Source organism: Bos indicus x Bos taurus, chromosome 18, assembly GCF_003369695.1.
Source record: "Bos indicus x Bos taurus breed Angus x Brahman F1 hybrid chromosome 18, Bos_hybrid_MaternalHap_v2.0, whole genome shotgun sequence".
In the NCBI taxonomy this organism is placed as follows: domain Eukaryota; kingdom Metazoa; phylum Chordata; class Mammalia; order Artiodactyla; family Bovidae; genus Bos; species Bos indicus x Bos taurus.
This window is the reverse complement of record NC_040093.1, coordinates 40520368-40581315: the sequence shown is the minus strand read 5'-3', so window position 1 is coordinate 40581315 and position 60948 is coordinate 40520368. Positions and strand designations below refer to the sequence as shown.

General features: G+C 48.0%; 2 protein-coding genes and 2 non-coding genes across 4 annotated transcripts; 2 read left to right on the top strand and 2 right to left on the bottom strand.

The window, feature by feature from the left end:
- Positions 1-933: 933 nt before the first annotated feature.
- Positions 934-7457, top strand: ARL2BP (ADP ribosylation factor like GTPase 2 binding protein). The gene is made up of 6 exons (XM_027516480.1): positions 934-1271; positions 2028-2089; positions 3892-3998; positions 4953-5038; positions 5267-5363; positions 6009-7457. The coding sequence occupies exons 1-6, from the start codon at positions 1234-1236 to the stop codon at positions 6108-6110; spliced, it is 492 nt and encodes a 163-aa protein (XP_027372281.1). The 5' UTR covers positions 934-1233; the 3' UTR covers positions 6111-7457.
- A 1795-nt stretch (positions 7458-9252) lies between these two features.
- On the bottom strand, positions 9253-39734 carry PLLP (plasmolipin). The gene is made up of 4 exons (XM_027516479.1): positions 38775-39734; positions 13574-13747; positions 11460-11582; positions 9253-10210 (listed from the first exon to the last, which is right to left on the bottom strand). Exons 1-4 carry the CDS (start codon positions 38907-38909, stop codon positions 10094-10096), a joined length of 549 nt encoding a protein of 182 aa, XP_027372280.1. The 5' UTR covers positions 38910-39734; the 3' UTR covers positions 9253-10093.
- A 16537-nt stretch (positions 39735-56271) lies between these two features.
- TRNAL-CAG lies at positions 56272-56354 on the top strand. The gene has a single exon. It is a non-coding gene; the product is annotated as a tRNA-Leu (tRNA).
- A 390-nt stretch (positions 56355-56744) lies between these two features.
- Positions 56745-56827, bottom strand: TRNAL-CAG. Its single transcript has one exon. It is a non-coding gene; the product is annotated as a tRNA-Leu (tRNA).
- Positions 56828-60948: the final 4121 nt, after the last annotated feature.

The following is a 60948-nucleotide window of genomic DNA, read 5'->3' as shown; positions in this document are numbered from 1 at the left end:
TTACCAAACCTTTCTGAATGCCAGCCTTCTACTTGGTACTAAACAGAGATAGTACCTCTGAGAACTGATCTCACCCTAGATACAACTGTGTCATGGTAACGAGTTTAGTTCCACACCCCACTGATAGATATTTTACGTTCATTTAAAGATACCTGCCCATTCAGGCTGGCCATCTGACCCACAGATCAAACATGAACCATATCTAAAATGTACCACACATTTGGCCAAAAAATAAAATGCAACCGAAAAGACACAATGTCTAGTGATCCAATCAGAGAACAGGTATAGGGTACCCTTTTGTAAAACTGGGCAGTTTTGGAGGGGGCTTATCCTGGAGCAAAGTCACCTGATTGCGTTGCTCAAAGTGGTTCTGTCAACGTTAATCTTGCCTAGTTACCCAAGAAACGAGTTACTGCCAAATAATCTTTTTGATGTGAATGTTCATGATGTAAATTACAGGACATCCACTTCTTGCTGTGGGGTTGGCTTTGGTAGCTGTCTCGTGGTAGTTCCACGAGAGGGAGCAACTGTCTCGAAAATCAAATGTCTGCACTATCTGGCTCAAAAGCTAAGGGATTGACTCTGAAAAGATTTTCGATTTACAGTGCTCTTAAAACCAATTTGAATGACTTAATCTTCTTAAATCTTGTAATTTATTCCCAAGTAGCAAGTGGGGAAATCGAGGCTCTCTCTGGGCTTCCATTCCTTTCTCTTCGCATTGGGTACATCTTGGCTTTAATCGTCCGACAGCGTGAGTTTACGATAGTGAGTCCCTGACCTGCTGGATGCGGCCCAGTTTCCTCTCGCTGTCCTCTATCCCTTTGCCTCACTTCCTTTCCCTATTTTTGTCCCGCCCCTGGTTTTGGGTAACGCAGGCCTGCGATTGGTTGCTAGGAGCCCCGAGGAGGCGGAAGGGTCGCGGTGGCCATGGTGACAGGAGGCGGGGCGTGGTAACTGACGCCGGACCCAGCGGCGGTAGGGGCGAGTTTAGCTAGGCCTGGCAGGGTTGGGGGGCCCGGCCGGCGTGTGGCCGCAGCCGGGGAGCCTGAAGCTGGGGCATCGCGTGCAGGCTCTAACCGGCTAGGCCGTGAGCCGGCTGTGGCCTCGGCGGCGAGGCCTCCCGGATGCCGGTTGCAGCTCTGCGTTGCAAAGCAGAGGCTGCGCCCGGGCCGCAGGCAAAGGTAGAAGGCGAACGGGTCCGCTCCCCGACGCCCAGTGGATGCGGTGGCGACGATGGACGCCCTAGAGGAAGAGAGCTTCGCGCTGTCCTTGTGAGTCACGCCGCCCGAGCCCGGGAGGCTGAAGGCCGGGGCTGCTGGCGCTTGGCTTAGGCCTCCGCCCTGCGAAACCAGTGCCCTCAGTGGGTGTGGGAAACAAGACTCCCCCCTACCCACCCCACCCAAGTTCCCGCGGTAGACTGCCTCTGCGGCAACAGCGGGGTTTCAGGCGCGGAGGACAGGAGCGCAGCGTGGTGTTGCGCGATGATACACGCCTCTGTCACAATCCCCCGGTCTCCAGTCCTTAGTCGTCAGCAAAACCTGGTGGGTTTGAGCGGCTGAGGCCCGACCGCGGGTCAGAAGACCCTCCACCACTACCACACCACCATCCCCAGGGACTCTAATTTGTCCCTCCCCACCCCGGCCTGTGTGTTGACCGCACCAGGTTTACGCCCGCCCACAAGTAGATTGATGTGGGGTGATAAGGAAGATGCGGTGAGTAGAACCCACAGGAAATAAATGTGAGGAGCCTTAAGATGTCTGATGTGAGCCTTGACCCCTTTTATTTGTCCCTTCGTGACTTCTTGTGTCCCATCAGTTTTCTGAAAGTAGATCCACTACATTAAACTTTGATGTCACAGGTGTGTAAAATGTGTTTTCTTCAGTGTGCAACTGCTAGATTAAACAGTAAATCATTCTTAATTGTTTAAGCTGGGTGATGGAGAATTCATTTGAAAAGGGCCAGAGTACATTTGGGTGGGGGGAGAGGAATTAAGCTGAAACAGTATCTAATCCAGGTCTATTTTTCAGCTCTTCCGCCTCTGATGCAGAATTTGATGCTGTGGTTGGATATTTAGAGGACATTATCATGGGTAAGCTTCCCTACTCCGGCTCTTTAGTTTTTAGACTCTTGCTTTTAACGACATTGAAAATCCACTTGGAGAGTTAATTTTTAAAAAGAGAGAAAACATCATGCTGCATATAATGTTGAAAGTGGCATGCTGAAATACAAAGGAAGCCGTCCTGTTGTTTGCCTTAAAGGCATACAGCCCCTACTCCTGAAAATAATTGATTACCATAGATTCAGTCCCCAGAAGGGACTCATTCAGGTAACAGAGTACCTTGGAGTTATGGGGCTCATGGCAAAACTTCAGCAAATATTAACTACTTTATTTCAGAGAGTAAGAGCGGTTTGTAGTCTTGAGTCTTAATATTTTTGTGACATAGAGCAGTGTAATAGGTAACCATAGCACACGTGCCCATGAGGAACAAGGTGTCATGCTTCAGCTGGTTCCATATTTTCCTAGGTCCTGAGTTCCTATTTGTGGATTCATTTGGGCTTCCCTGGTGGCTCAGCTGGTAATGAATCCACCTGCAATGCAGGAGACCTGGGTTCGATCCCTGGGTTGGGAAGATCCCCTGGCGAAGGGAAAGGCTACCCACTCCAGTATACTGCCCTGGAGAATTCCATGGACTGTATAGTCCATGAGCTCGCAAAGAGTCAGACACAACTGAGCAACTTTCACTTTGGCATCCATAGGTCCTGCTAAGTAATAAGTGGTAACAGGCATCTGTCATTTAAGACAAATGTGTGGGAGAGAAAAACTTGAAAAAAATCTCTCGTATGGGTGACTTTAAGTTTGCTGAGAATAAGGAAAAGAACACTGTTGTTTAGTGTTATTAGCTGTATTTGTTAGTCTTGTTTAGTGAAAATCACTTGACTCAGTTTTGTACCTTTGGGTCCTATAAAGGTTCATGACCTTAACTCCTAAATACAGATGAAGATACACTATTAAGGTCCCATGTCGATCAGAGGATTCCTGGTGAATACTGAGGAATACCTGGAGTTCTTTTGGCCTCTACAAGAACCCTGTGTGCAGTGAGGGAAATGAGCTTTCTGTAAGCCCAGGGCATTTATTCCTAAGTCTAGGCCATTTGTGAAGCATTCCTTTTGTTTTGGAAACGATATTCTATTTGGTTGTTGAAATTCCCTAAACCCTAATAAGTGTTTGCTATGACTCAGTCACTGTACGTGACTCCTCATCTAAATGCCACCTAGCAATCTTTTATGATAGGTACTCTGAAGTTGAAGAAACTGGGACTGAGAGAAATTAACCTGCCCAAGGTTACCCATTGTTAGTGGCTGAGGTGGAATTTAAACTCTGGTAGTCTAGCCTCTATCAGAGCCCATCCATCTAATCACTACACTGTTTCTACCACTGCAGCTGAATTTAAGAGAACGGTTTGTGGAGTTCCTAAGCCACCCTGCCCTGTCTGGCTGTGTTTAAACTGGACTAGAGGGTGGTGGCGGTGGTTGCACACAGTGTGAAGGCTCTTAATACCTTAATACGGAACTTTACCCTGAACACCTTCAGCTTTCCCACTCCTAAAGCTTGGCCATTTAGAAAGAAGACTTCCCTGGTGGCTCAGATGGTAAAGCGTCTGTCTACCATGCGGGTGACCCGGGTTTGAGCCCTGGGTTGGGAAGATCCCCTGGAGAAGGAAATGGCAATCCACTCCAGTACTCTTGCCTGGAAAATCCCATGGACAGAGGAGCCTGGTAGGCTACAGTCCATGGGGTCTCAAAGAGTTGGACGTGACTTCACTTTCACTTTTCTGCTGCCATTTAATTCCTACGTGTTAAAAAGAATATATGTTTCCTATTGCGATTCAGATGATGAGTTCCAGTTATTACAGAGGAATTTCATGGACAAGTACTACCAGGAGTTTGAAGACACGGAAGAGAATAAGCTCACGTACACACCTATTTTTAATGAATATGTAAGTGGGTTCCTATTATTCTTACTGGAGATTAGGATTTCTTTGAAATATGAATTTAGGATTTCTTTAAAATATGAATTTAGGATCAAATAATGTTGAAATCTGCTCAATTTTTAGAATCTGCCACCAGCACCCTGCTAGGAAGTCTAATTAGAATTGGGTTTAGTCTTCATTACCTATTGTTTTCCTCTGCATAGTTCTTGGGGCTGTTTTCCAAATAGTTAATAATCTCATCTATTTTAAAAACATGGTTGACTTTATCATAATCCTGCTTTCAGTTACAGTATATGGGTTCACCATACCTTGCACTTACATACTTTTGACCTTTCAGCTTTCACACACTATTTTTTCTTACTACGTAATTCAATCAAGTGTGCATGACAGATAAAAGTGAAAACCAGTTGGTGGCAAAACCAAACTATAACCCAGGAACCTTGGCTCTGGACCCTTGGGTCTTTGTATATGCCAAGGCCCTGTGCAGCCTCCTGTTAGGATCTCCTCTGTCTGAGAAGTTTGAGCCTCCAGGACTTAATTCCTTGAATGCAAAAGTACAGCAGAGTTGGTTAAAGTTTCTTAAGCCAAGCCTCCGCTTGTAACAGATCCATGACTGCCTTTCACTGTATGCTTTTTCATTTGTTTCTTTCCACAGATTCTATCTACCCAGGCAGAAAAGCCCCCACTTACTCCACTCTTCATTTCATGCCATGGGGGGTGGGAGCCCTTCTGCTCTCTAACCCTATCCATCTGGGAGCATTCCTCTTGTTGCAGTGTAATTACCTGCGTACACCTCTCCCCTGGAGGGCGGAGGGCAGGGGTGGGATGAGCTCACTGAAGAGAGGAGCTGGGTTTGGGTTCTCTCTGGTGCCCCCAGCTCTCAGCTGGGAGCCAGGCACACAGAAATGTTTGCAAAGGGCTGGAGAACAGGCTTTCTGAAAAGAAGTTTTACTGTTACAGATTTCTTTGGTAGAAAAGTATATAGAAGAACAGCTGTTGGAGCGGATTCCTGGATTTAACATGGCGGCTTTCACTACAACTTTACAGTGAGTTGAAGTTGACTTTTTTTAACCTCTTGGTACCTTGCTCCTCCTCAACTCTGAAAATTCATAGACCTTCCTCCTTTTTTTCCCCCCTAGTGCTTGAACATCAAGCTTCAGAGCACTTGGTGGTTAGGTCCTGGGTGGGAGGCCCTCCATACCTTTGAAGGAAATCTCAAGGAGATGGTCTGTGTCATCAATTGTTCATGAAGCAACCACCCTTTTCCTTCGCAGGCACCATAAAGATGAAGTGGCTGGTGACATTTTTGACATGCTGCTCACATTTACGGATTTCCTGGCTTTTAAAGAAATGTTTCTGGACTACCGAGCAGTAAGTCCTTCTTGTCTGTTATGCTACAGTGAACCACTTAGAAAATTCCAAGTGGACCTGTCAGGCACAAACCACCCTCTGTGCGCCCCGCTGTAAGACTGGCCAGTGTCAGCCAGACAGCGAGCAGCGTGCCAGCAGAGCAGCTGCTGTCCCCCACTGGCCGGGGCCCAGGGCGCTTGTGAAGAACTACACTCTCATAGTTTTGGTGAAACCAAAGGTCCCAGGCATCCTACAGGGTCCCTGTATAATCAAAAGGACAAAGCCAAAAAACAGGTCTTAATTGCCTTGCCGTTCTTGTAACGCAGGATCTTAATAGGAGAAGGAAATATTTTTCATTGAAGAGAGGTGTTTTTTGTTTTGTTTGTTTTGGCCTTGCTGCTTGGCACACAGGATCTTACTTCTCCCAATGAGGGATCAAACCCATGCTACCTGCAGTGGGGCTTAACCGCTGGACCTCCATTGTACCCTGAGAGGTACATTTTTTGAGTGACCAGTGCTGAACAAAAATGCAAAATCACATCCTCCCTCTTCCTGTGTGCTCCCTGGTGGCCCGCCCTCCCACCCTAAGCATCTCCCTCCCCAGTCAGAGCTAGAAAGGACTTTCTTCTGTCCCTTGCCTCTTAAAGTTGTGATATTCTCTTGTAGGAAAAAGAAGGCCGGGGACTGGACTTGAGCAGTGGTTTAGTGGTGACTTCACTCTGCAAATCATCTTCTGTGCCAGCCTCCCAGAACAATATGCGGCCCTAGGTCCCACTTCAGGCTCTGGGCTCTTTTGGACGTCACCAGCTCAATAGACTGGGAGAGGCTTTGGCTAATGATGTCAGAAGAATACATCTTGGAAAGACTGACTCTTCTGCAACTCTTCATTAATGTTAAGTATTGATGGGTCAGAAGATAATTACCTGACCTTCCTGGGACAAGACATTCTTGTTTTTGGTAACCCTAGTACTCCTCCCTTAGTAGACCCCTCTCTGAGGCTTCGGAGTCTGGCTCCTGCAGCACACCCAAGTCCAGCATTCTACCTGGGATGCCTGTCCCCAGCATTCATGTTGGGGTGTCCATGTTGGGAAAATTCGCCATCATCAACTCTTCTTGGCCCAGCAGGCCTTACATATCCCAGGAGGCTTTTCGTGCATTCACAGCTCTTTATATGGATCACAGTTTTGAGTCCTACAGCCTCAGTGGGGGTTTTGACTGGGAGGATTTATTTAGGGGTTAACTGCAGCTAGCTGCCCATCTCAAGATTTCTGAAAATCCTACCATCACAGCTAGTAGGAATCAACTTACAGAGATTTCCTTTACCTAAAAGCTAACATGGGAAAATCAATTCCTAGTCTTACATGCACAGTCTTTGTATCACTGTCTTCTACAAGTCCAGATGTGGTCCCATTGTTTCCATAACCCTCCTTTACGTGTGTTTGAAAAACTATTTTTATAGATGAATACTCAGGCTAACCTAGTGGATACAATCTTGGAACTTCCATGATTACCCACTTCAAGATCAAAGTATTATATGCTGTGTGCTTTTTAGCTGTTAGTGCTATGAAAGCTAAATGCTTTCTACCTTGGTGGTCCATTTACTGGGTGCCAATGAATGTATGCTGGAAGTAGTCTAAAATATATCCTTTTCTTAGAGCATGTTCGTATTTGTGCAGGTTTGCTTAAAACCCTTTCTGTGTAAATCAGCTCCTTAGGTTTGGGGTAGGGGCTCTGCACTTCCTTTTTCGCTGTCAAAATAACCCTACCAAGATAGTATTCCATGGTCTAGCTTAGCACGAGTAGGAGATAGCAAACAGCTTTACTGGTCATACTGCTTAGATTCAGTACATTGTCTTATTATAGTGTTGGATAGAACATTACTGGCCGGAAAACATGAGTGAAAGAAAAAATGTAGTAGTTCAATTCCCAATGTGTACTTAGTTTTTTGTTTTTATTTTTAAAGTAAAAATAGGAATCTCTACCAGTTGACTCTTTTGGTTTTAAAGGATGAGCTACAGGCTGTGTGTTTTTCTGTACCGACATGGCACTTATTAAATACTTTTGTACCATGAGTAGAAGTTGAGGTGTTTTGCATAAACCATCTTTCTAAATGAACCAGTCCCTTGTGTACTATTGCTGCTGCCATCAAGTTATCAGAGCTTTGGTCTTTCAAGCCAAAGGCTTCCTTAAACACTGACTCTCCTGGCCTTGCTTACCCTTCTTGCTTTTTATAAATGGGACTGCCCGTCACAGGCCAGGCATGTTGGAAGCACTTGATGAAGACCCCACTGATCAGTCTGGGTGAGAAAAAGCAAGTGGACAAATCCAAAGATGAAATTATGAAAAGTGAACAAGAAAGGCAGATGGGTTTTTTTTTTTTCATCCTTTTCCACTCAGAAAAAAAGCAGCCAAGCCTGCTATAGCTTTCCATTAGGAAATAGGCTTTCTGATTTAAAAAAAAAAACAAAAAAACTTACTAGAACTCTCTCTCTGTCCACTCAGGAACTTATGTCATCATGTGCCACCTTTAGAGGGGCTTAGGTGTCTCTTCTCTTCCAAGGAGACCGTTGTTCTGTGGAAGAAAAGCTATGACTAACCTAGACAGCATTATTAAAAAGCTAGAGATATTATTTTGCTGACAGAGGTCCATATAGTCAAAGCTATGGTTTTTCTAGTAGTCATGTATGGATGTGAGAGCTGGACCATAAAGAAGACTGAGCACCAAAGAATCGATGCTTTTGATCTATGGTATTAGAGGAGACTCTTGAGAGTCCCTTGGACAGCAAGGAGATCAAACCAGTCATCCTGAAGGAAATCAACCCTGAATATTCATTGAAAAGACTGATGCTGAAGCTCCAGTACTTTAGCCACCTGATGCAAAGAGACTCATTGGAAAAGACCCTGGGGCTGGGAAAGATTGAGGGCAGGAGGAGAAGGGGACAACAAAGGATGAGATGGTTGGATGGCTTCACTGATTCAATGGACATGAGTGTGAGCAAACTCTGGGACACAGTGAAGGACAGGGAAGCCTGGCATGCTGCAGTCTGTGGGGTCACAGAGTCGGACACAGCTGACCGACCGCAACAGGTATGGCCAGCATGAGAAAGCGCAGTGTTTGGCCCCAGCTTCAGAGGACACTTGCCTCTTCCTATAGCTTAGGCCTCAGCCCTGGGCAGCACTGTTCACCCACACAGCAGGGGCTGAGGACTTGGGGGGCATTGGCCTGAACCACAAGGTAGTTGTTTGACAAAGCATGTTAACATCTCCACCCAAAGAAGCTGTTTCAGGGTGTCAGAAGCCTAGATGAGGATTTTGTTTTCTCTTAAGCCTCAAAAGAAAATAGGTTGGTCCTCCTTAAAAATGCTCTTCTTATGGCTTGATCCTGCAATGACTATAATTTATTATTCAAACTCTGAGGCACTGGAGAGTAAAAAGGGATGCAGTTAATTGTCATCCCAGGACAACAGGCCCAAACTAGGCCTATACCGGGCCAGCTGGGAAATGGGTATCTGACTTAACCTACCCCCTCCACTGCCCCTCTCCCCCAGAGAGGAGCTCATCCACAATTGTTTGAATCTAGTTACACTTTCATTGTTCCCAGTTTTTTAAGGTGGGACCAAGGGGTGCCCAGAAATGCCTGTGGCTTGTTATTCAGAGCATGTTGTGCTGTAGTAGGAAAATAAGCTCAGGGGGACCCCCGCCTGCTGCTCCCCCTTCTCTCTACTATCAGCTCCACACACTAAGCACCTGGATTGTCTGATCTCTGAACTTCACAAGCTATCAAGGTAGGTATATCAACCGATTGTTTGAATCCTCGGATGTGAAACCCACAAATACAGAAGGCCAACTGTACTGACTTAGGTTACGGCTTCCTGGTGTTTATAAGCATCTCTAACTATGATTCCCCAACTAAGTTCCAAATAAGTTCTTCGGTCTTTATTTTTGTAAAAAACAAAAAGTTACCACCACGCACAGGGCAGCTCACCAGCAAGGCCTTACTTTCCCTCCCGTCCCAGGTGCCTAATTAACAGCGTCAGGGAGGCAGTCAGCATTGATGTTAGTTTCCCCAAAGGGAAAATGAGAAAACAAGGGCTTGGGAAAGGGAGGGAAGCCTGGATCAGATTTTCATCACTGAGAGTCTCTTAAAACTGATTTGTTTTAAATAACTGGTACGTTCGAAAGGCAGGAAAGGAAAACCATGCTGTCAGAATCATAACCCTTTCTACATGCTTCCCTACAAGTGAACATGTTGGCTTGGGGGAGGGTCAAACCAGAATTAATGTTTTCAGGAATCAGAATGGTTTCATGGGTTTGCTCAGCTTTCCCAGAACAAAAACTAGGATAAATACTTGATGCTTGTTAGGCTTATTCTATGGTGAGTCAGGGGCTGTGGGTGTAGAGTTCACTGTTAGTGTATTTAGTGCTGGCGAGAAGGCTAGGTCTCGGCCTTGGACACGAAGTCCTAAGGACAAAGCAAGAGAGTCCTGTATCCCCCATCACCTTCTGAATATGGAGGGCAGAGAGGACTATCTTGGCTGTTGGCCTGTCTCCAGGCCACATGACTGCCAGAGGAAGGGTCCTGATTCCTTGGGAGTGTCGGGTGAGCCCGAGGAGCCTGATGAGCAGAGATGAGCATGCGTAGTCTCTTCCAGGCTGACTCTGTACAGGGCGCAGACTTCAGGCTTCTGGAGCCACCTGCACTGGGAGCAGGCTGTAGCCTTCCGCCCGCAGTGGCCCACGGCACAGGTGCTTTAGGCATAGCCACCAGCCATCTGACTGGTGGCTGCATTGCTGCCTACTCCTCGCCAGGCCTGGAAGCTGAGGAAAGCGCTCACTCCGTAGGCAATCATCACTAAACACGAAAAGAACTGAAAGAGAAGACACAGAGGTGAGTCTGTCTGAAGCACGGCATGTGGGGCTGGGGGCCACAGCAGTGAAACACAGAGGGTAGGCACAGACAGGGGAGCCAGAGCCCCTCAATTAACCGAATGAGCCACACCAACTCCTGCTTACCCGTACAGTCATTTAATGACTATGAGGCTGATGGGTACCAGGTTCTGGGTACTAACTTTGCATTAACCATACAGGCAAGGTGTGTCAGACTGAGAGGGAAGCCTGGACAATATGCCAAGAGTGACAAACGGGTAGGAGCTGCTGTAGACACAGCTCCGGGATTTTGTTTTTTAAAAGGCAACATTCGAAAGCTGCCCTAGGAATATTATGTAGTTCACATTCCAGAAGTCTCCATGTCTCTCTTCTGGTGACTGAGTTCACAGATTTCAAAACCATCCTCACCAGGAAGAATGAGGAAGCCCAAGTCCTGGTCTGGTCCTACCCGGGGCTCAGTCTAGGTGAGTCCCTTCACCGCTCTGAGCCTCAGTTTCCTGGCCTGTCAAAAGGGTTGGCAGTCCCTCTCCCCCCGACCCTCCTGTCTTCACACATACAGGGAGTGGAAGAACACTCATGGGTGATGCATGCCAGGTGTGTGGGGGTTCTGACACTTTACCCGACATGGAGCCCAAGTTTGGGTTGCCTAGGAGAACCTGAGTATCTCCCAGATAGTTTAAACCAAAGGGTTTTTGCCCATGGCTTTCTCAAAGGTGGATGATAGCTTCTAACAGACTCTCGAGGAGACATACAACCCTAGATCAGTGTGGCACAGCAAAGTTCAACAGGTGGCCCAAGCTTCACTTGCCAGCCCAAAGCGTTTCCCAAGCATTCTGGTTCCTCGGGGTTAATTTTGCTGTTCATTTTGGACACCTGGTGGCTCAGTGGTAAAGAATCCACCTGCCAGTGCAAGAGACGGGTTCAGTCCCTGGATAGGGAAGATCCCCTGGAGAAGGAAATGGCAACCCACTCCAGTATTATTGCCTGGGAAATCCCATGGAAAGAGGAGCCTGGCAGACTGTGGTCCATGGGGTTGCAAAGAATTGGACTCAACTTAGTGACTAAGCAACAACATGGACACCTGTGAGTCCACTGGGAGCTGGAGGGTTACTGAGCATGTGTCAGGTGCCTGGCCTGGGGTCAGGGAGCAGTGGGAGTCCAGGGGCATAGACCTCACTTTGACCCGTCTCCCCTGTAACTGCTGAGGGTGCCCCAGGGAACCATACTCACGGAGGCTGCTGCACGCTGGTTATACGGCTGGCTGCCCTTCAGGGATGTCAGCTCAACCGAAGCAGAGCAGGTGATGAAGGCCGTGATGTAGAGAACAGTGGCACCCACGTTAAATACCATTAACTGGGGATTGGGGGAGTGGAAAGAACAGGCTTAAGACATGAGACTCTTATAGTAACTATGGAACTTCCTGTTCCCACTGACACATCCCTTCAGTAGCCAGAACAGGGACTAGAGCTTGAGGAGGAGGATGGAGACCGCATGGGTTTTTCCCACTACAAGGGCCTCCAGAGACAGAGGTCTACACAGGACCAGCCTGGAGGCCCTATGAGCAGAGAACACAAACATACTGAAGGCTGAGAGATGGGGGGCTAAAGTGATCTGGCTGGAACATCAACAGATCCACGTGGTAAAACTCACTCCTGATGGCAAGAGGCCAAACCGAGCCTGTCTCTGAGTACTCCAGCTGAAGGGCCTGCTCCTCCGTGGTGGCTCCCCGCCAAGCCTGGTCCTTCTCATGGCCCCTGAGGGCTTGGCTCTGAGGCTGACCCCGAGATGGGGGGGCGCTGGGGGGCCCTCACATCCCTACCTCTGCCCCCAGTGGGAAGAACCTATGCCTTCTGGCCACATCCTAGGCTCTAGGCCCCACGTCAAATGCCATGGTAAAGACCCTCAGCTGGCTGGCAAGGAAGGGCCCTGGGCTAACAACCAATCCCAGGTCCCATTTCCCTAGTGCTTGGTCCCTGGAGTCAGTTCTTAGCAGATCTCTTAGCCCAGCCAGACAGCAAACTGATGGCCCTCGGGCATGTTTGGTTTATCTCATATTTTTAAAAAACAATTACCAACATTCTAAAATTAGATTTCATATAAAAACTAAGATTTCATATAAAACTTTCAATCTTAAAATATCAAGATTTGGCACCTGCATTCCCACTAACAACAGTTAGAGCTGAGTAGAGGCAGCTTCCTATGGACCAGTTCTCCAGAACCCCTCCTGACCTACTTTACTCGTATGTCTTTATGGCCTCTTGCCCGGCCCTAAAGGGAGCTTGTAGTCCCCATCCCAGAAAAGCCCAATTTGGCAATCTTAACTCCGCCTTATCTAGGAGTGTGAGGCACTGCCCTGCCATCATGGCCTGGGAAAGGAGCCTCTCCCATCAGCAGCTGTGACTGGAGCCCCACAGCAGTGCTGAGAGACACCAAGGCCCTTCCATCTCCGGAGATGTCTTTCTTCAAGGCTCCTAGGACACAGGGCAGGGGTTGGACCCCGTCCAGGAAGTCAGGCCACTGCCTCGTCACCCCAGGATCTTCCCTCCTAGCCCAGTGCCCACTGCAAACACCACCTGGCTCCTACCAGTGATGTCAAGATCTAACAAACCCGGTCTGTCTTGAGGATGACTCACGTTTCCTCAGCTTCAAAAGTCATTGAATTGCAAACAATGCTGCCTAGTCCCAGCCTTGCTTGTCTGACAATCACGTGCCTCTCTCGCCTCTCTGCTCGCTGAAAGCCTCAGACCCCAGCTGCAGGGGTTTTCCGGGCTGGAGAGAAAAAAAGCCCCAGCAGTTTTCTCTGTGTCTGGCCAGGGTACTTCCTATGGACACTCTCAGCTCTGTGTTCTAAGGAGACTGACCTGGGCAAACTGAGGACACCACCCTCTGCCAGGCTGCAGGGGCCTCACCCTGCGCCCAGCCCATCCTGCACACACCAGCCCAGCCTCGGTGACTCCTGCCAGCTCATCCCAGCCTGCAGGCCCAGGGCTGCCAGTCTGGGCCCAGCCAGAGCCACAGCACCCCCAGAATCTAATCCCGACTGCCCACCCCCCAAAAAGGAAAAATATTTTCAAGATCCCAAACAGCATCTCACTTGTACTCCCTCCGTGGGAGAAAGTCAAGCCTGAGTCATCCTGGATTCAAAGCTCTCAGCGCTCAGAAAAAATGGACACCTGAACCATTCATCCTCCGTCCCCCATCCCCATTCAGTTCTACAGGCCAACGAGGACTTCAGTCAACCCCCAGCCGCCACTTCTCACTTAGGGAAGGTCACATTGTCACAGCCTGCCCAGAGGCAGAGGGGTCAGCCCAGAGCCACCCCTGGGGCTCCTATCCAGACTCACCACCAGCGGCCAGGGCACCATGTACAGCTTCATGTGCAGCTGAAACAGGTAGAGGACAAAGAAGATGATTGTCACCAGCCAGAGGAAGACAGCGACGAACATCACCCAGCCATAAGACGGATACAGGTGGTACGGAGTGTCAGCAATCAGGGCCCACACCAGCAGCCCCAGCACCTGGAGGGGATGAGACAGAGCCAGAGTCTCCCAGAGTCCCCATCGCTCAGGCCGAAGGCCACAGAGCAGTTTCCAGGCCTTCACCATGGGGCGCCCCCTGCAGGACACATTTTTCATTGGCCCGAGAAATATTTATTTGGCTTTTACCACATGTATACAAAGCCCTTGCCTGGTAACTTACCTCCTTCAGACCCCAGCTGAAATGGTACATGCTCCAGGGAACCTTCCCTACTTCTCCAGTCTGGGCTCCAGAGCCCTCTTCTGGGCTCACATGGCCCCTCAGGCACCACCCACCCAAGACAAATTCTGTTTCCTTCCCCAGACCAGAAGCCACAGCAGCACTGCCATCCACTCGGCTGCCTCCAGGGTGAGACCCCTGCAGCCCTGGAGAGGGTGGTCTCCCGGGCTCATCCAGTTCCCCAAGAAAATGACTGGCTCATTCATAAGTGCATGCTGGCACCCAGGACAGGACCCGAGCTCGGCCAGGGGCTTAGGAAAAGCTGCTGAAAGAAAGATGAAGTCACCAGCACATCCCTGAGGCAGGGACACAATCACAGAGGCCCGGAGGTACAGTGACATCTGCCTGGAGCCCCACCAAGCCCCCTCCACCCAACCTTCTCTGACTCTCCTAACTGCCCCATACAGGTGCTACCATCCCTGCCTTCCAGGTGAATCTGGGCCTTGGAGAAGCAAAGGGACTAGCACACCATTTGTATATGGCAAGGTGGGCCCCAACATCCCGGAGTGTGCAGAGTAGCTAACACCACGGCCTCCAGAGCCGACTGCCTGACTTAAAACCCACTCCTCTTGCCAGCTGTGTGACATTGGGGCAACTCACAGCCACTCTGTGCTGTGTTCACAGCACAGAGCATGAAGAGCATACTTACTCTATAAGGTCAGTGCCCATGAGGGTTCATGTATATAAAGGAACTATTCCCAGCTGAGAACGCCATGCTGCAGGGAATTCTACACAGGCAGGTCGGCTGACCCACCTCAAGGGCATCCTGGGGAACTTGGCAGAGTGGTACCTTACTTGCTCAGGAGCAAAACCCACCTCTGCCTGCTGGTTTGGAGGACAAAAATTTCCCCAGCTTCCCAGACAAGAGAGAGCTGTCACTCACCCCCAGAGCAGCCAGAAAGGGTCCCCGAAAGTGAAAGATATTCAGTCATATCCGACTCTCTGAGACCCCATGGACTGTAGCCTGCCAGACTCCTCTGTCCATGGGATTCTCCAGGCCAGAATACTGGTATGGGCAGCCATTCCCTTCTCCAGGGGATCTTCCCAACCCAGGGATGGAACCCAGGTCTCCCACATTGGAGGTGGATTCTGTACCATCTGAGCCACCAGGAAAGCCCCCAGAGAGGGTCCCCTGCCAAGGACCGAAAGGGAAATTTCTGTATCAGTCCCCCTCCACGTGTGGGGCAGGGCAGGGCAGGGGTGACCCTAGCTGAGGCCTGGAGTCCACGAGCCCCTTTGACAGCTTTCCTTCCCCCCACCACCGGAAGTGAGAGGTAGAGCCCTGGGCTTGCCCGTTAGCTGCTGGGCTTTCACCCTGCCTGTGTGGTGGGAAGTGTCCCCACCTCTGTGCAGCTCCCCAGGGCACCTCTAGTCCACCCGCTAGAACCCAGACCCCTGGGTTTTGGGCGTCGCTGCGTCTCCAGTGCCCTGCAGTGCCGAGCACATAGGACCTGCTCAGTAAACACATGCTCAGGCGCTAATAGGCCTCAGCTTCCTTATCCAGGAAATAGGGGCTAGACACCCTTCCCGCACAGGTGCTGTGTGTTATAGGAGGACTCAGGTCTGAGTCGATAATATGCTCCCAGCCTTGCCTCCCCCCACGCACGGGTGGGAGTGGGAGACTCGGGGAGGCACCCTCTTCCCCTTCTCTCCAGGTTTTTGCACCCGCCCCTCTTCCTCTCCTGGGGGGGGAGGGGTGAGTTCCCAGGGATGCCCACCTGGCACTGCACCCCGCCAGCCTTCCTGCCCCACCTCCAGCCTCTGGTGCTCTCCTTCAGCCACCACCAATAGACCAGGTGGCCCTTGGGGCCCAGTGTGCGGTGAGGATGGTGGGGCAGGGAGCAGGGCCTTGTGGGCAGTCACACCACTGGAGGGGAGTCCTTATCCATGAGGACCCAGAGTCAGGGTGTCTCAGCCCAGACCCCCAAGCTTTTACCACTCATCCTTCAGACAGACACTGCCCTAAACAGACACATCAGTGGGGCCAAGAGCCCCCAGACCCAGGGGAGTCACTGCTGGAAAGGAGAACAGACACCCCTAAAGCAGCAAGGCGCAGGACCCTTCCAGGGGCAGACAATTATCTCCTTGTCTTTTTTTTCTGGCCATGCCACTGGGCGTGCGGGATCAAACCCATGCCCCCGCCCTGGGAGCGTGGAACCCTAACCACTGGACTTCCAGGGAAGTCTCTAATTATCTCCTTGCTTTAAAGTAGGGTCCTTATGGGCCTCCATGCCATCGTGTTGCCTGGTTACAACTATCTGAAAGGAAGTTAGAAAATGCAGTGAGTTAAAAATCACGAAGGGAATGATTTGGGTTTACATTAATGTACACTTATCAATTGGTGGTGTAATCACTCATGGGCTTGGTCACAAATAACCACGTAATGCCCTCTGGCTCGTAATGTGCCAAGCCTCAGGTGAGCACCTTCCCTTTTATTTCACTGATTTTCCCATAACCCTTTCATTAGGCTTATTTATTAGCCCCATTTTTCAAACAGGAGCTCAGAGGAAAATGTGTCCATGGTCATCTGTGGTCACCCATGAGTCAAGGACAGGGCAGGGCAGGACTTGAACCCAGGTCGACCCTTCTCTGAAACCTGGTCTACTAAGAGTTACTTAGTGATGTACAAAAAATGAGGACACTTGGGCTGGCTCCGAGGGGTGAGGCCCAGCTGGCATCCCGGCTCCCTGGTCTCTGCCTCTCCCTCCTGCTCAGCCCTGATTTCTAGATCAGCAAGTACAGCCTCTGGGAGACAAAGCTGCTGGAATAAGCAGTGAGAATATCTGGCATCCCTCTGGCCGTGCCTCCCTGGCCCTGTGCCCAGGGAGCCGCCTCGGTTTCTGCTCTCCAACAAGGAAGGTCCATCTGAACCTGACAGACTGGTTTTTCCCGTCCCCTCACCCCCAGCCCCAAGAATCTGCCAGAGCACCCCAGTCCAGGATAGGGCACCCCCGCATGTGCTGACCCTCTGCTGGCCATGGGAAGCTGGGCCCAGGCCTCATCTCTAGAATGTGCAGGAGCTGCTGGACCCTCCCTCCTGCTGTGGACCCACAGTCCAGCTGGAAGAGGCCAGAAGACTTGTCTTACAGTCCAGTCCAGAACGGTAAACCCCACCATGCAGGGGAAGCAGGGGAGCGGAAGGCAGAGGGCAAGGCAGACAGCCCTGACTCTGCCACCTGCCCGCTGGGCTTCGTCCAGGTCCTCGTGCAATTCCTAACACCCGCTTTCTGAGCACAGGCCCCACCGTGTGCCTCCCTCTGGGTTCACTCATTCAACAAGTATCTGTTGTGGGACTTCCTGGGTGGTCCAGTGGCTAAGACCGTATGCTGCAATGCAGGGAGCCCAGGTTCGATCCCAGGTCGGGGAACCAGATCCCACAAGGCACAACCAAGAGGCCCCATGTCACAACTGAAGATCCTGCATGCTGTGACTAAGACCTGGTGCAGCCAAATAAGTAAAAACTTTTTAAAAATTGTAAAAGCCAAACATCTGTTGAGCACTTACCACTGTGTGAGCAGTAAACATGGGAAGCCCTGCTCTCCCAGAGCTCTCACTCTACAGCTGGGTTGGGGGTAGGGGAGTCAGATAAAACCCGAGTACACGAGGGAAGCACAGGAAATGTGTTATGGGGGAAAATTCAGCTGAGAAGGGATAAGAAGGTCAAGAAAGATCTCACTAGGACATGAGAGCGGATGTGGGGGTGGATTGGGGGGGGAGTTGGCAAAGGGAAGGAGCCAGGTGAGAAAGAGCAGAACTCTGTGCTTTAACAAACGCTCGAGGTCCCTGTCTCTTGCCCCCATGTTCCTCTGTCCCCATGCTTCTCTACACATACACCTGTGTGTCTTACTCTTCAAAGACTGACACAGACACACACACATAACAAACATGCACAGAATGAAACCTCACCCCTTGGCCCTTCCAAACACTGAGGCCCCGTCATGCCTCCCCAGGCACCCCCTGCAGATGAACCAAGAGAACTGTCTGGAAATCCTGAAGGAAAAACATATATATGCCCTTTCCTTCTTGAAAACCTAAAGATTTCAGATGAGGGATCTTGTCTTTAAACGACAACTCCCCTGGTGGCTCAGACAGTAAAGAATCTGCAGGAGATGGAAGTTCAATCCCTGGGTTGGGAAGATCCCCCGGAGAAGGAAATGGCAACCCATTTCAGTATTCTTGCCTGGAGAATTCCATGGACAGAGGAGCCTGGTGGGCTACAGTCCATGGGGTTGCAGAGTTGGACATGACTGAGTGACTAACACTGTCAAAAAGGTCACATTTACACATGCTCCAGGACGTTCGCGCTTCCAAAAATTTTTTTCTCAACTGGATAACAGAGATTTTTTTAAAAACCACCTGCTGAGTCAGAGAGGAAAGGGATTAGTCACAAATGCCTGACCATGAGGCATTGGTTGGGGGCAATCAGTTGGGGGGGGGTGCAATCCAGGGGCTGAGGTTCTTATAAGAGGGAAGCTGGACATAGAGACACACACAGAAAGAACATCATGTGAAGATGGAGGCAGAGATCCGAGTGATATGTCTCCAAGCCAAGGAAAACAAAGGATTCCTGGCCAGAAGCATGGGACAGACTCTCATTCAGGGCCTCCCAAAGGAACCAACCTTGCCAGCACCTTGACTTTGAACTTCTAATACTGTGAGACAATAAATTTCTGTTGTTTTTTAAGTGACCTAGTTCGTGGCAATTTGTTATGGCAGCCCTAGGAAACGAATACATCTTTCTTCGCTATTCTTTGAGGCTAAGAATGGCTGTTATGATCTGACTTAACTGGGAGATGTTGGCGTTAACTGATGAAAAGTTGGTCTATTGACTCCCTGGGTTCAAGCTCTGGCCCTGCCAGCTTACAAGCTGTGTGACCTCCTGCAAGTTGCTGAGCCTCTCTGTACCTCCCTGTGCTCATCTTCAAAATGTGCCGACCTTACAAGGGTAGATGTCAATGAAGTAATGTACGAAAGGCACTCAGACCAACACCCAACACAGTCTTGACACTCAGTACAGGCCCTACTGTCATCATCACTTCGAGGGGTTAGAACCTGGGCTTTCCAGTCCATTCTCTGCCTGGCTTCCTGCAGTGGATAGGGTAGGAATAGCATGTGCAGTTCCTAGGGGTGTGAGGCTTGGTGAGATGAAGGTATTTAACCTTAAGCACCAAGCATAGTTCCTGGAAGATAAGGGTCACCTCCCCACACCCACCCCACCCCCACCCATCAGTGTGGCCCCTCCCACCTTTCAGATAAGGCAGCTGGGCTTATCCAAAGGTGGTGGAGATATGGAGGTGAAGGGGAGCAGAATGCAACCCAACCCCACCCTAGGACTCCTCCTGCAGCTACACTCCCTCCACTCCTCACAGGCTAAGGGTCCCAGGGCAGAACCTTCACCCATTTAGACCTCAGCCTTCCCCTCTGTACAGCAGAAGCAGGGAGGTCTGCTCAGCGTTCTCCAAGGCTCTTCTCAGTCTGAGCCCTGACACTCCTCAACTCAGGCCTCCTCCAGGGGTACCTACAGCCTTTCCTCCCTCGTACTGACTGAAAGGACTCTACCAATCCCAGGAGCACTCGATAACTCCTCTCCTGCCCCAAGACGGTCACTCAACTCTCCTTTAATATTCTCCATTCTCTGGGCCGAGTAAAGCCCTTGAGATTTGTTGGGTGGCCTTACCGTTGTTGTTCAGTCGCCAAGTCATGTCCGACTCTTTGCAACCCCATGGACTGCAGCATGCCAGGCTTCCCTGTCCTTCACTATCTTCCAGAGTTTGCTCAAACATACTTACATTGAGTCGGTGATACCATCCAACCATCTCATCCTCTGTCCCCTCCTGCCCTCTATCTTTCCCAGCATCAGGATCTTTTCCAATGAGTTGGCTCTTCACCTCAGGTGGCCACAGTATTGGAGCTTCTAATGAATATTCAGGGTTAATTTCCTTTAGGATTGATTGGTTTGATCTCCTTGCAGTCCAAGGGACTCTCAAGAGTCTTCTCCGATACCCCAGTTTGAAAGCATCAATTCTTTGGCACTTGGTCTTCTTTATGGTCCATCTCTTGTAGCTGTACATGACTACTGAGAAAACCATAGCTTTGACTTTGTCTATATAGACCTTTGTTGGCAAAGTGAATGCTCTGCTTTTTAATATGCTGTCTAGGTTCATCATAGAGTCACCTAACTTTTTTGGCTTGTGTTTTCATCTGACACATAAGAAGCTTGGGGACATACCCCAATGCTGGTCACCTTGTTAGGGGAAACACACCGACTGAAACCAGCCAAACTGGTCAGGCACCACAGTAACTCACAGCGCGTGAGTTATTTTACAACAGGAGGTCCTGGTAAGGAACACAGGACTAACACGCCACCACTAACCAGAAGAATTTGGGAAAGGTCAAAAGGAGATGTCACCGCTCAGTGTCCGACCACCTCCCAGAATCCTTCTCACTGGCACCCGTCTTGGCTGAGCAGTGCATGCACCACCAGAAAGGACCCTGAATCAAGAGTGATTGGCCAGAGACAACGAATTGGCCTAGAAACGAATCCTGTCACCATCAAACCTGAGATCACAAGCCACATGGCAAAGCAGTTCTGGGTTCCCTTACCCTCCTGCTTTCCTCTTGGATGCCCTTCCCAATAAAGTCTCTTGCTTTGTCAACACGTGTGTCTCCTCGGACAATTCATTTCCGAGGGTTAGACAAGAGCCCACTCTTGGGCCCCGGAAGGGATGCTCCTTCCTGCAACCACCTCATAGGCATGTCATGCAGGTAAAGAAAGGAAAAAGTGAACAGTTGTAGAGGTTGTGAGTGGCTAGGAAGGCTGTTAGACAGCCTGGGGCTTAGAGGGAGCAAACCCGAGTTGGGGGGTGGGGTGGCAGGAGAGGGGACACTGTGCCCCAGAGCTAACATTGTGGTTTCAAACTCAGCAGCCACCGAGGCAGGCAGGTCACAGAAATGACTAAGGTGGGCCAGGGGAGGTCTGTGGAGCTGAGAGCAACCAGCTGATGTCTGGGGGAACACAGGCCTGGGATAGCCAGAACTTTTTTTTTTTTTTTGGATTGTACCCACCACACAACATGCAGGATCTTAGTTCCCCAACCAGGGATCGAACCCGTGCCCCCTACAGTGGAAGCACAGATCCTTAACCTCTGGGCCACCAGGGAAGTCCCAAGAAGTTCTAATTTTTAAAGATATATTAGAAATCCAAAATTCTACATGAAATCTTCAGTTTTTTAAACATTGGTAATGAAACCAAATGTTTTGGGAACAATTTGAGGGCGGGGCCCATCCAACAGCCCCCAGGACTCCCTTCTCCCCACTGCACCTTCCAGAAAACTGAGGTCCAGGGGACCACGTGAACCCTTCCTGGGGTTTCCCCGCACAGGGATGCATCTGGGCAGCTCAGGACACTCAGAACTTGGCCTGGCCCGGCCCGGCCTCCACCCCCGCTCTGGCCCTTCTCCCTATGGTGAAAGGGACTTTATGGGGACAAAAAGCCACCCATTGTGTCACAGGAGACAAAGGCGCAGGGGACAGAGGCGCCGGGCGGCGGGGTGCCACCACAACTCCACACCCCACCTCCTCCCCTTGCAGAGGGGTAGGCTCCTTGGAATTCCCACTGTGTACTCTGCAGGCCACGCCAGGGCAGGTTCATAACCCAGCCTGGGGCCAACTGACCAGGTCTGGGCTGTTATCTAACTCTGCCAAACCTCCCTTTTGTCACCTGAAAAGCAGGCACAAAAAGTTACCACATGGAGTCACTGAACAAACTCTCCCCCAAGGGCCCACTCTGTGCCAGGCGCTGTTATAAGCATCAGGGAGTGTGGGGCAGGGGGAGAGAGCCAGGCAGCCAGGGTCCCCACCCACAAGCACGCAGCTCCCAGCCTGGGTTGCCAAGGAGGAGGGGGAGGAGGGGAACACTGACTCAGGGCCTGGGTCACCTTCAGGGCTTTCCAAACAGAGGTAGGTGGGGGCCCCCTGAGGCATCGCCAAGGCCTTCCTTCCCTGGGTCCCAGAGGCAACAGCAGCACAGCCCCTCAGTGAGGTTCCAGAAATTTAGACCCTACCTGCCTGCCTTCCCACCCTCCTCCCTTCCCTCCACTGGGGTCTCCTGGTCTCCCCAGAAGGCCAATCTGTGCCTTCTCCCCAGCACAAAGACTCTTAACAGCCACACAGAGCTATCCCAGGAAGGCCTTAGACCCCTTGAAAGCCCAGGTCAAGTGCAACTCAATTCCAGCCCCTCCCCCCAGTGCTTCACTCCCAGGAAGCCCAGCTCTTTACATAAAGCACACGGCCCATTTCACAGATGGGGAAACCAAGTCACTTGGAAAAGATGAACCTCGCCCAAGGTTATGCACAGTTAATGGTGGTGCCAGTTCTGTGACTCAGCAGATAGAGAGATGCCCAGTGGGGAACACAATTCCAAATCCCAGAAGGTAGGGACATTCCCTGGAGACTAACTGGGAGGGAATATCAGTGCCCTGGAGGTGGGAGCAGAGAAGGGGCAGGGGTGGTCCTTGAACCCTGAGGGAATGACAGAAGCAATGTTTTCAGCACCCTAGTCTGCTCCCTGCCATTGGCCCTCCAGAGAGAGCTGGCTGCAGGGATCACAGGCACTTCACAGCCCCATGAGACCTGGCCTCTCTGCCTGCTGGGAATAGGGTTGGGGTGAAACCATTTACCAGACTGGGACTTGAACCCATGTGCTGGAACTCGAACCCAGCCAAAACCCAGCCTGGGACTTGAACCCACGTGGCTGGGACACTAACCCAGCCAAAACCCAGTTTGGGAAGCAGAAGGGAAGGTCCATCTTCTGTAATTCTGGATACCCGATCTAGGGGCCCCAGGGACAAGGGAGGCTCCTTGTTTTAGTCTACATGGGCTGAAATCCCTATGTAGCCATCTTGATGCAGAACTGCTGTAACTGGTTCCTTAGCCTTCTTATGTATCTTCTGGATGATGAAGCCTTTTTTGAACCAGCACCAGGTTACATAAATATGTATAAATGACAAAAGACTCAAAAGGCATGGTCAAACATCTGATTACAGTGTACGATAAAGTTGGTTACGATAACCAGAATTACAAATGATCATATTTAACATAATATACCAAATAACCCTAGTTAAATATTTCTCTTTGAGATAACACAGGAGCCCTCTAAAACATCCCAAAGTTAGTTTTCAGTTAGATAAGAGCATAAGTCACTAGGAGACTATACTTTTTCCCTAACCTAAAGGTTTTTTCCCTAAAGATCTCAAAAGCAAATACAAATCACTTACAGGCAAAGAAACTCATCTCAATCTGTTTGTCCAAAGAAGCATTTCAAGAATTCTTTGGAGGGAGAAATCAAATCCAGTCTTATTTTACTTTAGCCCATTTCTAACAAAATCCATTTACCCAACTAAATTTAATTCAGTCTTAGAAAATCCTGATCATGTGTAACCCTTTGCCTATATTAATCACACCAAAAAGCTTAAACCACTTTCAATTTTTCAATCTTTCACTTTTCAATCACCAGATATCAGTTTTGTCCTGAGTATTTTTCAGATAACATGAGACTGAAATGAATTCTGGCCGGATTATTTTGTATTTTGAGTATTTATATGAGTATTTAATTTTCTTTAAGTCAATTAGAGCTCTTTTGTGAATTAACTTTTGGCAATATTAGACATCCAGAACACACATATAGACACATATGAACACACAAACACAGAGACCTCATAGTTTCTATTTCAGAATTTTAGTCATGATCTTGAGAACCCAAAGCATTCTCCCAAAATAATTCCTAAATCTGGGAGAGGTTCATTATCATTTTGTATATATTGAGGTAATCCGAAAGGTGTGATTATCTTTTTAATCAAATTCTTTGTTACTCTTTCTGTCCATGTGGGAAAATTCTCTAGCCATTTAATGAATGTCTGCTGCTGCTGCTAAGTCGCTTCAGTCGAGTCCGACTGCGACCCCAGAGACGGCAGCCCACCAGGCTCCCCCGTCCCTGGGATTCTCCAGGCAAGAACACTGGAATGGGTTGCCATTTCCTTCTCCAATGCATCAAAGTGAAAAGTGAAAGGGAAGTCGCTCAGTCGTGTCCAACTCTTAGTGACCCAGTGGACTGCAGCCTACCAGGCTCCTCCGTCCATGGGATTTTCCAGGCAAGAGTGCTGGAGTGGGGTGCCATTGCCTTCTCCGAGTGAATGTGTCTACCTTTACCAATAAATAATTTGTTTCCTCTGGACTTGGGCATCTGAGTAAAATCAATTTACCAGTTCTTCTTGGTGTTGAATGGGTCTAAATAATGGAGGAGGGGGTGGCATTTTTCTAGGATTATTTTGTAAACATGTGTCACATGATTTGGTAATCTGGGCCACCACCATTTTCATTCCTTTACCCACAAGCAATCTTTGTAGTAAATTCCAAAGAGCTTCACATTCATATCTTACTTCCCTGGTGGCTCAAACAGTAAAGCGTCTGCCTGCAATGCGGGAGACCCGGGTCTGATCCCTGGGTCCAGAAGATCCCCTGGAGAAGGAAATGGCAACCCATTCTAGTACTCTTGCCTGGAAAATTCCATGGACTGAGGAGCCTGGTAGGCTACAGTCCATGGGGTCACAAAGAGTCAGACACGACTGAGCAACTTCACGTTTCACTTCACTTTCACATCCATAGTGGGTAGTTTCATATAAAACCTTGATTACTTTCCATTGCTGAGCTTGTGGAATCACAGTATTTTCATCTAACACATACCATCCCCTTTGACTTATTAACCCCCTGTTTTTAGCCCAATTTTTTTCTTTAGTATAGCAAGGTTGTGGCATTTCCTCTATCAAGCCTAGGACTTTCAAAACTGCCTGTGTTTTATTTGTTGGTATGTAAGCTAAGGTTTCCAATCCTTTGGGCTAAGACTGAGAAGGTTGCACCAGTATCTGTAAGAAATTCCACCAAGCCACATCAATGATCAGCCGAGGCTTGACATTAGTTATGTAGATGGTATCTTTAGGCAGAGCCATTTTTGGCCTTGGGTCCCATTGGTCTTCTGATTGCAAAACCATCAACGGTTGAGGGGCCTCTGCTGCCTGGTGTCTGGGGCGTTCCCTCTGCCAATGCCTGGCTACTTGCAAAGGACACATGGACCGCAGTGCTTCCTCCAGTGCCCCTTTTGTCCACAGAGGCTACACTGGCCTTATATGTGTATCCATGGGCCTCGTGGTCCACCAGGACCAGATTGTCCAAGAAAGGGCAGCCTCCTAGTTGGTGGTCTTTGAGCAGACAAAGCCATTGCAATCATTTGGGTCTCTTGCATGTTTCTCTGGGTGCATTCAGTCTTTTCAACCATATCCCCATTATTGAAAACCAAATAAGCCAATTGGAACAAATCATTCATTAGAGTCTGAGGACCAGCAGTTGCTTTCTGAACTTTGTGCCTGATGTCTGCGGCAGACTGGGCTATGAAATGCATGCATCCCGTCCCTCAGAAGAGGAGGGATATACTCCTTAAAGCTTAGGTATCCTTCCTAAAAGCGTCCACTAATCTCCTTTGGAAGACTGCAGGTTTTTCATCCTATCCCTGCTGGACCTTTTTCACCTTTTCATAATTAACAGGTTTTACTGTAAGTTTCTTCATACTCTCTATTAAACAGTTAATCATATGGTCCATCTATCTATTATCAATAGAATTCAGCTGGTAATTCCATTGCAGATTTGCCTCAGGGAAGCATCATTCCCCACCCAGTGCACTGCATGGCCCTGTTGGCTTGGGCTGCCAGTTGGCCTGTATGGGCTCTGGCTGCCAGTATTATATCCTGCTTTTCCTTGGGGGTGCAGCAAGGGGATGGTAAAATCTAAGTCCCCCCAGGTGAGATCAAAAGATCTTACTAATGGGGTAAATTCTTTTGTAAAGAGTTCAGGATCCTCAGAAAAACTTCCCAACTTGTCCTCTGCCACACTTAGATCAGACATTGAGAAAGGTACATAGACACATATTGTTCCTCAATTTCCATCAGGAACTTCTCTCAGAGGCAAAACTGTAGGGGCATTCGTTGGTAACTTATATCATTGACAGTGCTAGCTGAAAAGGTCAGTTTTCATTCCAATCCCAAAGAAAGTCAATGCCAAAGAATGTTTAAACTACCGCACAATGGCACTCATCTCACATACTAGCAAAGTAATGCTCAAAATTCTCCAAGTGAGATTCAACAGTACGTGAACTGAGAACTTCCAGATGTTAAAGCTGGATTTAGAAAAGGCAGAGGAACCAGAGATCAAATTGCCAACATCTGTTGGATCACAGAAAAAGCAAGTGAATTCCAGAAAAACATCTACTACTGCTTTATTGACTACGCCAAAGCCTTTGACTGTGTGGATCACAACAAACAAAAAACTGTTGAAAATTCTTCAAGAGATGGGATTACCAGACCACCTTACCTGCCTCCTGAGAAATCTGTATCCAGGCCAAGAAGCAACAGTTAGAACCAGACATAGAACAATGGGCTGATTACAAATTGGAAAAGGAGTATGTCAAGGATGTATACTGTCACCCTGCTTATTTAACTTAAATACAGAGTCCATTATGCAAAATGCTGGAATGGATGAAGCACAAGCTGAAATCAAGATTGCCAGGAGAAATATCAATAACCTCAGATATGCAGATGATACCACCCTTATGGCAGAAAGCAAAGAGGAACTGAGGAGCCTTTTGATGAAAGTGAAAGAGGAGAGTGAAAAATCTGACCTGAAACTCAATATTCCAAAAAACGAAGATCATGGCATCTGGTCCCATCACTTCATGGCAAATAGATGGGGAAACAATGGAAACAGTGAGAGACTATTTTATTGGGCTCCAAAATCACTGCAGATGGTGATTGCAGCCACGAAACTAAAAGACTCTTGCTCCTTGGAAGAAAAGCTATGACAAACCTATAAAAAAATATCTATGACAATCATATAAAAAAGCAGAGACATTACTTTGCCAACAAAGGTCTACTCAAAGCTATGATTTTTCCAGTAGTCATGTATGGATGTGAGAATTGGACCATAAAGAAGGCTGAGCACCAAAGAATTGTTGCTTTTGAACTGTGGTATTGGAGTAGACTCTTAGAGTTCCTTGGACTGCAAGGAGATCCAACCAGTCTATCCTAAAGGAGATCAGTCCTGAATATTCATTGGAAGGACTGATGCTGAAGGTGAAACTCCAATACTTTGGACACCTGATGTGAATAACTGACTCCCTGGAAAAGACCCTGATGCTGGGAAAGACTGAAGGCAGGAGAAGCAGGGTTAGACAGGATGAGATGATTGGATGGCATCACTGACTCAATGGACCTGAGTTTGAGTAGGCTCCAGGAGTTGGTGATGGACATGGAAGTCTGGCATGCTGCAGTCCAAGGGGTTGCAAAGAGTCAGACATGACTGAGCTACTGAACTGAACTTGGGTAACTCAGGGTACAAACAAGTTCCTGAATATGGGTGGGGCCTCTTTTCAGCCCTAGCTGTGTCTTCCCCTGAGGTAACGGTTCCTCCCAGTAGGCAAGGAGTAGCTCTGGCTCCTCCTTGCAGAGGATTTAACCTTTGGATGGCTCCATACGGTAGATCAGTTAAAATGTCTTCTGTCTCCTTACTATAATTATCCCTTTGAACTACATGCACCTTAAATTCCTTTTGGGTCTCATTGTATAAATACAGTGAGAAGGCAATGGCAACCCAATCCAGTACTCTTGCCTGGAAAATCCCATGGACAGAGGAGCCTGGTAGGCTGAAGTTCATGGGGTTGCGAAGAGTTGGACACGACTGAGCGACTTCACTTTCACTTTTCACTTTCATGCACTGGAGAAGGAAATGGAAACCCACTCCAGCATTCATGCCTGGAGAATCCCAAGGACAGCGGAGCCTGGTGGGCTGCCGACTATGGGGTCGCACAGAGTCAGACATGACTGAAGCGACTTAGCAGCAGCAGTATAAATACAAGGCCATGAAAATTTGAACATATGGAAGCTCACTCCATTTAAATTTCCTTCTACAATATAAATCTAGCTGCACTATAGTATCATAACTCAGAGATCCATTTAATGGCCGCTTTTCTTAGTTTCTGGCTCAGACAGTAAAGTGTCTGCCTACAATGTGGGAGAGCAGGGTTCAATCCCTGGGTCAGGAAGATCTCCTGGAGAAGGAAATGGCAACCCACTCCAGTACTCTTGCCTGGAAAATCCCATGGACGGAGGAGTCTTTTAGGCGACAGTCCACGGGGTCACAAAGAGTCGGACACGACTGAGCGACTTCACTTTCACTTTTTTCACTTTTCTTGGCTTCCTAGCTCATGCCGTGGCCAAACATGATTACATAGCCTAACAAGTTTCTTTGTTTTTAATCCCAGTAGTCTGAATCTTTCCCAATCCTGGACGATAAGACCCAGGAGGGTATTGGTTGGGACTGATGCCGCCTGACCCGTTACAGATCCAAATTGAGATAATGTCTCTAACTCCCATCCTATCCAAAAGTTTACCCTTAAGTTAAAATCCACCACACAATTTGATCAAGATTTACACTTAGAATTTTAGATCCCATCCCTTCCAAGATAGTTTCCCAAATGGTTGTAGTGCCCCAAAGTCGTTGCAAAGAAATGGCACAAAGATGTCCTCAATGGTGTTGAGGATGAGCTGGAATTGGTCTAGTTATAAGTTGGGAATAAAGGGTCAGCACTTGTAAGGGTTATAGGGAGGAAGTGAAGTGAAGTGAAGTCGCTCAGTCGTGTCTGACTCTTTGCAACCCCATGGACTGTAGCCTACTATGGCCCTCTGTCCATCGGATTTTCCAGGCAAGAGTACTGGAGTGGGTTGTCATTTCCTTCTCCAGGGATCGAATCCAAGTCTCCTGCAGTGGCTGGCAGATTCTTTACCACTGCACCACCTGGTTAGATGATAGCTCTGGGGTAAAGTGGGGAGAGGTTGGGGTATACACAGGAAATAGAACAGAGTGGGCATGGGGGCAGTCAACTCTAACCAAAGGGCACAGAGATTGCTCATGGTGCTCTTACCATTCTATTTTATTCTGGACTGTTGATAATATATTATCTATTAAAGAAATTAAGAAAAGAAAGGATTAAAAAAGAAAGATACATGTAGTTCTCTGTGCAATGATACAGGACATCCCTAGGTGTATTGCCAGGAGGGAAAGACTGGAAGGGCACAGGTGGGGCAGAGCTACCTGTATTTTGTGTAAATAACCCACTGACCCACCCTGGAATGTCACTCTCATAATGCCTCCAGCAAGGGCCAGGGATGGGGGTGTAGGCAGTGACCCAACCAGGATGAGAGATTATATATTCATTGATAACCCTTTGTATTCATTAATAGCCCTCTGGACTGCTGAAATGTTTTTGCTATATGTCTGTATATATTTTTAAAAGAATAAAAGCATTAAAAAAAAAAAACTGGCCCATCAACATTTACACAGTGCTACATATAAAATGGATAACCAACAAGAACCTACTGTACAGCACTGTTATGCTATATAATGTTATGTGGCAGCCTGGATGGGAGGGGACTTTGGGGGAGAATGGATACATGTATACGTATGGCTGGGTCCCTTCCCTGTTCGAAACTATCACAACATTGCTACTTGGCTACACCCCAAACAAAATTAAAAGTTTTTAAAAAACAAAGAATAAAAAAAGTGAAGTGAAAGTCACTCAGTTGTGTCTGACGCTTGCAACTCCATACAGTCCATGGAATTCTCTAGGCCAGAATACTGGAGTGAGTAGCCTTTCCCTTCTCCAGGGGATCTTCCCAACCCAGGGATCGAACCCAGGTCTCCCGAATTGCAGGCGGAGTCTTTACCAGCTGAGTCACAAGGGAAGCCCAAAATAAAAAACAAAACAAAACAAAAACCAGGCCCATCCATAGAAAAACGGCTAAATGAACTCGGGTCCAACCAGCGACATTCTGGAATAGCCTGAACGGTTAAGAAGGAGAGAGACAGCTCGAAGAGATGCAGGTGCAGCGGTTATAAGACAAGTAACTGAACAAAGGATACAGAATTAAGCCATCAGTGTTTTTTCAAATGCATGGGAAAAAGAAATAGAAACACCCCAGTACAGCAGTTCCCTTGGGGAGACAGGCAGGGGATCCAAGGATAATTTTAGTCTTATCTGTAATAGGTTTTTGCTTTTTAAGGAGAACGTGTCCATATATTGGTTATATAACTACAAATTGACTCCAAACATTTGAGAATCCCCCAACCACAAGTGGGGCATGTAGGCCGAGCTAACAATACAGGCACTGCTGTGCTCCCTACAGTGGAGCATGAAGGTGGGGAGCGTGCAGCATCAGGAATGCTGCCCTAGGGAGATGGAACCCACAAAATTCAATGCTAAGGAAAACCCTGTGAGTCCCCAACACTGAGATCCCAATATGGCCAACCTCTGCTCGCACCTCTCAGACCTCAACAACATTGTCTCACCAGGCTAAAGAGCTGACTTTCAGGTCCTGTCCTGCCTCCAACCTGGAGAGGAGCTGCCATGCCTTGTGGGGCTGGAGAGAGACCCAGGTTACCAAGAGGAAGGACTTTCTCACACTCCCAGGCGTGCAAGGATGCAGCAGGCATCCTTTAGAGAGACTGAGCTCCCTGTCCCTGGGAGCCTACAAGCTCTTGCTGAGGAGACACCTGGGGACCTTTGGGAGCAAGCGTAAGAGCCCTAGATTTCTATGACCCTGTGAATCCTAATAATTTCCCTTCATTCTCACACACACTGTGCTAAGCCCTCTGCAGGCATCAGCTTCCACCTTCCCCAAAATCTCACCATCACCATTTCACAGACAAGGAAACTGAGGCTCAGGGATATTAGGGAACTTGTCCAAGATCACAGAGCCAGGATTTGAAACCAAACTTCTCTGCTTCCACCAATCCTCTCACTACCGCCCATGGATCACTGTCATCAAGTGGCAAGTGAAGCTTCCAATGTGTTTGTTCAACTGCTAACTGGGAATTGTGTGTGTGTTCAGTCACTCAGTCATCATGTCCCATTCTTCGTGACCCTATGAACTGGAGCCCACCAGGCCCTTCTGTCCATGGGATTCTCTGGGCAAGAATATTGGAGAGGATTGCCATTTCCTCCTCCAGGGGTCTTTTCCGACCCAGGGATTGAACCCACGTCTCCTGCATCTCTGCATTGCAGGTGGATTCTTTACCGCTGAGCCACTGGGGAAGCCCCAAGGATAGGATAGAAGCTTCTAAACACAAATGGCCCTACTGTCACAGACCATTCATAGGGCTTCTCTGTCCCAAGCCTTCTGACTGCCCTTGTACTAGTTCCTCAACCTCTCTAAGTCTGTTCCTTCATCAGTAAACCCACGTGGGGCTTCCCAGGTGGCACCAGTGATAAAGACCCTGATTGCCAATGCGGGAGACATAAAAGACATGGGTTTGATTGCTGGGTCGGGAAGATCGCAGGAGGCAATCGTAACCCACTCCAGTATTCTTGCCTGGAGAATGCCATAGACAGAGGAGCCTGGCGGGCTACAGTTCATAGGGTTACAAAAAGTTAGACACAGCTGAAGCAATTTAGCATACATGCATGCAAACCCAGGAGATCACCTTTCTCCCCGGGGCTGGGGGAAGATTAAAAAAAAAAAAAGAAGAAGAAGAAATGTGCACTTCACTTTATACTTATTCTATATAAGTCTCTGGGATCAGCCAAGTTAACCACAGCTTCCACAAAGTTCCTCCACCCACTAGCCACACAAAGATCTGCAGCATCAAAGCTTCCAGGTTTTTAAGACCAAGAGTTATCTCTAGACCAGGCATGCCTGCTTCCTTTTTTATTTTTCTTCCTTTTTAGATGCTATCTGTATAAATTCATGCTTCCCTTTTTTACCTAGGCTGCTAGGAAACTCAACAAAGAATCAACAGCCTTAAATTTGTGACGGAGTCTAGATTCTTCTCAGCTCTCTTTAAGTCAGCCCCTACCCCATCTCCACACACACACACTACCAACTTTAAAAAATATATTACTTTAACTCTTCTGTCATATGTGACTTAATATCATATCCCATTTCATATTATTTCTGAAGCTAGATGGGGTGGGGGAAGTGACAATCAGTGACCACTGAGGTTGGTTCTTCAGGACACATTTAATACTAAACAAAGAACACATCTCCTTCTCAAGAAGCTGGGGTCTTCCTACCCAGCCCCTCTTCCTCCTCCCACATCTGGAACCCTTCACCAGATCTTGGGAAACACAGATGTCTGATACCTTCCCATGTACTGCCTCCTCCAGGCAGCCCACCTGATCCCTCCATAGGAAGCTCATCCTTTGAGCACCTCCCTCAGAGACGAAGAGCTCCAGAGAGCAGGCACTGGACCTGGGGTCTCCATTGCTCCCACAACAGCACCACACCCAGTGTCCAGCTGGGGAGGAGCCCAGCTGAGTGTGATAACTAAGTGCAGGTCAGAAAAGTCAGGCCACTGGGGCCTTTGATCCCAGCTCTAACACTCTATGAGCTCTTGGGCCAAGAACTGACCCCTGAGCCTCAGTTTCCTCACCTGTAAAGTGGAGGAATATACAAGAAAATGAAGCTCTTAGCAAAGAGCCTGGAGCCTAGCTGGCATCTGAGTGGTGGGAGCCACACTGGCTGCCCAGCAGACGTGGTGCCTGTTGAGTGGAGCCCCGTTTGTCTCAGACCCCATGGAACTGTCCACTGCCAGAGAAACAGTTCAGGAAGCAGCTTCTCCCACAAGCCAATTGGTGAAGTCACGAAAAGGTGCAGGTCTTCAGCACTCCAATAGGAGACTCTCATCCTCCCACTCTGGGCTCCAGAAACACTGCAGGGAGGGCAAAGGACGGCCATCCCACTCACAGCCAGTCCCTGGAGTCTAAGTGCCAAGCTCCCCCACAGCTCTCTGGGCCAGTCCTACATTCCATCGACACCTCTGTCTACATCTGTGTGTGATGGGAGCCAAATGCTGCTCAGGACTGGGCTGCTAAGCCCACTGCTGCTGCTGCTAAGTCGCTTCAGTCGTGTCCGACTCTGTGCGACCCCATAGACGGCAGCCCACCAGGCCCCGCCGTCCCTGGGATTCTCCAGGCAAGAACACTGGAGTGGGTTGCCATTTCCTCCTCCAATGCATGAAAGTGAAGAGTGAAAGTGAAGTCGCTCAGTCGTGTCCGACTCTTAGTGACCCCATGGACTGCAGCCTACCAGGCTCCTCCATCCATGGGATTTTCCAGGCAAGAGTACTGGAGTGGGGTGCCAAGCCCACAGGGACCCCCAAATCAAGAGACACAAGCCTCCTCTAGCAGAAGCTACTTCAGTTCTTGCAGACACAGCAGGCCCCTCCTCCGCTGCTGCTGCTGCTAAGTTGCATCAGTTGTGTCCGACTCTGTGCGACCCCATAGACGGCAGCCCACCAGGCTCTCCCGTCCCTGGGATTCTCCAGGCAAGAACACTGGAGTGGGTTGCCATTTCCTTCTCCAATGCATGAAAGTGAAGAGTGAAAGTGAAGTTGCTCAGTCGTGTCTGACTCTTAGCGACCCCATGGACTCCAGCCCACCAGACAGGACCTGAGCATCACCCCCTTTTGCATTTGAACAATGAGACTTGGAATAAGGGGAACTAGGCCCTTCCTCTAGTTCCCCTTATTCCAAGTCTCATTGTTCAAATGCAAAAGGGGCTGATGCTCAGGTCCTGTCTACCAAGAGTGAACCCTGGGGGACCCACCCTATGGCCTCCTCATCCTCAGCCCAGCTTAGAGCCCCCTGCGGTTCCAACCCCCCTAAGAATGCAAACAGAAAACCATCATCACTTATCTCCCTCAGCTTCTGGCCACCCAGAAACAAGTGCTTCAACTCCGGTGTAGCAGAGCAAAATTTACCATCCAAAAACTCATCTTTCTGGCATATCAATTTTAAGCTGGTTATTTGCTAAGAAAAGCAGGCAAGGGAAAAGCTGAAAACGAAGGCTCCTTACTCTTTTGTAAGAAATACTTACATTTGTAAGGATGTCTCCCTCACAGTAGCAGGGAAAGGAGGTTGACCAAATCTCTAGAAACACATCTATGGAAAAAGCAAAGACTTAAATCCGCACAACCTTACCCTTGTTTCTTGTGCTTTTCCCGGTCACATCCCATTACTGACCTCACATCCTCAACATCCTCTTTTTCTTTAGCTGAAGATGGGATTTAAGGGGAGGGCTTTGGCCATTTTTTTAGCTTCTCAGTTTTCCTGGGTCTCTCCCATGTGTACATAGCATTAAACCTTGTTTGATTTTTCTCATGTTCATCTCTTTCATGTCAGTTTAACTCTTAGACCAGCCAGAAGAACTCGATGGGTAGAGGACAACTTCTTCCCCTCCACCAGCTAAATCAACCTGCTGGCTACTCTCCCCATGTGTGTATGTGTGTTCAATCACTCAGTCATGTCCGACCATTTGTGACCCTATGGACTGTAGCCCACAGAGCTCCTCTGTCCATGGGATCTGCCGGGCAAGGATACAGAAGTGGGTTGCCATTCCCTTCTCCAGATCTTCCTGACCCAGGGATTGAACCCGGGTCTCCAGCATTGCAGGCAGATTCTTTACCATCTGAGTCACCAGGGAAGCCTGCTCCCCACTTCTCTTCAGCTTCCCCAGCCCTAAGCCTTGGCCTGCATGGTCACCTGCCCTTTTAGAAGGCGACCTTTCCCTACTTCTGAGTCAGATATCAGTGAAGTGAAGTGAAAGTCGCTCAGTGGTGTCCAACTCTTTGCGAACCCATGGACTATACAGGCCAGAATACTGGAGTGGGTAGCCTTTCCCTTCTCCAGGGGATCTTTCCAACCCAGGGATCAAACCCAGCAGGTTCTTTACCAGCTAAGCTGCAAGGGAAGCCCAAAGGGCAATGTCAAAAGCCACCTTTCTTCCACAAGCCTTCCTGAACTCAGAACTGATTCTCCCTCTCCTCTGCGCTTCCACACCCTTGGGTCGGGGACTTCCTTCATGCTTGGCAACTGCTCCCTTCACAAGCAGCCAGAAGCCTAGCACTCAGCATCGCTCCAGACAGGCCCTTCCTACCAGCAGATTTAAATTTGGGGGAACCTCTGCCCCTTCTCCTCCCTTCCCAGAGAATCTGCCAGACAACTCAGAGGAGTTTAAAATGCAGATTTCTGGGCTGTAGTGACTGAGATTCCAATTCTACATTTTTTCCTGGGGTGGGGACAAACACCTACAAGCCCCTCCAAGAAACCCTGAGGGTGAGGTTGGGGACAGGGCTCACAGGAAGAGATCTGAGGAATTCTGAAAGAGAGAGCAATAAGGAGTTCATGATCTCAGCCACAGTCAGCTCCCAATCTTGTGGTCTTGTTTTTGCTGACAGTATAGGGCTTCTCCATCTTCAGGAAAACCACTAGACCATTCAGGTATGACCTAAATCAAAGTGGAAGTGACAAATAGATTCAAGGGAATAGATCTGACAGAGTGCCTGAAGAACTATGGATGGAGGTTCGTGACATTGTACAGGAGGCAGTGATCAAGACCAACTCCAAGAAAAAGAAATGCAAAAAGGCAAAATGGTTGTCTGACGAGGGCTTCCAAATAGCTGAGAAAAGAAGAGAAGCTAAAGGCAAAGGAGAAAAGGAAAGCTATACCCATCTGAATGCAGAGTTCCAAAGAATACCAAGGACAGATAAGAAAGCCTTCCTCAGTGATCAATGAAAAGAAATAGAGGAAGACAATAGAATGGGAAAGACTAGAGATCTCAACAAGAAAATTAGAGCTACCAAGGGAAATTTTCATGCAAAGATGGGCACAATAAAAGACAGAAATGGTATGGACCTAACAGAAGCAGAAGATATTAAGAAGAGGTGGCAAGAATACACAGAAGAACTATACAAAAAAGATCTTCATGACCCAGATAACCATGTTGGTGTGATCGTTCACCTAGAGCCAAACATCCTGGAGTCCAATGTTAAGTGGGACTTAGGAAGCATCACTACAAAAAAGACTAGTGGAGGTAACAGAATTCCAGCTGAGCGATTTCAAATCCTAAAAGATGATGTTAAAGTGCTGTACTCAATATGCCAGCAAATTTGGAAAACTCAGCAGTGGCCATAGTACTGGAAAAGGTCAGTTTGCACTCCAATCCCAAAGAAAGGCAATGCCAAAGAATGTTCAAACTACAGATCAATCGCACTCATCTCACACACTTGCACAGTAATGCTGAAAATTCTCCAAGCAAGGTTTCAACAGTATGTGAACCAAGAACTTCCAGATATTCAAGCTGGATTTAGAAAAGGCAGAGATCAAATTGTCAACATCCTCTGGATCATAGAAAACGCAAAAGAATTCCAGAAAAACATCTACTTCTGCTTTACTGACAACGCCAAAGCCTTTGCGTGGATCACAACAAACTGGAAAATTCTTCAAGAGATGGGAATACCAGACCACCTAGCCTGCCTCTTGAGAAATCCGTATCTCGGTCAAGAAGCAACAGTTAGAACCGGACATGGGACAGCAGACTGGTTCCAAATTGGGAAAGGAGTACGTCAAGGCTGTATATTGTCATCCTGCTCATTTAACGTCTATGCAGAGTACATCATGCTAAATGCCAGCTGAATGAAGCACAAGCTGGAATCAAGATTGCTGGGAGAAATATCAAGAACCTCAGATATGCAGATGACACCACCCTTATGGCAGAAAGCGAAGAAGAACTAAAGAGCCTCTTGATGAAAGTGAAAGAGGAGAGTGAAAAATTTGGCTTAAAACATTCACATTAAAGAAAAAAAAAACTCAACATTTTATAAAACAAAGATCATGGCATCTGGTCCCATCACTTCATGGCAAATAGATGGGGAAACAGTGGAAACAATGACAGACTTTATTTTTGGGGGCTCCAAAATCACTGCAGATGGTGACTGCAGCCATGCAACTAAAAGACTCTTGCTCCTTAGAAGAAAAGCAATGACCAACCTAGACAGCTTATTAAAAAGCAGAGACATTATTTTGCTGACAAAGGTCCATCTAGTCAACAGTATGGTTTTTCCTGTAGTCATGTATGGATGTGAGAGTTGGACCATAAAGAAATCTGAGCGCCCAAGAATTGATGCTTTTGAATTGTGGTGTTGGAGAAGTCTCTTGAGAGTCCCTTGGACTGCAAGGAGATCAAACCAGTCAATCCTAAAGGAAATCAGTCCTGAATATTTATTGGAAAGACTGATGCTGAAGCTGAAACTCCAATACTTTGGCCACCTGATGCGAACGACTGACTCATTTGAAAAGACCCTGATGCTGGGAGAGATTGAAGGAAGGAGGAGAAGGGGATGACAGAGGATGAGATGGTTGGATGTCATCCAACCATCCGACTAGATAGACGTGAGTTTGAGCTGGCTCAGGGAGTTGATGATGGACAGGGAAGCCTGGGTGCTTCAGTCCATGGGGTCGCAAAGAGTTGGACACGACAGAGTGACTGAACTGAACTGAAAGAGATAGCACTGGTCCAGGAGGAAGTGTGATCACCTGGGTAAAGAGGGAAGCTTGATCTGGGCCCCTGCCTTCTGTGCTGACCCCTGGCATTCTTGCTAGGACCGAGCAGTGGGACAGCAGAAGGTGCCCTAACGGAAGATGGATCTTGACCCGCCTCCATCTTCTTGCTGCTGCTGCTGCTGCTAAGTCACTACAGTCGTGTCCGACTCTGTGCGACCCCATAGACAGAAGCCCACCAGGCTACCCCGTCCTTGGGATTCTCCAGGCAAGAACACTGGAGTGGGTTGCCATTTCCTTCTCCAATGCAGGAAGAGAAAAGTGAAAGGGAAGTCGCTCAGTCGTGTCCGACCCTAGCGACCTCATGGACTGCAGCCTACCAGGCTCTTCCGTCCATGGGATTTTCCAGGCAAGAGTACTGGAGTGGGGTGCCATTGCCTTCTCCGATCTTCCCGCTAGTCCCCTGAAAACGCAACAAGCCCCTCCTACAGGGCAGCCACCCAGCTCCCAGACTGGCACCAGAGGGTACTGCGGGGCGGGGCGGGGGTGGGCGGGAAGCTAACACCTCCAAGCCTGAAACTGCTGCCGAAAGGGGTGTGCCCATCGATCCGCCTCGGCAGGGGTCTACAGAGGGTATTGGATACAGGATGCCTGCCTCTGCCTTCCCACCAAACCCTCCCCCAACGCTGGGCGTGGTATCTTGGCCCTCAGGGGCCAAACCGGCCGGAAAGCGGCAGGTTACTCAGTGAAAGCTAGATGGGTCGGACTCCCTCACAGGGGCCCGTAGGGCCCGCTGAAGGGTCTGTGTTGCCCCCGGACGTGCCCGCTCGATTAGACGAAGAGTGTTCTGGGGTACAGCCACCGGGAGCAGCTCGGAGCTCGGCAGAGGATCAGCTGAGATCGGACTTTGCCTCAGGCTGGCGGTGCTGGAGGGCTAAGGGCATAGTCCTGGCAAAGGGAGAGCCAGAGTCCGGGAGAAACAGTCGCGCGCAGTGATTGTGGCGTTTGTGAGCGCTTCTGTGGATGACCTCTTGGTGACCAGCGGGGACGGAATGATGGGGCGCTGGTGATGGGCACTCTGACATTGGTACATCTTGCGTGTGCTCTAAGAGACGGCAACTAGGGCGTCTCGCGGTGAGAGGGTACCAAGGAGATCCTGGGAGCGTCCGTCCTACAAGCGCCCCCCGAGGAAGGCAAGGCGCACTGGGGCGTGTGTGAGCCTAGGTTGGGGGTGTGCGGGGAGCAAAGAAAAAAGGCAGCTCCGGAGTCCCCGACCCCTCCAGGCCCGGCCGGGACCCCCCTACACCACCACCCTAACCCGGTCCCGGGGCCCAGGCCCCGCGAGCGCGCTCACCAACTGCAGGAGCATGAGCGCACCGAGGCTGGAGCGCACGAACCCCAAGTCCGGGCTCAGCGTCGACACCACTGCGCCGCCTCCCTGCGCCGGGCTGCTGGTCCTCGTGTTCACTTTGGACGGGAACTCTGCCATGGCGCCTCCGCTCGCCTCCCGAGGTTGCTCCGGCCGTCGTCGCCGCCCCTCCCGCGGCAGGTGCCGGCTTCTGCGCGGCTCCTCCCCGGGGGGCTCCCGCTGGCGCTGCGGCTCCCCGAGCTACGCGCGGCGTCTGGGCGGGGAGCCGCGAGCCGCCAGGTGCTACAGGAATCCCGGCCCGGCCCTCGTCACGAGACCCGCCCCGTTAACCCTTCGCTCACCGCCGGCCAGTCCAGCTCCGACCCGCACACGAAGTCGCCAATTCTTTACAGACGCGGAAAGTGAGGCCGCGGTCAATGAGATGGCTCCACCAGAACCAGCCTGGACATCTGCACCTGTCTCTCCCCGGAAAGCCGGCTGCTGGCAATTTCCCCCACATTCGGGGCGGCTTTGATCGCTCCGCGCCCTCCTCGCCGTTGGCTTCCGAGCCTCAGGATAAACTGGCGGAGGCTTGCAAAGCTACCCACATCCCTCCTGGATGTCTCTCTAGGGCTGTGTGCTCTTGGGCGAGCTCCTGCACTTCTCTGAAGTCTCCCCGTAAAGCAGGATCGTCATCGCTGTGTCGAGACTCCCAAAGAGTCCCAGATGACCGAGCATCCATGAGGGGAGGGTCTGGATGAAATGTGGGAGTGCGTGGAAGGAGATGCTTTTATGACTCAATTGATGTGGTCTTCTCTTCTGAACTGATGGAGCGGTAACTTAGAAGATCGTTGAGCCTCAGTATCCTCGTCTGTAATACAGGGAGAGGAATGAATCTCACTTCACAGAGCCTTCGGCAGAATGAATGAAATATTGCACGGAAAGTTTTTTGCCATTAGGTGTGGGGCGGGGAGGTTGTCAGAAAGCGGGAGATGATGTTGAAGTTACAGTTTCTTTGCTCCACTTGCGCCCTGAAACTCACTTGCGCGCGCGCAAACACACACACACACACACACACACACACACACACACACACCCCTCAGGCTATAGAGACCAGCACAGACAATTGTTTCGTTTATTCATCACCAGAGATTGTTGAGACCTTACTATATTGTCAGACCCTATCCCAGGCCATGTGAATACACAAGCAAAAAAACACACGAGGGCTTCTATGATCCCACTTCCTACTGGAGGTGACAAGTATAAACTGGAGAGAAAAAATAACTTCAGATAGTGACAAGTGCTATAACTAAAAACAACAACAACCAGGAATTCGTTGGCGGTCCAGTGGTTAGGACTCAGGGCTCTCACAGATGGGATGGGTTCTATCCCTGGTCAGGGAAATCAGATATCACGTGGTGTGGCCCATAAAGAAATACATAAGTAAAACAGGAGTGTGACAGAGATGACCACGAGGTAAATTTTAGACAGAGTAGTCAAAGATGACCTCTCGGAGATTTCCCTGGTGGTCCAGTGGCTCAGACTCCATGCTCCCAGTGCAGGGGGCATGAGTTTGATTTCTGGTCAAGGAACTAGATCCCGCAACTACAGATTCCACAGGCCACAAGGAAAATAGAATATCCCACCTGCTGCAGCGAAGACCTGGTGCACCCAAATGAATAAGCAGATATTTTAAAAAACAAAAAGAAATCAAAGATAATCTCTCAGAGAAGGTGACACTTGATATTTACTCAACTGGATATTCAACCCCCCCCCCCAATCCCCTTCCCAAAGCACCTGAGACCCTCTTTTCCACCCCATGCAGACAGTAGATACTCAGGGAATGAGAAATGCTTCTTGGTAACAGCAAAATCGTTACCCAGAGCCCAGCCTCTCTGCAGACTGCTCGAGGCCAAGTGCAGAACAAAGCTGTCGAGCAAACCCTTGATTTTAGGATGACACAGAAAACAGTAAGACAATTGTTTCCGAGGCAGATTCTAAAACAGTAGAGTATTTTTGTTTTGGTTTTGGTTTGGATTCTGTGTTTTTGCTTAATCCCACTTTCATTCCTTTCAAATGGCAACAAGCAAGACTCAATCACTGTACTGTTGTGTTTTTTTTCTTCGACCTTTTCTTCCAAACCAATTTCACTCGCCTCCGGTCAGAAAAAGTGGGAAGGAACCTGTCCCCAGACTGGAATGTGACGCCCACCCAGAGCCCCCACTTTTGCCAAGGAAGCCCTGGGTTCTTGGGACAGGGGGACAGGGAGCCAGCTGAGGTTGTGGAGGAGAGGGTCTCTCTGTTCCCAGGGTGAGTTCCCCTCCTCCTGTTCGAAAGGCCACCTCCACACATCATCTAGAGCACCCGTCTAGTCTTGTGCGTGCTTAGTCGTGTCCGACTCTTTGCGGCCCCATGGACTGTAACCCCCAGACTCTTCTGTCCATGGAATTTCCCAGGCAAGAATACTGGAGTGGGTTGCCATTTCCTACTCCATGGGATCTCCCCAACCCAGCGACAGCACTCACGTCTCCTGTGTCTTTTACATTGGCAGGCAGATTCTTTACCACTAGCCACCAGGGAAGTTTTCCGTAATTCTACAAAGTCTCCCTACTCTGATCAAGCCCCTACTGTGTGCAGGGCCTGTTGTCCATGGGGTGGGGATGGAGCATAATTGCAGAGGCTGTGGGGATTCCAGCACTGAGCACATGTTCGGTGTACACCAGGCAGAGACATTACTTTGCCAACAAAGGTCCATCTAGTCAATGGGATGGTTTTTCCAGTAGTCATGTATGGATGTGAGTTGGACCATAAAGAAGGCTGAGCGCCCAGGAATTGATGCTTCTGAATTGTGTTGGAGAAGACTCTTGAGAGTCCCTTGGACTGCAAGGAGACCAAACCAGTCAATCCTAAAGGAAATCAATCCTGAATATTCACTGGAAGGACTGATGCTGAAGCTGAAGCTCCGATATTTGGCCACCTGATGTGAAGAACTGACTCATTAGAAAAGACCTGGATGCTGGCAAAGATTGAAGGCAGAAGAAGGGGACAACAGGGGGTGAGATGGTTGGATGGCATCACTGACTCAACGGACGTGAGTTTGAGCAAGCTCCGGGAGATGGTGAAGGACAAGGAAGTCTGGCATGCTGCAGTCCATGCAGTCGCAAAGAGTTGGACAGGACCGAGCCACTGAACAACAGCAGGCACTGAGAACAGCGCTGTGGGCCATCCAAGCAGAGACTCTACCCTCAGGGAATGTGATGGGAGAGACAGTCTCGAGATATACAAATCCACAGATATATAGATAATTTGATGATAATACTACAAGAGAAATCAAGATGCCCTGGGAAAGAATAATAGAGATTTGGGGGTGTCATTTAAATAACTGGGTCAGGGAAAGTGTAAGCACTTAGGCAGAGACTTGAAGAATGCATAAGAATCAGACAGAAAAAGAGCATTCTAGGCTCAGAAAACTACCATAGGTGCAAAGGTCCTGAGGCAGGAAAGACTTTGGCATCTTTGAGGGGGGGACATAAATTTATAAAATGAAGGGATTGGGGAGAGGTGAAGTTCAAGAGGCAGCCAAAAGCCAGGTCAGTGGTGGTGCCCAATTGTGTTCAACTCTTTGAGACCCCCTGACCCCACCAGACTCCTCTGTCCATGGGATTTCCCAGGTAAGAATACTTGAATGGGTTACCATTTCCTTTTCCAGGGGATCTTCCAACCCAGGGATCAAATCTGTGTCTCTTGCGACTTCTGCTTGGCAGGTGAATTCTTTACCACCTGGGAAGCCTGGAACCAGGTCACCTAGGTCCTAAATCCTTGCTAAGAGAGTGTTTGGGCTGTGCCTTGTGGCATTCGGGATCTTAGTTCCCAGAGCAGGGATTGAACCCGTACCCCATGAAGTGGATGCACAGAGTCTTAACCACTGTGCTGCTGCTGCTAAGTTGCTTCAGTCGTGTCCAACTCCATAGACAGCAGCCCACCAGGCTCCCCTATCCCTGGGATTCTCCAGGCAAGGACACTGGAGTGGGTTGCCATTTCCTTCTCCAATGCATGAAAGTGAAAAGTGAAAGTGAAGTTGCTCAGTCGTGTCCGACTCCCAGCGACCCCATGGACTGCAGCCCAACAGGCTCCCCTGTCCATGGGATTTTCCAAGCAAGGAGTGGGGTGCCATTGCCTTCTCCGTGTAATGCAATAGCATATGCTAAATGACATACCCACAAGCTCCAGGACAGTTCTGAGGCTAAGCATGTGCATATGTGTGTCTGACTCTTTCCAACCCCATGGACTATAACCCGCCAGGCTCTTCTGTCCATGGGATTTCCCAGGTAGGAATACTGGAGTGGGTTGCCATTTCCTCCTCCAGGGGGTCTTCCCAACCCAGGGATAGAACCAAACCTCCTCTCTTGCGTTGCAGGAGGATTCTTCACTGCTGGGAAGCCTGAGTTCAGTTCAATCGTGTCTGACCCTTTGCGACCCCATGGACTGCAGCATGCCAGGCCTCCCTGTTCATCACCAACTCCCGGAGTTTACTCAAACTCATGTCCATTGAGTTGGTGATGCCATCCAACCATCTCATCCTCTGTCATCCCCTTCTCCTCCCACTTTCAATCTTTCCCAGCATCAGGGTCTTTTCCAATGAGTCAGCTCTTTGCATCAGGTGGCCAAAGTATTGGAGTTTCAGCTTCAGTATCAGGTCCTTCCAATGAATATTCAGGACTGATTTCCTTTAGATTGACTGGTTGGATCTCCTTGAAGTCCAAGGGACTCTCAAGAGTCTTCCCCAACACCACAGTTCAAAAGCATCAATTCTTCGGCACTCAGCTTTCTTTATAGTCCAACTCTCACATCCATATATGACTACTGGAAAAAACCATAGCCTTAACTAGATGGACCTTTGTGGGCAAAGTAATCTCTGCTTTTTAATATGCTGCCTAGGTTGGTCATAACTTTTCTTCCAAGGAGTAAATGTCTTTTAATTTCATGGCCTCAGTCACCATCTGCAGTGATTTTGGAGCCCACAAAAATAAAGTCTGACACTGTTTTCATTGTTTCCCCACCTATTTGCCATGAAGTGATGGGACCAGATGCCATGATCTTTGTTTTCTGAATGTTGAGCTTTAAGCCATCTTTTTCGCTCTCCTCTTTCACTTTTGTCAACAGGCTCTTTAGTTCTTCACTTTCTGCTGTAAGGGTGGTATCATCTGCATATCTGAGGTTCTTGATATTTCTCCCAGCAATCTTGATTCCAGCTTGTGCTTCATCCAGCCGGCATTTAGCGTGATGTACTCTGCATAGAAGTTAAATGAGCAGGGTGACAATACACAGCCTTGATGTACTCCTTTCCCAATTTGGAACCAGTCCTCTGTCCCTTGTCCAGTTCTAACTGTTGTTTCTTGACCTGCATACAGATTTCTCAGGAGGCAGGTAAGGTGGTCTGGTAGTCCCATCTCTTGAAGAATTTTCCACAGTTTATTGTGATCCACACAGTCAAAGGCTTTCGTGTAGTCAATAAAGCAGAAATAGATGTTTTTCTGGAATTTCTTGCTTTTTCAATGATCCAGCAGATGTTGGCAATTTGATCTCTGGTTCCTCTGCCTTTTCTAAAACCAGCTTGAACATCTGGAAGTTCACGGTTCACGTATTGCTGAAGCCTGGCTTGGAGAATTTTGAGCATTACTTTACTAGCGTGTGAGATGAGTGCAATTGTGTGGTAGTTTAAGCATTCTTTGGCACTGCCTTTCTTAGGGATTGGAATGAAAACTGACCTTTTCCATTCCTATGGCCTCTGCTGAGTTTTCCAAATTTGCTGGCATATTGAGTGCAGCACTTTCACAGCATCATCTTTTAGGATTTGAAATAGCTCAACTGGAATTCCATCACCTCTACTAGCTTTGTTTGTAGTGATGCTTCCTAAGGCCCACTTGACTTCACATTCCAGGATGTCTGGCTCTAGGTGAGTGATCACACCATCGTGATTATCTGGGTCGTGAAGATCTTTTTTGTACAGTTCTTCTGTGTATTTCTGCCACCTTTTCTTAATATCTTCTGCTTCTGTTAGGTCCATACCATTTCTGTCCTTTATCGAGCCCATCTTTGCATGAAATTCTCCCGTTGGTATCTCTAATTTTCTTGAAGAGATCTCTAGTCTTTCTCATTCTATTGTTTTCCTCTATTTCTTTGCACTGATCACTGAGGAAGGCTTTCTTATTTGTCCTTGCTATTCTTTGGAACTCTGCATTCAAATGGGTATATCTTTCCTTTTCTCCTTTGCTTTTTGCTTCTCTTCTTTTCACAGCTATTTGTAATGCCTCCTCAGACAACCCTTTTGCCTTTTTGTATTTCTTTTCTTGGGGATGGTCTTGATTCCTGTTGCTTATACAATGTCATGAACCTCGGTCCATAGTTCATCAGTCACTCTGTCTATCAGACCTAGTCCCTTAAATCTATTTCTCACTTCCACTGTATAATCGTAAGAAATTTGATTTAGGTCATACCTGAATGGTCTAGAGGTTTTCCCTACTTTCTTCAATTTAAGTCTGAATTTGGCAATAAGGAGTTCATGATCTGAGCCCCAGTCAGCTCCCAGTCTTGTTTTTGCTGACTGTATAGAGCTTCTCCATCTTTGGCTGCAAAGAATATAATTAATCTGATTTCAGTGTTGACCATCTGGTGATGTCAATGTGTAGAGTATTCTTTTGTGTTGTTGGAAGAGGGTGTTGTTGGAAGGCAGTGGCTCAAATCCTGGAAATCCCCACCCTCTTCTCCAAAATAGTTGGAATAATCCTCCCACTTATTGGCCTGTGAAATTACCCAGCCCATAAAACTAATCACCTCATATTTTGGGGCTGCTATCCCCTTTCAAGACACCACATTTGGTTTATGAAATATGTATATTTGTAAATAAATCTGCTTCTTACCTATCACTGCTTCTTGCTGAATTCCTTCTGTGCTGCGACATAAAGAACCCAGTCCTGAAACCAGGTTTATGATCCCAATTAAAAGATAACAGTTCTGAGTCCTGGCTTATGTGTTCAAGTTCCAATCTGAGAAGTTTTCTTTCTTTTAAAAAACTTTTCATTTATTTTTGGCTGCTCTGGGTCTTTGTTGCTCTGTGGACTTTCTGTAGCTGCAGAGAGCAGAAGCTGCTCTCTAGTTGTGGCATGTGGGCTTCTCATCGCAGTGGCCTTTCTTGTTGCAGAACAGAGGCTCTAGACATTCAGGCTTCAGTAGTTGTGGTGCATAGGCTTAGTTGGCCTTCAACATGTGGCATCTTCCTAGGCCAGGGATCAAACCGTTGTCCCCTGCATTGGCGGGTGAATTCTCAACCACTGGGCCACCAGGGAAGTCCCTGATCTGGCTGGGTTTGAATCCCATCTGAGTTATGTAGTTTCAATATTATATAAGCCTCTTATTTACATTTTTGCACACAAATGAATCCAGTCTTCCAAACAGAACCACTGGATTGAGGGTATTTGTGGTTTTTAAAATAGATACTGCCAAATTGCTCCAAAAGTCCCTATTAGTTAACGCCCACATTAAGAGTAGGTGAACTTAACTATTTGCCTGTCCCATGCTTGAAAATGGGCTGCCCTGATGGCTCAATGGTAAAGAATCTGCCTGCCAATGCAGGAGATGCAAGAGACCCAGGTTCGATCCTGGGTTGGGAAGATCCCCTGGAGACGGAAATGGCACCCCACTCCAGTGTTCTTGCTTGGGAAATCCCATGGCCAGAGGAGCCTATAGTTCATGGGGTTGCAAAGAGTCAGATTCGACTGAGTAGGCAGGTGGCTGAAAAGTAGAGGTCGCTCAGTCATGTCCAACTCTTTGCAACCCCACCCCATGGACTGAATTCTCCAGGCCAGAATACTGTAGTAGGTATTCCATCCTCCAGGGGATCTACCCAACCCAGCAGTTGAACCCAGGTCTCCCTCATTGACAGTGGATTCTTTACCACCTGAGTCCCATGGCTGTTGTCGTTTAATTGCTAAGTCATATCTGACTCTTTTGGGACCCCATGGACTGCAGCCTGCCAGGCTCCTCAGTCAATGGAATTTCCCAAGCAAGAATACTGGAGTGGGTTGCCTTTCCTTCTCCAGGTGATCTTCCTGACCCAGGGATTGAACCTGTGTCTCCTGCATTGCAGGTGGGTTCTTCACTGCTGAGCTACCTGGGAGGCCAAATGACTATGTGTGGTGAGCTTTTTTTTAAAGAAGAAGTCTCTTTGTTTCCAAGTGTATTTCCTAATATTTAGCTGGTGGTGACAAGTATTGGCCATTCGTATTTCCTTTCCTGTGAATTTAAGGTCTGACTCATTTGCCTTCTGTGTAGTAAAGAATTGAAAATTAGGCCAAAGAGTGGTCTGGCCATTTTTCCTCTGTTTCTGAGAAGTAATCTCCCTTGAAATTTCATGCCTCTGTAGGGTAGGGTCTGGTCACACCAGATAGTCTAACAGTGTGGTTTGGGGTGGAGGCACAGGCTGTCAGTTCAAGCAGCTCCACCTGGAAGAGTTGGAAACTAAGCTCGGTGATGTGAGCCGTTAACCCATAGCCAGGTGATGAAATCCCCAAAAAGGCTGTGGTCCCCAGGCGGTAGGTTAGATTACCTGGTTGACAGTACTCCATATGGACTGTCACACATCACTGCTGGGTAAGGAATGCCTGGAGTGCATGACTCCCCAGGGAGAGGACAATGGATGTTCCACTTTGGGAAGTCAAAAGTCACCCTTTTACAATGTACACGATTCAGTGATTTTAGTGTATTCACTGTCATGAACTATCATCACCACTAGTTCCAGAACATCTCCATCACCCCACCTCTGATTGTAATCTGTGTACTTTAGCTGTAACAAACTGTAACAATGAGTATGAGAGCTTGCGGTACATTCTGGGAGGCCTTGTGGCTAATGAACTATTGAATCACCTGAGGGTGGTTTGGAGCACCCCCTGAACCTTGCAGAAGTGACAGCAGTCTTGGGGAGTTCTGTGCTCCCTCCAACATTGTAGCCCAGTTTGTGGATTTTTTTTTTTTTTTTTTAGGAGCTCCTTTTACATTTTGGATCCCCCCCTCCCCATGGTTACTTTTCTGTGTTGCTATTGAGGCCCCAGGCTGAGCAGCTTAGTCTGTCCCCTGTGGAAAGATACTCCCAAATAAATATAATGGTAGGAACAAGGAAGAGCTGAATCCTGCTTGGATGAAAGATAGAGACCACATATTTCTCATTCATGAGGTCAAGAAGACCTTCCCGACTACACATTTGCAGAAAGGCTCCTTGGTGATGCCACCCCATAATAGGTGGTGTCAACCTTCCCAGAGGCTCCTGTGCTGGATTCCGTCTTGGCTAAAACATGTGTACCCCAAACAGGGGAGGACGCTAAGTTATACCAAATACAGACTCTGTTGCTGCTGCTGTTTAGTCGCTAAGTCATGTCCAACTCTTTGTAACCCCATGGACTGCAGCCCTCCAGGCTCCTCTGTCCAAGGGATTTTCCAGGCAAGAATACTGGAGTGGGTTGCCATTTCCTCCTCCAGGGGCTCTTCTCGACCCAAGGATCCAAACCTGCTGGGAGCCATCTCCCGGCATATTGCATATTGAGTGCAGCGCTTTCACAGCATCATCTTTCAGGATCTGGAATGGCTCAACTGGAATTCCATCACTGCTGGGAGCCAGTGTGAGGAACTCCGCCCATGGCAAAGGTCATGAGGAAGGAGGCTCGGCATATGCAAAGGCGGGATCGAGCCTCAGGAGTCCCCCTGGAAATTCTCCAGCATCTACCCACAAAACCAGAGTCTGCTTACTTTCTGCTTTGTGCTCTCACCTACACCTCTGACTTTACAGGGGGCTGTGCCCCACTACCTCTCTCTGAAAAAAAGAGTTAACTTACAGCTCCAGTTAATAAAGTTCCTGGGTGTGATAGTGTTTCAACCTATAAACTCCTTTGGAAGTCCTCTAGCCTGCCTCTGAATAGGTTTTTCCGGCCACATGTGATTGCTCAGAGCCTCCCAACTGTGAGAACTGTGAGAGACAAGAGATGTTCTAAACTGTCTAAATACAGATTCCTTTGAGCAGTTAAAAGATTGATTAGAAACTGTATTGGTGAAGGGTTTTTCACTTGTTGGGCCAATGTTTGCTGCTAAGTCTCCACATCCCTTAACTGCTGTGTCCCTGGCAGTGTATTAATTAATATGATTGGTGTAAGTAGTAGCTTTAATGTTTGTAACCTTGGACCCTTGAGTTACTTCTTTTTCTCGTTACAGCCCACCACACCTTTGCCCTATAGGAATGCAACTTTAATGCTTTTGGAGGGTGGCGCCTGTCTAACCACCTTTAGAGAAAAGTTAAGTTTTCTGAAGAAAGGGTCTTAAAATGTTAACAGGCCTCCGGGCCGGAAGATGATGCAAATCACCTAAACTTTTGCATATGATAAGTTTGCAGGAAGAAAGCCTGGCTTACTGCATGACTCTACCCCTTCCCCCATTATCCTCTATGCATAACTTAAAGTATAAAAACTACTTTGGAAAATAAAGTGTGGGCCTTGTTCACCGAAACTTGATCTCTCCATGTCCTTCTTTCTCTCACCTTCCGGCTGAATTTTTCCTCTGAGGCGGGGAACCTCGTCAAGCCTACTAATTTTGCCTGGGCTTCTAAGATCTGACCGGGGAGGCCTTAGTGTCTCCTCTCCTTCGGGAGAACGGGAGGATGCCTGCGGCCTTCGTAGGTGACGTAAATTCCCTGCTTTGGAATTTTATTCAGCCTCTTTTCTTCACTGAATTTCTTCGCTGAGCTCTCCTTATTTCACCACTCTTTATATCCTTAATTAACGTTTAATTAAGCAGTTGTTTCCTGATCTTCACCAACGCCGTCCCCGCTTCGAATTCCCTGGATCCGCCGGGGCTGGACCCTGGCACAAACCTGCATGTCTTGCATTGCAAGTGGATTCTTTACCATTGAGCCACCAGAGAAGCCCAAAGATGGACTCAGAGCCAGGCGAAGTAAGATGATTGACGAGAGGAAATCCAGATATGTCCCATATGAGTGACTTAAACTGCCAAGAAGCCAGAACCCTCTCTCTGAGCCAGTTCATATGTGTCTATTCACACATACTTTTTCCCCCTCCTAATAAATATTTCACTTGTTCCACTATTTCACTTGTTCCTGTCCCTTTGTCGAAATTCATTCCCACCAAGCAGACAAGCCAGGGTCTTGTCACTAGCCACTGGCCCTCGTGGTCTACTGGCCAGGATTCAGTGCCCTCACTGCCATGGGCTGGCTTCAATCTCTGATTCAGGGGAAAACTGAGATCAAGCTGTTGCCAACTGAGACCACCCAAGATCAGTATCGTTTTTTTCTACTTTGTTTCTCGCACTCTGTGCCATTTTGATAAATATGTATAATAACACACAAAAATGTTTTCCCTTAAATTTTGGCCACTCCACCAGCATGTGGAATCTTAGTTCCCCAACCAATGATTAAACCCACATCCCCTGCATTGGAAACATGTGTGCTTAGTCATGTCCAACTCTGCAACCTCCATGGACTATAGCCCACCAGTCTCCTCTTTCCTGGGATTATCCCAGCCAGAATACTGGAGTGAGTTGCTGTTTCCTTCTCCAGGGTAACTTCCTGACCCAGGGATTGAACCCATTCTCTTGAAGCTCCTGCATTGGCAGGCAGATGGAAGGGTGGAGTCTTAACCACTGGAACACCAAGGAAGTTCCTCGCCACCAAAATTAAAATATAGAACATTTTGATTACTCCAAAAAGGTCCTTCATGATCTCCACTCTGGCTCCAGGCAACCGCTGATCTATTTTCTGTCATTGTTGCCTTGCTTTTTCCAGAAAGTCATATAAATGGAGTCTTATATGACATAGTTGTGGCAAGCTGAACAATGCCCACTCTACCAAGATGGTCCCTCTTAATCCCTGGAACCAGTGAATGTTACCTCTTCTAGCAATAGGGATTCTGCAGGTTTGATTAAGGGCTTTAAAATGAGATTATTCAGGATTATGTAATTGTGCTGTGCTGTGCTTGGTCATGTCCAACTCTTCACAACTCCGTGGACTGGAGCCCACCAGGCTCCTCTGTCCATGGAATTTTCCAGGCAAGCATACTGGAATGGTTTGCCACTTCCTTCTCCAGCAGATATTCCCAACCCAGGGATCAAGCCCAAGCCTCTTGTGTCTCTTGAATAGCAGGCAGATTCCTTACCTGTTGAGCTACTACATTTAGAATGGATAAACAATAAGGTCCTGCTGTGTAGCACAGGGAACTGTATTCAATATCCTGTGATAAACCATAATGGAAAAGAATATATAGATATGTATCAGTATTTATATGTATAACTGAGTTGCATTGCTGTACAGCAGAGATTGGCACACCATTGTGAACCAACTATGCATCAATCAATAAAAAATCTTTAAAAATCATGGAAGCAACCCAAGTGTTTATCTACAGATGAATGGATAAATGTAGTATACATGTAAAAAGCAAAATGTAGTATAGATGTACAATGGAACATTATTCAGCCTTTAAAAGGAAGGAAATTCTGACACATGCTATGAATACACTTTGAAGTTTGTTGTTGTTTAGTCACTTATTTGTGTCCACCAACTCTTTGCAACCCCATGGACTGTAGCCCGCCAGGCTCCTCTGTCCATGGGATTTCCCAGTCAAGAGTACGGGGATGGGTTGCCATTTCCTTCTCCAGGGGCTCTTCCTGACCCAGGGATTGAACCCATGTCTCCTGCAGTGTAGGCGGATTCTTCACCACTGAGTCACCTAGGAAGAACCAAACCTTGAAGACATTATCATAAATGAAACAGGTCAGTCACAAAAGGACAAATATTACATGATTCTACTTATATGAGCTATCTAGAATAGTCAAATTAATAAAGACAGAAAACAGAATGGTGGTTGGGAGAGGAGGGAATGGAAAGTTATTGTTTGATGGGTATAGAGTCTCAGTTTTGCAAGATGAAAAGAGTACTGAAGACGGATGGTGGTGAAGTTTGTCTAGTGTAAGTATGTACACATACACACATACATGTACGTAACTGTCACAATCAGCGATGCTAAAGTGAATTTGCTCATAGATGCAGAACTGGCTTCTACCAAGGGTGGAATCAATTTCATTTTATAGATAAGATTTGTTTGCAAATTTATGAACTAAATTTTAAACAATTAAAACAGTATGATGAATGGATAAGAAGTTGTGGTACATATGTACAAAGGAATATTATATATAAAATATTATTAGTCGCTCAGTCATGTCCGACTTTTTGCAACCCCATGGACTGTAGCCCGCCAGGCTCCTCTGTCCATGGAATTCTCTAGGCAAAAATACTGGAGTGGGTTGCCATTTACTCAGCCATAAAAAGAACACATTTGAGTCAGTTCTAATGAGGTAGATGAAACGAGAGCCTATTATACAGAGTGAATTCAGAAAGTAAAAAAACCACATATATAAGGAATCTAGAAAGGTGGCACCGATGAGCCTATTTGCAGGGCAGCAGTGGGGACGCAGGCATAGAGAACAGGCTTGTGGCCACAGTGGGAAGAAGAGAAGGTGGGACGAATTGAGAGAGTAGCATGGAAACACGTCCATTATCATGTAAAACTGATAGCCGGTGTAAGTCACAAACCCCGTGCTCTGTGACAACCTAGAGGGCTGGTATGGCATGGGAGGTGGGAGGGAGGTTCAAGAGAAAGAGGACATGTGTATAGCTATGGCTGATTCGTGTTGATGTATGGCAGAGACCAACACAATATTATAAAGCAATTATCCTCCAACTCAAATAAATCCATTTTAAAAATTAAAAAACAAGCCACACTCACTCTCTGCAATGGCCCCAACTCTCTGTGGAGTGTGCTTCTCTCTGTATCTGAATAAATCCACTTCTTACCTTAAAAAAAAAAAAAAAAACACACACACACAAGAAGTCACAAGAGGAGCACACGCAAAAAACCTGAATACATAATGTGACTCCCACCAAAATATACCTGATTTAACCCACTATTTTAAAAATATTATTATTTAAACATGTAGCCAAAGGACTTCTCTGGTGGGCCAATGGCTATGCTCCCTTGGGGCCCAGGTTCTAACCTGTAGAATTGTAGGTCAGGGATCCTACAAGTTGCAAGACTCAGCCAAAAAACAAAACAAAACAAAACAAAGCACCTCAAAATCCATGTAATCAATATAAACATTTTTATTGAGATATTTTGCGTTCCTTTTTTTGCACTAAGATGACAACACATCCCAAGTGCTCTGTAGCTACATGTGATTAGTGGCTTCTGTAATAGACAGAACAACTGTAGACAACACCTAATAGTCCTTTGAAAGAACATCCAGGAATCTTTTTGTCTTTTCAAATTCTTCTCCAAGTTTCCTAACAGTTAAAACTTTCTTTCTTTTAGTTAATTATTGTTTATGATTTGACTGTGCTGGGGCTTCATTGCTGGGTGTGCTTTCTCTAGTTGCAGAGAGTGGGGGCTACTCTCTAGCTTCGGTGCGTGGACTTCTCATTGCAGTGGCTTCTCTTGTAGCAGAGCACGGGCTCTAGATGCTCAGGCTTCAGTAGTTTAGGCAGGAGGGCACCATGGTTGCAATTCTCCGGCTCTAGAGCACAGGCTCAATAATTGTGGTGCCTGGGCTTTGCTGCTCCAAGGTCTGTGGGATCTTCCTGGATCAGGGATCGAATGAGTGTCTCCTGCATTGGCAGGAGGATTCTTTTCCACTGAGCCACCAGGAAAGTCCTGAGTTTTTTTTAATTAAAACAGAATTACCCAAGTAATCCATGTTCAAAATATAAATATCACATGCAGGTAACCAATGAGAAAAAAAAATCACAATAAATGCCACCACCCAGGGATAATCACAGGTCCAGAAGGAAATGGCAACCCACTCCAGTATTCTTGCCTGGAGAATCCCATGGACGGAGGAGCCTGGTGGGCTACAGTCCACGGGGTCGCAACGAGTCGGACACGACTTCACTTTCACTTTCTTTGATGTTTCTATGGCCTCTGAGACTTTAATAGAAACATTTTATTATACACATATATTGTAAATAAATAATCTTTGTAATGAAACTGAGTTCCCCTGAAATCAAGTTCCTCTGCCAAGTTTATGAGTGATCGCTCTATTCAATACCTGTGACCATCAACATTGAGGCATATCAAAGGAAAGGAGGAACTGAAACTGTGCAGAACTCTGTGGGCCCCTCTCCAAATGCAAGGGCCTTTCTTTGGCCCCCGCATTTCTCTCTTTTTTTCCCCCGCCCATTTCTTATTTGTAGGAAAAAAGTTTCAGCCTCCAAGACCTTCTCTGATTCAAACAGTAATTAGAGTGAGGGAATGCAGAAAGAAACCATAGCACAGCCTTGGGGTGTGCTCTTGGTTCCTCGTGGTGGGGATGTAACAGCCTGACACACATCTCTGAGTTCTATGGGAACAAAGCGCCCAGCCCAGGCGGAGGACGGTAATTTCAGGCTGAGCACCCGCCGGCTGGAACCTGAATGCTAATGTCTGAGGTTCTTAGAACACCGCCCTCTCTCCTCACCGCCAACCAATCAGAGGAAGGTTACACACCCTGCAGCCCTCCCCACCCTTAAGGTGCCTGTGTAAACTTCCCTGGAACACTTTGGGGAGTTCGGACCGTCTGAGCATGACCCACCGCTTCTCTCCTTGCATGGCCCTTGCCATAAATCTTTCCCTAATCCAAACTGACCTTCAGGTGTGTTTGGCCTCGCTGTGCTTTGGGCACCCACACTTAATTTAGGTGACAACAAGAGGTTAGACAGGAGGGTCAGAGGCACAGAAGGCATTCTGAAGACAGAAGCAGAAGGTGGAGTGATGTGAGGGTATAAGCCAAAGAATGTGGGTGGAAAAGGAAAGGAAATGGATATTTCCTAGAGGAGGGGTCTCCAACCTCTGGGAGCTAATACCTGATGATCTGAGGTGGAGCTGATGTAACAATAATAGAAATAAAGTGCACAGTAAATGGAATATGCTCGAATCATCCCGAAACCATCCTCCACCCCTGGTCGGTAGAAAAACTTCCTTCCATGAAACCGGTCCCTGGTGCCAAAAAGGTTGGAGATTACTGCTCTAGAGCCACCAGAAGGGACACAGTTTTGACCTCTAGAACCATAAGATAATAAATGATGTGGTTTTAAGCCACTAAATTAGTGGCAGTTTGTTATAGCAGCAATAAGAAACTAATACGGGAACTGTCAAATCCCCTCACCAGCCTTCCTGCAGTGACTGTCCAGCCTTGTCTTGAATGCCTCCTGTGATGGGGATGTCACTGTCTACACAGGCAGCTTGTTTTCTTTTCAGCGAGCTCTTCGTGGAAAACTTCCTCGGTGGTAACTACCCACCCATTGCACCTACATATCAAGCCTCAGTTCCTGCAGCAGGATTCAACAAGCACAATTCCAACCCCTTAAACACAGCAGGCTTTTGTAAACAGATAAATGGTCTCTTCTCCAAGTTTAACATTCTCTAGCTTTTCCTTCGTTCAGTTTATTAAAAAGGTATAAAAGCCAACTTTCTCTTTCTTGATGAGGCTTCACCTAAACACGTGCGGAATGGAAGCCCATTGCCGTGGCTTCAATCCATTGAGGAGTCCATACAAAGTCCATAATGCTATGCTATGCTAAGTCACTTCAGTCGTGTCCGACTCTGTGTGACCCCGTAGACGGCAGCCCACCAGGCTCCCCCGTCCCTGGGATTCTCCAGGCAAGAACACTGGAGCGCGTTGCCATTTCCTTCTCCATAATACCCTCTTCCAAAAAGAATCCTCTAGACCTACTCTCACTTCCCCCCAGGGGCCCAACAATAGTCTAGACCCTTTCAGGTAATTTTAGTCATTAAAAATAATGTGAAAACTTAGTCACAGCGTTGGCAAGTGACTAGAATTCAATAATATAGTTTCATTTCCATTGTTATTTATTTTTATGGTTATTTCCTGTTGATGGCAAGAGAAACTAATTTTCCGTTTCTGTGTAGGCTACAAAGTTTCCTTTTAAAACATCTAAGTAGTAAAACGGAGAAGGCAACGGCATCCCACTCCAGTACTCCTGCCTGGAAAATCCCATGGACAGAGGAGCCTGGAAGCCTGCAGTCCATGGGGTCGCTGAGGGTCGGACACGACTGAGCGACTTCACTTTAACTTTTCACTTTCATGCATTGGAGAAGGAAATGGTAACCCACTCCAGTGTTCTTGCCTGGAGAATCCCAGGGACGGGAGAGCCTGGTGGGCTGCCGTCTATGGGGTCGCACAGAGTCGGACACGACTGACTCAGCAAGTAGTAAAAAGACTGAACTATTTTAAGGGTAACGATAAATCTTGGCAGTACGGTGGTTATTGATTGTGGATGACGAGGGGCTGTATGGCTAGATCTCGAGCTGCGAGAGACCTCAGAATTATTTGAATAATTCCCAAGCCACGTCACACCAATAGTGACTTGAATAGAATCCCACGAAAACTTTTAAAGCAGGAAGTCAGGATGGCCGAGCGGTCTAAGGCGCTGCGTTCAGGTCGCAGTCTCCCCTGGAGGCGTGGGTTCGAATCCCACTTCTGACAGTACTCTACCTTTTTGCCGCTCAGTCGTGTCCGACTCTTCGCGACCCCATGAATCGCAGCACGCCAGGCCTCCCTGTCCATCACCAACTCCCGGAGTTCACTCAAACTCACGTCCATCGAGTTAGTGATGCCATCCAGCCATCTCATCCTCTGTCGTCTCCTTCTCCTGGCCCAAACCCTCCCAGCATCAGAGTCTTTTTGCCTTTTCCTCACTTCAAATGTCTGAAGAATGGCTTTGCGGTTTCAGAGAAGGACTCCTTTTACATTTCAAAATAAGTCATCAGGAAATAACATGTCATAAGTAGAAAATACTTGTTTTGTAAAAAGATTAATATCCACAGGGCATATTTCAGACGTCGCCGTTCGTGAAAAACGAAAAAGATCTAGCTTTGTCAGAAGTGGGATTCGAACCCACGCCTCCAGGGGAGACTGCGACCTGAACGCAGCGCCTTAGACCGCTCGGCCATCCTGACTAGCGCTGAAAGTATTTTGCAAGTGATCCTCTTCGAAATAGTTCCAGTGTGCGCATGCGTGGCGAACGGCAGGCGCTGCGGCTTTGTTCTCCGCCCAGCGTTAGGAGGAGCTAGATACAAGCTTTTGCTCCAACTGGGGGAGCGAAATGCGACGCGAAGGTACAGAAACCCGCCTGGGCAGCAGCAGAGGGCGCGCGCGGTGTGCTGGAGAGTCTGAAAGGCGAAGAAACAGAGGACTCCCACCTGCTTGCATTCGTGCCGCCGACAGGCTTTCATTCTGCACTCATGTACTTACTATTCACATCAGCTTTGATTTGCATGTCTGTATACATTTACATTTCTGCATACATGCCCTCATGCCTTTACCGCACAAAGCAGACAAATCCGCACATTCGCTTTGGCTTATAGGTCTCTGAATCAGGTGAAGCCAGGGGTATCGCAAGGCCTCCGGGCAAGCGTACCGCGTGATCTCCTTCCTAACATTCGTCGAAACGCCAACTTCACCTCTGTATGTGTGTTTAACTCATTCACGCAGACTCCAGGTTACATCGAGTCCTGCAGCGCGCAAAGCCATCAGATCCGTCTTTTTCCTGACCGTGTTCCTAGCGCCCCAACCTTGTTTGACACACAGTAGGCGGGCAGGGAATGTCCGTGGATTAATCCCTCCCGCGCCGCCTCCTTCCCGCATTCCGTTTCTTCCCTAGGCCCCCGCAGCACCTTCCACCCACTCCTTCCCCCACTCTACCCACCCAACCAGAATTACCCACGCACTCGCTCTGTCCAGGGACCAGAAGATCCCAGGTCGCGAGAGTACCTTTCTCCACGGGATTTCCTGGAGGCCTATATAATAAAGAGAATTTCTGCCCTCAAGACACATTCAAATCTGGGGTAAAGGGAGAGAGCTAAGAATTAGGTGAAAGGCAAAATGGCAAAAAAAAAAAAAAAAAAATGCTGCTAAGTGCAAGAAAGAGGATGTCAGGAAACTTGCAAGAGACTTTGAAATGGGCCAGGACAAATAACTGGGTGTCCTGTCTGGGGCACTAGTCCTGTTTGATTCTAGGGCCTGCACCTTTCATTACTACAACATACAAATGAGTCTTAGTCATGGAAATGCAAGTGGATTTTGTTGGAGTGGAATGCAATTAACTACTGCCCTGTGGATACTGGCCATTTTTACAACTGTATCCATTCTATCATTCTATCATTTCTGATTGTCAGTGTATATGTGTGTGTTTTGAATCAGTTGTAACATCTTGCTGTTTTTTTTTTTTTTTTTTACAAATTGCTGAGTTAAATGAAATCTTTGACTTGTGTTCTTTTTATATTTAGGTGAGAATCATAGTTTTACCTTTAAAAAAGCCTCTTTTTACCAATGATCAAGAGTGACTAGAGGCTCTCATAGGTGGTCAGGGAGGGCGCCTCTCAGAAGACAGTGAGTTCTGAAGGGAGAGACAAGCACAATCAAAGCCAGGAATGGCAGTGTTCCCAGGGCAGGGGGCAGGGTGGGTATAGCCTGTGCAAAGGTCCTGGGGCAGAGAGGGATTGTGGTCTGTTGAAGAGGCAGCAAGGCCAAAGGGACAAGGTTAAGCGTGGGAGGAGGCTGAAGTCCATATCACACAGGGCTGGGGTGCCAGGAAAAGGAGTTTGGATTTTCTTCTGTCTGTGTTGGAGTCACTGGAGTGTTCAAAGCAGGGGAGTGACAAGATTCAGTTGGCCTTTCAAAATGATCCATTTGGCTGATCTACAGAGAATGGATGTGAGAGTCAAGAGGAGAATCAAAAGCCCAGGGAGATGGTCATGGAAAGGAGGATGAGAGATGATGGTGACTGAGCCAGGGAAGTGGAGATTGCAAAGGGTGGTCAAGTTCAAAACTCAGGGTGTGTTTTGGAGGTATAACTAATTAGCCCGGCTGGCTGGCTGATGTGTGTATGTGTGTGTGAGTGAGTGTTTTGTGTGTGAGTGCCTATACACAAGAAGGTGGAGAGAGTGGGGTGTAGGGATGCAACAGAAAGTCACCAAGATCAGAGGGCTTATCAGACACTCACAACTTCCCTCTGAGGCCAGTGCTCGGGCAGGAACCGTTAGCTCTGTCCTCCTGCCCCATTTTGCACAGCAGAGAGCTCAGGCTCACACAGCCTGAGTCATTCACCAAGGTCCTCTTTGGGGCAGAAGCCTTGTGCTCAGGACCTCTGGAACCCTCCCCTCATACCTTCTACCACCAACCTTTCTAAATGCATATCATTTGGAGATAAGAAAACAATGTCAAACCCAGAGCTACAGCCCAAGTCAGTCCCACTCTTCCTGCTCCCCTCCTGGCCTGGCTGGGAGAAAGTGCTGATTTGATGAGGGTCAGTGCTGCGGCCCCACTCAGACCTACCCCTGGGTTTGGGTGGATGGTTAGCTATCTTCCCCTGACACCTTTCAGGTGCTAGATTTGTGGCACGGAATAAGCCATTTTAGAACCCCATTCCAGTCCCAGATCTCCAAAAATGGGAAAGGGTCACTATTCCTGTTTATCCCAGTGTCCCCTTATCAGCAGCCCAAACACCAACAATCAGTCCTTGAGGGACCAGCCTCACTCATTTTCTACTCTCGGAAGTTGTCCGGCTGAGGAGAGGAAAGTCCCCTGAGCTCACCCTGGAAAGTCTACTAGCAGCTGGGGAAGTCCCAGGTGACTATGCTCACCTCTGCTAGGGACAGATGGAGTCAGTCCCCGAATGGGAACCTGGTACTCAGCCAACCGAGGGGCCTGAAAATTCCAGGGATTTTGGCATCCCTGGAATCTTGGCATATATACCCACCTCTGCCTGGGTAAAGAATGGCAGGAAACTGAATTTTAGTGAATGTCTCCCTTACATCCATTATTTTGCTGAACTTTCATAGCATTACCACAATACAGAGTAGCATTACCTCCATTTACAGAGGAGGTAAATCAAGCTCAGAGAAGCAAAAGAATTTACCCAGAGTCACACAGATAAACGGAGCTTGATTTTTCTGGCTTAATACCCCTCCTTGAGAACTATTCTGAGCCTGTAACAGTGATTTGTTGTTGTCCAGTTGCTCAGTCTTGCCTGACTCTGCAACCCCATGGACTGCAGCACGCTAGGCTTCCCTGTTCATCACCAACTCCCGGAGCTTGCGCGAACTCATTCCATTGTTGAGTGATGCCATCCAAAACCATCCTCTGTTGTATCATTCTCCTCTTGCCTTCAATCTTTCCCAGAATCCGGGTCTTTTCTAATGAGTAGGCTCTTCTCATCAGGTGGCCAAAATATTGGAGTTTCAGCTTCAGCATCAGTCCTTCCAACGAATATTCCTGGTTGATTTCCTTTAGGATTGACTGGTTGGATCTCTTTGCAGTCCAAGAGACTTTCAAGAGTCTTCTCCAACACCACAGTTTGAAAACATCAGTTCTTCAGCACTCAGCTTTCTTTACAGTCCAACTCTCACATCCATACATGACTACTGGAAAAACCATAGCTTTGACTAGACCTTTGTTGGCAAAGTAATGCCTGCTTTTTAATACGCTGTTTAGGTTTGTTATAGCTTTTCTTCCAAGGAGCAAATGTCTTTTAAATTCATGGCTGCAGTCACCATCTGCAGTGATTTTGGAGCCCAAAAAAATAAAGTCTCTCCCTGTTCCCATTGTTACCCCATGTATTTGCCATGAAATGATGGGCCTGGATGCCATGATCTTCGTTTTTTGAATGTTGAGTTTTAAGCCAGCTTTTTCATTCTCCTCTTTCACTTTCATCAAGAGGCTCTTAGTTCCTCTTCGCTTTCTGCCATAAGGGTGGTGTCATCTGCATATCTGAGGTTATTGATATTTCTACTGGCAATCTTGATTCCTGCTGTGCTTCATTCAGCCAGCATTTTGCATGATGGACGCTGCATAGAAGTTAAATAAACAGGGTGACAATATTCAGCCTTGACGTACTCTTTTTCCAGTTTGGAACCAGTCCATTGTTTAATGTCCGGTTTTAACTGTTGTTTCTTGACCTGCATGCAGATTTCTCAGGAGACAGGTCAGGTGATCTGGTATTCCCATCTCTTTAAGGATTTTCCAGAGTTTGCTGTGATCCACACAGTCAAAGGCTTTGGCATAGTCAATAAAGCAGAAG

Excerpts from the sequence above, each read along its gene's own strand:
- ARL2BP (XM_027516480.1), top strand. The coding sequence starts at position 1,234 with ATGGACGCCCTAGAGGAAGAGAGCTTCGCGCTGTCCTT. Across the intron at positions 1,272-2,027 it reads GAGAGCTTCGCGCTGTCCTT|CTCTTCCGCCTCTGATGCAG; the intron begins GTGAGTCACGCC and ends TCTATTTTTCAG. Across the intron at positions 3,999-4,952 it reads CACCTATTTTTAATGAATAT|ATTTCTTTGGTAGAAAAGTA; the intron begins GTAAGTGGGTTC and ends TTACTGTTACAG.
- PLLP (XM_027516479.1), bottom strand. The coding sequence starts at position 38,909 with ATGGCAGAGTTCCCGTCCAAAGTGAACACGAGGACCAGCAGCCCGGCG. Across the intron at positions 11,583-13,573 it reads TGGTGCCCTGGCCGCTGGTG|TTAATGGTATTTAACGTGGG; the intron begins GTGAGTCTGGAT and ends CCCAATCCCCAG. Across the intron at positions 10,211-11,459 it reads ACCAGCGTGCAGCAGCCTCC|TTCTTTTCGTGTTTAGTGAT; the intron begins GTGAGTATGGTT and ends CTTCTCTTTCAG.